This window comes from Styela clava, chromosome 12, assembly GCF_964204865.1.
Source record: "Styela clava chromosome 12, kaStyClav1.hap1.2, whole genome shotgun sequence".
In the NCBI taxonomy this organism is placed as follows: domain Eukaryota; kingdom Metazoa; phylum Chordata; class Ascidiacea; order Stolidobranchia; family Styelidae; genus Styela; species Styela clava.
Window position 1 is genome coordinate 15926398 of NC_135261.1, and position 72089 is coordinate 15998486.

The window sequence follows — 72089 nt, forward strand, 5'->3', positions numbered from 1 at the left end:
AAGCGCTTGGCAAATTTTTACATTCATTCTTCTTCAACCTATTTAATACAAAAAAATCAAATAGTATAGCTATTTTGAACAAAACAGGCAAAAAGAAAATTGATTTAAAACAATTGTTTTTTGAACATATCCCTTACGGCTTACAGTATGAGATCGAATATTTATTTTAAGTGAACTCTAAAGTACTGAAAGAATAACACTAGTGATACAGTTAATCACATACCACGATATTTAATATTGATGTATATTTTATTTGTCATCCAGAAAATTACACGTTTGAGTAAGAGGTACAGTAATAAAAAAAAAGATTACTAAAATGTAAAGAATTATATTTGAAGAGATATATGTAAATAAAAACTACATCACAGACAATAAGTCAACGATATTGTTAGCCTCAGTTTGCGAGTATAGGTTATGAATACACCGCAAAATATCTGATACCTATAATTGGTAAAAGACAGTGTTACAATCAAATACATGACCACACGTTAACCGGAAATTAGGAAATAAAAGATGGCTAAAAATACCGTATAATAATTGTGATGTAGCCTTTTGAATTAATTGCTTTTTATATTTTCACATATTTGTTAACATAACTAAATTCAAATAAATTGCAAAAAGCACATTGTAACTATAGTATTATAGTTTCAAAATTTATACAATAACATCACTGGATGCGATCATACTGCCACAGGGTGGTGGAACGTTTGTAGGGTGATCACAGTAGGATGGTGAAGCAGAACTGAAGATCGTTCCTAGACAGAAAAAACATGCTTTCAATTGGTATGTTATTCAACGAATTACATTGCGTTCTACAAATAGATGTGTACTAAGATATTCAATAAGAGTAAAGCTGTAATCCTTAATAACGTTACAGTTTCGTTATCATAAGAGTTTGCTATAAGAGTGCATAGCCTTGTCGAAATTGAGTAGCTTAAAAAAATACCTTGGGCTGCTACTTTTTGACTGCTTGAGTAATACATTATTATACTTGTCTAACAAAGTTTAACTCGCAATTTTGGCCTTGTTTAGGCCCTGATTTCACTGACATTTCACAACGATTTTACAGTTTTTAATCCAAAATAGTAAAGGTTACAGGTTCGACACATATTAGTTGAATATCTCCAAGTTTTGAAAAAGATTAATTTTAGATACACGTGAAGGCTTGATATTTATTGGATATATATTTTATATATGAAAACAACAAAAATACCCCAAATACATTAATTTGCTAACTCATTCAATCATCCATTTGCTCTACCATTTAAGTTCAATAGATAGCATTAAAAACACATTAAAAATGAATTCTATATTTATATATATGTTTAATTATCAACAAATTACCATAATAAATATTTGATGAAATAATCAAAATTACCTTTAGCACAGTTGAAATGGTACAGGATTCCCGAATTGCATTGATAGTAACCAGAACAATCTTTCTGGTCAGGTATGGTTTGATGCACAACATCGGGATCGCACTCGATCTTTTGTTCTCCGGCACAGCTGGAATATCCCATCGGCATTGGATCATTGATACATATTTCGCCTGGTTTACAATAACACTTGCTGACACTTTTATCCCAGCACATCTTCATTGCCAAACACTGCAATTTTAATATTACTGTTAGTGCGTTGGCTATAACTATCTTGTGTATGAGATCAATTCATGGTGTAACATCAGCCGTTGGCGCCGATAAAAATAAGCTGTAGCTTCTAAAATGCAAGTAATGTATTTTTTTTTTCACAAGAAACCTTAAACTGTTAAGGGACTCATTTTTTTGCGGGTTACTTTTTTGATGTCATTGAAAAATTAAAGCGAGTTCACCTTCTCAAATGAGGTTAAATAGATGAAATAAAGTAGAAGTAGTGACAGAATTTAAGGTAGCATGGAATAGTAAAAGCATTTGAGATTCTAAAATGATTCTAAAATGATTATTATTATACACAATATTGGTATATTTTGGCCGGGTGGAATGGTGAGCCGTGCCTTAGGTAGATCTAAGAATTCGTTCTCATATCTGCAATAAACTTACGTCTTCCTCACACTTGTATCCATCAGGTAATGGTCCTGCAATATCATCCGAACCGCAAAATCCTTAAAATAAAATAGTTTACATTTATTTAAATAATATTAGAAATCAACAGTTTATTACCAATTAAATATTAATTACCAAGAGTCACTTCTTCTTCGAGAAAATCTAACATATCATCCGGTGAACTTGGCTTGTTAGTAACGTAAATATTTCCTCCAGTTTGTTCCGACATTCTATAAAACTGCGTCTTAACGTCATCTGTTAAACAAGTATAATTTTTAAACTCTTATCTAAAAATTTGGAGATTGTAAAACGTACAAAAATCAACATGTCATCATTTTTAGTGAATTATGCTGGTTGTGAAATCTATTTAATTGGAATTAATAAATATTTCAATCAAATTATAAATGATATCAAATAATTTGAAAGTAAAATATCATTACAATTTCTTATATACGGTGTTTTCAAAACTTCACTTCGAAAAAAAAAACTGTACATTGATAAGTACAAAGCTACTATCATTAGACCTCTGGAATCTTTCCAGTTGGTATTTCAGGCATTGACGCAATTTATTACACCTTCAGCGAGGTGGTATACATGTGATGTCGCCAAGGTTGGGTCAAAAATACACACGCCCACCAGTTTCTATGCTCTGCACAGCTTAAAATAGTTATTTAAAATTTAGTTAAACATGGCCTGGAGTGTAATTAAGAAACATACAGGTATGTCAGCAATCTGATATGTGAAGTTCGTAGTTACCTGATGTCGAACGCGCAATCCTTGCTGAACTGCTCTTTGTCGTATCGGTCACGTGGTTTATGCAATAATCCGGATCCGTACTTTCGCAAGCGTCGGGACAAGTTCCACAACACCCAGTTAAAATCGGGATCAATGCACAATCTGAATACAATGGTTTTTAATAAAATTATCAAATCACATCGCGTGACTGCATTCCTATTGGTTATTACGTCATACAATATATACTGTTGTTACTCCTAGCAGTGGAATTATGTCCCTCCATGTTAAGCAAAGCTTGTGAACAGTTTAGTATAAGGACTGAGTTTCTTCTAATTTCTATTATCTTACGTATAAAATACCCGCAAGTGAATTTGAGATTTGACCTCCCAACTACGGTGTTCACGTATTCCACAAATTGTTCCCGGCAACCCTAAATTTTCATTCGTCTACACTTCAATACAAATAATAGATATATCTTTGCCAGTAATCTCGTGTCAAGTACAAATCTAACGAACTCAAAATTCAGCAAGATTTTCAAATGTTGCTTTCATTCGTATTTTCAATTTCATTAACGTTGTACGTCTGCCTTCAATTTGTTAATAAAATCAGCCTTTTCTACCTTAAAACTTACTTTTCGATTTAAACTGATTCGTAACATCATCTGACATCAAATGATCAATTGCTGTTGCATCGGTGAAGAGGTACATTTTGCATCCGCTGTGCACGCTTGGAACTACATTCACTGCGTTCTATAAATGAATATTGGTATTGTGCTGGTTTTCTCATTATTATTAAAATACATATTATTGAGTTACACCATGCTGTATTATATACCTTTGTAACTTCTACAAAACAAAATAATTAAGTGATTTCTGCGAGTAAAGTAAGATTTGATTTGTCTTTTTTTAATTTTCAAATTCATAAAAGTGTAAAATTAAAAAAATAGTCAATATAACTTTTTCACTTTCAAATTTTTCATGTTATTATTTGAATAAAATTATTTTAAAAAACTAGCTTTGAGAAAAAGTAATAGCAAAAATAGCCCGAAACATTCAAAAGTTTGCTGATAAAGATTGTGATGATTTTGGATTATATCCAAAATTGATTCTTTTTATTAAAAATTAAAAAATTGATATAAACGCTAAAAATAAGAGAAGAAAGATTTTACTTGAAGTCCAGTGAAGGCTTTTTCCGGGCAATCGCCTCCGCCATGTGGATAATAATTATCTACTGCGGTAATTATGATATCAGTGTCCAATGTGGGACCAACGACTATTCCAGTGCCTGAAAATATTTCAAACAAAAACAAACAGTTATTCCCCTTTTTCGAAAGAATAATATTTTTTAAATAATTTATTGTTATATCTAGAAAAAGTGAATAATCTTACTAGGATCATTAAAAGATGTAACAATCCAACCCCCAGTTGGGGAATCTCCACACGAATCACTTGTTCCATCCACACATCCTTTTATCCATTCAGTGACTCCTCTAATTTCGTTCGACATGGATCCGGTGTCATCAACCACGAAACCGACATATTTTTTTCCTTTATTGAAAATACATTTTACCAGTTTATGCGCAATAAGATACCAATTTAAACGAGACATACAGCAATTTAGGTTAAAGTGATCAGTATAACAGCTATTAGGTAATGATTTTCAAATAACTGAAGTTGCATAACACAATTCACAAGTTATGCAACTTCAGTTATTTGAAAATCATTACCTCATAGCTGTTATACTGATCACTTTAACCTAAATTGCTGTAAGTCTCGTTTAAATTGGTATTTCAACTGAGGAAAAATTCCACGCTATAAATTTTTATGTTTAATTAGTTTTTAGCACTTCAGTTACTTTGCTCAGAAGCCAGTCTTCTTTGCTCCTGAGTTTGCGTGGTCCTACTTTCTTGATTTTTTCATAAAAAAGATTTAATACAACAATTGCTATGCAACTACCAAGATGTTTGCTAACCTTGTGGTTTTTTGGTGGTTGTAGTAGTTGGTAATGGGGTTGTTGGGGTGGTAATGGTGCTTGTTGGTGTATTGTCTTTAGTTGTTGTTGTAATGCCAGTAGTTGTTGTTGTAGTTGTCATAGTGGAAGTAGTATTTGATGTCTTATTGGTAATGGTAACGACAGGAGAAGTTCCGGTACTTGTTGTTGTGGTAGTTGTTGTTGTTGTTGTTGTAGAGTCCTCTAGTTTACCAAAACAATATCTCATTAATAAATGTTCTTGTCGCTGGAAAGATTAACAACAAAGTGATCATTTTGCAATGATACCTGATTCAGGACTTGTTGAATGAATAACGTCACAGTCGGGAACATTATCTGCCCAATTACAAAGTTGAATTTCGGGAACGTAAATTAATCCATCGGGACAGGATTGTTGTTCTTCTTTTCCTAAAAAAAAAAAAATACAAATATAAACGCATACTATGCATTGCAAAAGTATTTTGAGGAAACAATTAATTAATGTATTTTATGCGTAATTTTATAAAACAATGAAAACAATTTTTAGTTGATTTTAGTATATATAATACGTAGGCTATTTGTGACAAAAATACTTCACCGTGTGAATCTTGTAAACGAACGTGGCATTTTTTTGTTGTCGACAGAATATAAAAATCGAGTTTATTTTCTTTCTTTAGAAAACAAAAACTAAAAACAACTTATTATTAAATAAAAGCTTTTGCAGATTAGAACACGAAACGACTAACCGTCTTTGCATACGTAGTATATGCCGCCATTGCAATCTCCTGGTTTGGTATAACCTGGGCTGGTGGCAACGGGATTTCCATTTGAATCCTTGCAATCTTTTATCTCACTCTAATGTAAAAAAAATAATTCAAATAATAAAAGCTTATCACAGCATCGGATTCATATTTCTAATCACGATCAATTATTCGATATTAACATTAAGTAAATGAATAATACATTAATGCACTCGAATTCGATGTATACACTATGGCAGGGCTATTCAACTGGCGGACCGCGGTCCGAATCAGTACCTATCGAGTATTTGAATCGGACCGCACCTCATTTTTTTTATTTTGGATCATTAGCCCCACTTTTGAAGTTTCCTTTTATAAAATGACTGTTATAGTTGTGAATATATATGAAAAGAACTATAACACCATAATAAGCAATCTTGATTAGCTAATAACCATTAGCCGGTCGAGGAAGCGCGCGTTTAAGGAAGCCGAAATTTAATTTCTGGAAAAACCGGACGCAAATAATTTTGAAGTTTAGTATGCGGATCTTCGGTAAAAATAGTTGAGTAGCCCTGCACTATGATAATCGTACATAAGGAAACCATGTGAAGCTTTCGACTATGATAATTAGGCTAAATCTTAAACTTAAACAAGCGACTTTATTTATCTTCTTGTTAAATACATCGTCTCTTATTTTATCAAGACTCACCGTTTTGCAAGCATCAACATTAGCAGGCCAATCACAACTTGCAATTATAGAATCGTATACCGTGCCAGGTGGACAATTCATCTCCACAGCTATGCCTAAATATATTTATGTATCAGCAATTTTTGTTTCAGTTATGACCACGCCACAGTCTGGTTTACGGTGGCATACTCGAATCTTAAACCATCGTGAAGGACCATTTTGAATGTTTTCTAGAGTACCAGACTTTGCAAAAAGACAAGATTGCTATAGGTAATAAATGCAAAATTAGTTTGGAAGAATGTTCTATCTAAACAGCCAATGTTTCAATTAAATTGAACATTTCTGAACATTGCAATAAATGTAAAAAAAATCACCATTAGTTATAATATTGATACTTGGAAATTTTACTAAAATTGTAATGTTGCTTGACTAAAATCCAACCAAATTTTTATAAATTTTTCGAAAAACTCCATATTTCAACCTGATTTTTAAACCATATTTTTGTTTTAAATTAGGAAAATACATACCATTGACACATCGATAATAATATGAAACACATCCATCATTAGAATATGTTTCTCCTTCTTTGTAGGTTCCATCGGCACACTTATCTAACAATATAAAGTATTGTTAAGTGTTACCAATTTAGAGTTTAGACAATTTATCGTCACTACCTCGGACAATGCATTATTTGAGTTGTGTGTATGGTATTTGTTTCCAGTGGTTAAAGATCTTTGTTATACTATGTAGGAATCCTATAAAATCTGATATTACATCCACAATTTCATACACGGGAACACCGTTTTTATCCCACTAAGCGTGACCTACGTCAAGGCTGTCTTCCGTTTTCTCGTACTAAGCGAAAGTCGGAAAGTTTTATCATAACGTACTGTAGACTAGGTACAGTAAGGTATCCTATACTGTAAATCAGGGGGTCTCAACCTTTTACGGCTCATGGCCCCCTTCCGGAGACTTTTTGCACTCGTGGCCCCCTGTTCACCATTCTAAAAAAAATTGACGTGTTAGATTGTATTAGGTATTTACGACCTTTTATAGAATGCAAAAACAAACCACGGGCAAAAAAGTCAAAGATTTTTAGTAAACAATCATTGGAAATATTGCGCTTGGGACTGTCTGATTAGGTTCCTTATATTAGACACCGTCTTTGATATAGCCAGGTGCTTGTCACTGTCCATATCAGCACGGTCCCTAGATTTTGCTTTGTTGGTAACAAGATCAGAAAAAATAGATTCGCACAGATAGGTTGTGACTAAGAATCGCAAAGGGATAACCAGAAACTCGAAAAGTCTTTTTTGTTTGATTTCAAAGCCAACTTGTTAGCATACATCGGCAGCCATGTCATCAATGAAGCCAAAGCCAACGTGACTGTCGTTCAATTTTCGTATTTTGGGGATTGAGAATTTACATATAGGCTTCTGCAGTTATAATATGGTATAAATAGACCGTTATCTTGCAGTATAGCGAAACTACACGTCTGCAAGTTAGATTACCTACTAACAAACTATTCGGATTAGTAGATTCAAAATTCCATTTTGATCAAACAATTCGCACACACAAAAATGTGGATATACCTAGTGACTGAGGTAATAAAACTGAGGTGAACGGAGAATTTTCTTTTAAATGAAAAGTATGCAAACGAAGTCGCTTTATAATAAATTATTAGTCTTGTGTCAAGGCCCCCCTTGAACTGCTTTGCGGCCCCCTTGGGGCATCGGCCTCCGGTTGAAAGCCACTGCTGTAAATGGTAATATACTGTAAAAGATTTGTTAGTACAGTTAATAGTAGTATAATTTGGTATTTTGACTAACGTTTGCACCAGACGCATGCTTATCATCGTCACAGGACCTGGTTTAGCTAGAACAGTCCATGTAATGGTACCGGTAGCTATTTCACAGTTCCAGCTTCTTTGAGGATATGATTTTGAGATAAATTGTGAGTGAAATATTTCGTTTTGGCTTTCGTGCCCATATATTTGCTCTTTTGTTGTATATATATTTTTATCTTAACTGTTACGCAATTTGATTTCATATAACTTCAATCAACATTTGTTAACCAAAGAAAAAGATATAATTAAACTTTTGACAATATATTACGAAAAAGTTGAATATTTCAACACGAAATAAAAATATCATGCAATTGTGTACTCACCTCCTGAAATAGCAAAAGCGATGTTCAACGTCAGTAGAATCAGAAAAACCTGAAGTGAATTCATGTTTTTGAAAATTTGTTTTAAGAACTCACTAGTGTGGGTCAAGACAAAGACTGATGCTTAATTTGCCCAACAGGCTCTTATATAAACCTCGCTCTTTGTGTACTTTTGTCACGATGATGTAAGTATTCCCAAATAAGAATCCATGCATCGTACATACAGATAGCACGTTGACTTTGTTTATTTTTTTATCTCAATATGAGAAACTAACTGTACTTTGAAAAAAGTACCATACTCGAAACGAAACTTTCGGATGGGTGAATTTTCCAAAATAAAAATTATAAAACTAAAATATGGGCGACATTGCTTTTTCTATTAATGTTTGTAGTTCTATTAACAAAGTTTTCCAAATGCAAATATTTAAATAGGATACAGCGTTAAATTTGAAGACTCGGCATTTAATATTTATTTCAACTTTAAAGACAAGTTACGACACTTAAAGATTCCTTAATCAAAAATTTAATTTGTTCGTCCTCGTTTCGTCCTCCCGGAGAATTAGAAATCTTTCCAGTCATTGTTTTGATTTACTTTCGTGTATTTTAAGAAACGAAAGAAATTGATCCCATTGTGTTTTTAAACGCCCAACAAATATTATATAGATAAATATTACAAATAGGCTGAGGTGGATTTGTGGCAGGACATACACCTGTATGTGTAAACATGGTCAATTCTGTGAACTATAACTCAAATATGTCATATTCGTATAAATAGTCATACCCGTCGTCGTAACTTGTACTCATCTTTAGGTAATATTTGTACAATTGTACATATCTACGTTGATTTTTGTAATTTCGTGTATATTGTATTAGAGCAAATTTCTAATATATTTTCATTGTTTAAATTTGGATGGTTTGGGGTAGTTCAATGAGTAGAAAAATTTAGTCAAATTTGGAGATGTTTCGATAATATATATTTTTATAATTCATTTGGCCAAAAAAGCAAGTTTTTTTTTAATAAAATTTGACTTATTATATGTATTGTATGTTTTGCTAGTTGGTATCAAACTCAAATGTGACTGATATGATAACTCATTCTCAATTTATCAGATCAACTGCTACACTCTTGTATAATTTACAAAACATTTCGGATACGTGTGAAATGACATACACCTGCACACACTACTTAGTTTCACAGGGCCATAATTGACCCAACTCGGCCGCAACAAAACCTCTTATATTGTTATATAGATCTTGCTTGATTTGCATCGAAATTTTGCCTATTGCATCGATATTTCGCCTGTACTAACTGCAAGTTTCTACCTTACAAAGGGGATTTTCACATATCCTTATCGGGAATAACAAGTCCGAAAAAAGTCAACATCTAATTTATTACCGTGTTTACTCAGACGAAACCCATTCCAGGTAATAATCTATTTATGTTCAATACTCAATAGTACGTGATGTTTCTGCGTGGGATTATCAAGACGTTGCTCAAAATATATAAGGTAAATAAGTTTTGTAATATCCAGATCAAATATTGACAAATGGAATGCAATTGAAGTACCACAGTAGCTAATATTATTCGGAAAAGGCTACATCAGTATTTACCTGTTCTTCACTGTGCTATGGTGCAATACAGCCAATGACAACAATCAATTTTTAAATTTAGCATGAGCACGTTCTCCTTAGAATGTAGTTGCATAATAGCAGGTTCATTAGTTCATTTTGATATCGGATATAATAATACTGTACTGATCGACAGAACATGTGCCGCGTTTCTTTCTTTATTTAAGTGCAGAAATTTTATATTTAATTCATGACCACGAATTGTTCAAAACTCACAAATTTAGGAACATTCTGTGTAAAGTAAATTAAACCGCAATTGATAAAATAAACTAATTGATGTTGTTGAGTGAAAAAGTATAATATGCACTATAAGCAACTAGGGGAAAGATTTATTGACTCTCCTGTTACACAAGATATTTGCACTTCTTAATTTGAAAATATCATGATTTAAATGGAAGCTGGGGATCATATTTGCTCATTTTCGTCACTAAATATTTGCCCTAATATTTTTTGTTTTAGCGTTCCATGAAATCGTATGTGACGTAGGTTTGGCTGTAACAAAAATCAGTGATTATGACAAATTTTGAATAACATTTTCCTAACCCTTCCTTAATTAATATTAAGGTATTTCATACTTTGTGAAAATAGCCTATTCTTAATCAAGTCATTCAATATTTGAAATGACAAAGAAATAAATTGAAATAGGACGATTTGAACTCAAGTCTAGAAAGATCACTTTGAAGGGTCACTCTAAACATATTTTATAGACAATAAACAAGCTCTAATCATATCGAGTAGTAGGTGATTAGAGCAGAATTCAAAGATGAGTGAAATGAAGCTAAAATTGCCAACTTCAATAGCTTCATTTAATAGCCAAGACTTTGCGTAAGACAAAATGAGATTCTATTTTCATAATGACATTGGATCATAAACTTAAGTCACGATCATGGATAAAAGACTCCAGGTAAAACAAGGAACGTGAATAAACAGTTCGTCGTCACACAACCCCGAAACCAACTTCTGAATCATTAGTGCACGAAATATGAATGTATATAGGTATAGCAATTAAATTCTCAGTCGATAATTTAGTGAAGTATCTGTAAAGAGTTAATGTTGATTAGCTTTTAAGTTATTTAGAAAAGGACACCGACTTTAATCTATATTGAAGATTTCATATATGGGCGAGTCTATACGTGAGGGAACATTTGACAAAATGAAATTACACTAGAACGGGATTGTATTAAAATTGTGACCTTACCTCGTAACAAATGCTATTAACATTATGGCACAACAGAGATATCAAATTTTTCTATTGTTACCTTTAGTATGAGCTCGTTCTTCCTTAATTAGAATATTGATGTATATTGTGAGGTCATAGTTCATTTCGATATCGAATATAAAAATAATGATCGATAGATAAAGGGCCACATTGCATTTGTTGCATTTTACAGTAACAATATCGTGTTAAAACTCAAAAAGTTCGGACAAACTAATTGAGGCTTATCAGCGAAAAAATAAAATGCACCATGAGGAACCAGCAGAGGGATTTATGAGTCCAGCAAACCTCTTGCACAAAATTATCCGCGCAAGGTATTCGAACCTGCGAACCCATGCAATGTAACCAGAGGTGCGTGACTAGCGTTTTCTTAATGCTTAGCACGATACCGCCACACCAGCGAGAAAACTTTAATTAAGGTGGAATGAGGCTTGAGCTACCAACTTCAATGGCTTCACTTGTATTTCTTGTTCGTAAACCAGATTTATTGAAAAGTCATAAAAAATTTAAGATTTTGTTTTCACATTGACATTGGAACTTAAGTCACGTCACGATCATGACCAAGAAAGATCAAGTAAAACACGGAACGTAAATAAACAATTTGCCACACAACCCCGCGACCAACGTTTATATCATTAGTGCTCAAAATGTGAGTGTAAATAGGTATAGCGATTAAATTCTCGACGTGGGTCTTTATTTTAGTAAAGTATCTGCAAAGAATTAAAAGTGATTAGTTGCAATAAGTTAAGTAATAAAATACGTTAGGAAAGCACACAAACCTAAATCAATTTTAAAGATTTCATGGGCAAATTACTTCGTTATTGCTTGCATGCTTTGCCACCTTGGGCGAGTGTGAATGAGAGAACAATTGATAAGATGAAATTACACTTGAACGGGGTTATTTTCAAATTTGGACGTTATCTTGTAGCAAATGCCATTAAGGTAACACTATTGCACATTAAATAAAGAAATCGAATTTTTCTATTGTTATATTTGGTATGAGCATTTTCCCCCTATATAGATGCATACTGTGAGGTCATGGTTCATTTCTATATCGGCTATAAAATAATAATCGATAGATAGAGTGCCACATTGCATTTGTTGATTTTACAGTAACAATATTGTGTTAAAACTCAAAAAGTTCGAACAAACTAATTGAGGCTTTGGAGTGAAAAAAGAATGATGTGCACCATGGGAAACCAGCGAAAGGAAATTCACTGGCCAACCTGTTATTCAAGATATTTGCTCTTCTTAATTTGAAAATATCGTGATCTAAATGGCAGCTGGCTCTAATATGACTCGGCGATGTGGCGTAGCGTGCCTCTAATTACCTTCCGTGGGGTCGTAGGTTCGAATCTCATGCGGGGATAGTTGTGATCGGGACGGCTTAATGCACGATCAAGTCCATGCTTCCGAAAACAAATAACCGTCTAACTAATCCCATATCTGACATAGACTGGTAACCGGACGAGGGGTCGTGGTTTTCCATATGATTAAGCCGTTTTATCGGTTTTCTTCTTTCGCCGGGATAAATATGTAAATCCTGTCCTATGTACCCATTTTCCCGACCTGAAATTAGCCATAACCAATATTAGGTTTTACACAAAACTTGTTTGTTAGCGTTCCATAAAATCGTATGTGTACTAGGTTTGACTTCAGCGGAAGATATTTTTATTACTAGGGAACGTGAATAAACATCTTGTGAAATACAACCCCGCAACCAACTTTTGAATCATTAGTGCTCGAAATATGAGTGTAAATAGAGATAGCGGTTAAATTCGCAACGGGGGTCGATATTTTAATGAAGTATCAGCAAATATTTAACAGCAACTAGTTTAAATTTAATCATAAAATAAGTTAGGAAAGCACACAGACTTGAATTAATTTTGAAAATTTTATGTACAAATACTTTTGTTATAGTTTGCTTTGCCACCTTGAGTGTGTTTATATAAAACAAAATTACACTTTTTCTTTATAAATTACCATAAAACGTCATTACCACGAGTACTAATTATACGTGAAAACACTTCTCATTATATACTTGAAATGTAGTTTATTTAAATCACACCAAAATAATCGATACCAATAATATATTCATTTTAAATAATTTGAATAATTGGCATAATTTGAGCATAATTTATTTTCAGCCTTCGAAAATGACACTTTCGGAATGAAGAAATGAGTACAGTTACAGATTTTCAAAACATCACAAACCTCAAATTCTAAGACTAAAAATGGTTTGATCTCAAATCAATGACAATCATTTTTTGGTCAGGATATAATACGCTGTCGTCAAAATCAACTATATATATGAAGTGCGAGCTTACTTATTGATAGGAATGGTCTTGGTGAACTTTTGAGTTGTGACGTGTTCGATAATTAGAGCATTGCTGTTATTTTTTCCCAACGTGTTGACGGACGTTTGAACCATGAAACAAAGTAATTAATCCTCAAAATATTCCAATCGTTTCGTAATTGTGAAATGACTGAGATTATTCTAAAGAAAATAGTTCCTATAAATAATGTTTCAATCATATGAATATCCCATTAATTTTCGATTCATGCAACAGCCTAAAAATTAACAGGTCTTTTTCGGTCGTAGTTTGATAATAGCTAATGTTTCAATAAAATTATCAAAAATATGCCGTACACATTGATATTTATATGTATATTATTAGATATTTTAAAAGCGCGGAACTATGCCATTTTGTTGATATCATCTTTCATTTCCCGTTTTTCAGACATATTTGTGACGTTGTCATAAAAGAACGCTTGCATCAATTGATTATAAACCAATATCTTCAATGGGTTTTGCTTAATTGGACACGAAATGGATCCATGGATCGATATTGTTTTTGTTGGTATTTTCTTCTTGTTGTTGTGAAAAAATTGCTTTTCTCATTGACTACTGCAGGATCAATTGTTTTAAAATTTTCAGTGGTTAAAGATTGTATTCTTCGCTAAAAGGCTATTACTTTCATTTATTTCAAAATTTTCTGTGTTCAATGTGATTCGTTTTTCACTTCAAAATTATAAGGTAAGGTGGGTACTGCTTTGTTTTTGTCTTCGGGTACATATATTTGAGCATTGCTCTCTTGTTTGAAAATATCGTTATTCCAATGGCAGCTGACAAATGTTCGCCCATTTTTATCACCTAATATTAGCCATAACAAATGTGATGTTTTTACACAAAACCTGTTTGTTTTAGTTTTACATAAAATCGTATGTGGCAATGATTTGGCTGTAACGACACTTTTATTATTACTATCGTTGAATAACACTTGCCTGTAATGTTGTTGCATACTTTGTGGTTTCACTTAATAACCAATTCCCCTCGACCAGTTTGACGCAATCAAGTGAGAATTTCAGTTCAAATAGCGGCAAAATAAATTGAGAAGAGATGATTTAAACTCAAGCATAACCCTAGTTGATGGGATGAAGCTCAAACTACTAACTTCATTTGCTTGACTTTACTTGCAATTGTTTTTTTGCCAAACAGATTCAACCAAGTTTATTTTAAATAATGTAATAATTATAAATATTGTTTACCCATATAAATACCCTATTAATTTTCGATCCACGCAACAGCCTAAAAACAACACGTCTTCTTAGGTCGTGATTAAATAGTACCTAATGCTTCGATAAAATTATCAAAAATATGCCACAGTCCATAATATATGTATATTTTAAGCATCCTCATGACGCATGTCACATACAGTACTAGAAAATTGGAACGAAGGATATGCAGTTCGCCATGTCACACCACAACACATCTGTAATAAGCAAGTCGCAATAAATAAGCCATGAAATAACGTTTTCATAAATTAATTACACAACAATACAATTAATGGTTTTTGTTAATTCAGAAGCCATAAATCAAACATTTTCGAATCATCAAGTTTTCTTGAATAAAAATTTTCCCAGCTCGTTTTTTATCTGATGCGTGCTTCGAGATCTGCCGGAAATGTTTCAAAGTTTAAATAAATATATATCCCAAAGTAATTTGTTACGACTAAGTTAATGTCATATCATCATCTCATATTACGATTACAAAGCAGCTCAAGTCAGTCAATATGCCTACAGCTTCATACTTACTCATTCATTTTGACGTCAACTCAAGAGATTTATGGCCTTGGGGTACTTCACTACTCAATTAAATCAAGATTTATGATTGAATCATTGCTGTCTGCTTAAAGTTACACAAATAGCATCAGAATAGCATCAAATCTAACTTGACATTAAAATTTAAACTTAAAATGTTTAAACCTGACATATACCAAAAATTTAAAGCGATATCTAATCATTTGTAACCTTTCAAAATACCATCTCAGGCTCTGTGTAGACTAGTGAGAAGTTTTTGGCTGGCGCTCAAGTATGCATCATAACAAATTGAATAAAAACCACATTTTCTGATCTAGTCCATGATTAATTATGAATTCGTGTCTAACACAAGTCATAATTACGGCATTCGAATGATTCATCTAAATGTTAACTTATCATTTGGGCAAAAATCACGATGTTAATTGAACAATGTTGATCATTATGATTAGTTTTGAAGACGCCCAAACTACCTCCGCAGTTTTGTATTCGAAATTAAATAAAAAGAAGAAAAATATAGAGTTGTCTCTTGATTAGTTTATACATTTTTTTGACAATTTTATCTTGAACAATAAATTTTGTCTAGGAATAGCATCGGTCTCATCGAAGAGATATCACAGCACTGATTACGACAACGAGGCGCGTTCATCACAGTCCATTCTTAAAATTGAATGCTAACGTCTACTAAAGTCGACAAAGGGAGGTTGAGACGTTATTGTATACATGCGCCTACGTCAAGATATTTCGTTCTATTTTATAATACCAGAAAATCAACCATTATTATTCGAAAACTGAAGTTTTCACAGATTTTTTTATTCTGGTTATATGATTTTAGTAATAGAAAATGCATTTATCAAAGACAGACATGCAACGCAAATATCGCATATGGTAATTTTCCAATGTATGTTAAGTGTTAGCTTAAAATAACTGAGACAAAATGAATTTCACAAAAAATCACAATATCGACATCTAAACATTATCTACTTCTAAACAGAACTGAGTAATCAAATAAACCCCAAGGCAATTCTGTCATGAAATGCGATAACTCGGAGTTTTCTATGTCTCTGTTGGTTTGACGCACATCTTTTTGATAAGTGTCTTATATTTGAGATCTGTTTCTGTATCATGCAGTCCAGGTTGATACAGCATACCGTCATTTGCTTTAATTTCCACTCTACAAAAACAATATTATATTCTTTAAAGTTTAAAGAGGCTTAAATTGTGTCCATCGTTCCATATTTGCACCGTTGATATCAATTTAACGATCAAATTAAATTAATATTCAATAAACTTAGAACTTGTAATGCTTATCATAATGAATTTTGGCATAAACTTGTTTGCAACTTTGAAATAAAAGTTTACGGCATGAATTTGGGAAAAAAGCAATAAAACCAGATACTATAATGAGTTTATATCATTTTACGCATTGACAAATACTTACGACATTGTTACGCAGCCGCACGATGGCGCAATCCATTGTATTCCGCGAGTACCTTTCAAATCGGTACTTCCGTCCAATTCCATATCATGACATCCTGATTTAACTGTGGCGGGAGTTGCTCTTTTGTTATTTTTAAGTTTAAAAGTACCCTTTCCGCAACTTTCATATCCTACGTCGGGAGTAACCGATAATACGAATCCATGGATACGCTTGGACCCTTCTTTTTTTGGTCGAACAGCTTTGACAATAACTACAAAATAAAGTATTACAAAATAGAGTATTATTACGGTATATAAACCCAATAAAAAAAAACTATAATACAGAAAATTTGGCATTGGTATATTTTATGGGGTATATAACCCGCCCAACTAACTGAACCGTGTAATTGATAACTAGAAATAATGAGACAAAGGGTCATGACTCATATAATCAGTTCAAAATATTCTAGTATAATTCCTTCTATGCATACCCCAGAATTCAGCACAGTTATATTAAAACCTTTATATCTTTGATCATATACCAAACCAAACAATATTATTTAATTTACCATTGTGCTTTACATCCGCGGTGAAGTTGCCATCACTGTCTAGTTTCTTTACAATGAGACGAAACTTGGGTCTTGATCTTTTCGAGATTCCTGCCAGTGGATAATTGTCGCCTAATTTCGCGTGCCAAAATGGTGGAGAACAGTCAACTCCTTCCTCTTGTGCAATAGGTTCGGATGCTTAAAAATTAATTCGTTGTATTAACATTGTATGAAACAAATGATGTCGAAAAGGACGTTCAAATCGAAAAATGTATTGTAATTTTGTAGCGATGTTGACTTAGTATTAGGTTACAAAAATGTTTTTAAAACCATTATTTTTTCCACATCCGTTGCCATCAATTTTTTTTATTTTAAAAAATTATACACAAGACTTCTCATGATAAAATAAAATATACTTACTTGCACCGCAAAACACAACAGCGAAAACTCCGACCAGCGCAATTGATCCCAACATATTTGACTATTTGCTAAAAATTTTCACTTTGTTCTGACGTGAAAACAAAACGAATTAGTTAATATTTACGGGACATACGTTTCTGAGAAGTATTACATTTTGTATCCTGTCTATTGTGAAATTGACAGCAATAATCTAGAGCAATAATCTAACGGGCTCTTACTATACTGGGCTACCCATAAAGAAATAAATACATATGGAAAATGTATCTGCAAAGTTGTTCCCAAATGAGGTTGCATAAATATGATATTACAAAGCTTTAAATCTTTATTACGGTACCGCACTTTAAATCGAATACGGTATGTTTCCGCCAGCGTCATGAATGCCACGCTTGTTCCTGAAACCTTCCAATTCATGTCAAATACAGCGCGACCTGACAGTTATGAATTAACGGAAAATCGTTTCCTCTCTGGGGTATAGGTGCACACTATTTTGTACTATATATAGTACATCTCTCCATATAGCAGCAGCTGAACTGACATGAACTGACCCTTAGGCTAAGTAAATATATTCCAATATGGTCGTCTGTAGGTTGAGGTTTGACTTTTTATGCCCGACGGCTATGACAGATAAAAATAGGAAATTACTTCACTAATGGCGGGCCTGCACGATTTCTTTTATTTGCCGCATGAATGCATCGTGAGTGTAGCACATCAATCGACATTCACAGCGTGGTGTGCTTTTTACAGTCTCGTGGGAATAGCTCGAGCCGAAAGGCGTAAGAACCTTTGATTAGAATATCTGCTACCAAAGATTATACTCCGCCAAGTATGTTCCCCAACAAAATCGACCATATTAGTACGAAATAACTGTGACAAAATGGGGTTGAACAATAGATTTAAGATAAAAAGAGGCGCATCTGCTATCTTGGTCGTATTGACTTATCTCACGAAACTCCTCATGTCTGGCCTACTTTGAGCCAAAACCAACACGATATCTGCAACTTCAAAAGCCAGACGTTTTAGCTCAGACGAGCTTAATCTGAAATTGTTTACCGGAGAATCGATCGGTTCTTTCGTCGACAGCACGACATGCAAATTAGTCTCGATGCATGAATTATTTATTCTATAGCCTACGACGACGAATATTCAAGAGTTGAAACAATTTAATAAGATTTCAATCGCGCAATGGGATTTAACATATACAGGATTTAAATAATAAACATGAAGATTCAATATATCAAACATATGCTATACAAGCATTCCTATAGATTGATACTATTTGCTTGCAAAATTGCAGAATACAAATCCATTGACATTTGAGTCCAATACGTTTACTTCATTTCCCAAGGGGCGAATATTTGCACACAGCCAAATATAATATATATGTGCTATCAGCTATCGTATGAATTTATGCTTGAATACCTGCTCATCTTCTTTCTATGTCATGTTTTTATTTACATATTTTCATGATTCTTACATTTTACTTATTGATCATTGATATAATTTTTTTACCATTCTGGTTTTAAACAACCAATTCTTAATCCTCTGGTCTCGAAACAAAAAGTTCGCTTACAAATCAATCATGCCTCATTTGACCACGATTCGAAATCTGTAATGTGCGGCAAATGAACTCGCCTTATCGCTAATGTTCCTGCTGTGATATAATACATTACTTCCTGGATGTCTACATCTCAAAGTCATTGAATCGTAAGTGAGCGCTGATAAATCTTCGTTTACATACTAGAAATTGATTAGTACAAGATATGTGGAAATACGCTTCCAATGTTATTAGATTTAAAAGCTGCTGGAGACACCGAAGCGTCGATTTAAAAAAAGATTCACCTTTTGACAAAATGTTCAATGTATTTTTTTTTTAATTTTTTGGCCAATTGCAAATCAGTTGACAAAGAAAAGATGAGTTCGAATCATTTCTTATACTAAACAGTAGTAAACAACCTGATTCTGTACTGTATTCAAGTTTCAGAACTGAAAAATTTAGAAAACGTTTGATGAAGAAATGGAGAGCAGAGTTCATTTTTAGGCCAAATTTGTTAAAAAATTATTTCATTATCAGCTAAATTCGAATCAATGAATTTGTCAGACGGGCTACATTGTTTCACAATCTGCCACGTCCACATTATATGCGCGCTTGATTCATTTTAATATCCTCTTATCGTTAATTTGACTACATTTTACAAGTAGAAGACGTATTTACCACGTGGACGCCACGACTACATTTTATGACCATGCAGCTGGAATTTATTAAAATTGAAAAAAACTCTCTCAGCATCGGTTCGCTTTGGAAGTCACATATAGAAAAAAAGGCTTATATTCTAATATACCACTTTTATGTGAGAAATTCGTATTTTCTAGTTTCGAAACCTTGCAGAAAAAAGAATATATCGATTCATATGAAATACAAAATTTTGATTAGAAATTTTGTGGGATAGTTACATTAACCTATGTAATCTAAGAAATTTGTATAATTGTGCAGCAAGATCTTCTAAATCTAAACTCATTCAGACTAATTGTTACAGATATACACTGTGTTGATATTTAACAAGACTCTTGACTCATTAGCGCAAAATCCAAGGGAAATGATATGGAGTCTCGCGTAACCACGAACTGATGAATATTTACATCAAGTATTATATTTTTTTAATTTATTTGTATAGTTTGAGTACATCCGCGCACTAGACCCTCTGCCAAGTCGGGCAGAGTCTGCTATGTCTGTTAGCTCAATCAGTGGTTGTGAAAATAATGATATTTATCTACGCCTACTATCACCAAATCAATATTCAATTGCTTAATTCGCGGGCAATTCTTATTTTCATAAGTGCAATTGTATGCAGGTGCAATTGTCGTGGGTTCAAATGTACGTGGGTTCAAATGTAATGGAACCCTTCCAGAAGTATGTGCACCAAGATGGCGCACAACCTGAACATAGTATTGTGCCAGGTTAAAGTTCAAGTTGTGCACCAATACCTCGGGAGTGCCGTCTGAAACTATATAGCGACGTCTAGCGGGTGACAAGCGAATGATCATGTGTTTGGGTTAGACAATAAATCTTTCACAACCTCCTGTTTTGCGAACTAAAACTCTGAATAGTCAGCGCATTCGTACAACGACTAACAAGAATTCCAAGTTTTTTCCCTGATATCAATAGTTCTAAAATCAAATTTTGCAGGAGTAATGTTTTATTCGTCAGTAATTTTATCCAGCTATATAAATATTATAAAATAAAACGAGCGAGTGCAGCTGACGGTATTTAGAGAATAATGTATGAAAATTTTAAAGGTAAAAATTTTCTACAACATTTATTGAAGAGAATTACAACGGATATGAACATAACTTTGGAATTGTTCGAGTAGACAAGTTTATTGATAGAATAACTAACTTATTTTTATGAATGCCGTAATGAGAACGCCAATAAATGGAATCTGTTACAGCTAGTGAAGTGCCAAGCTAAAATAAAAGGTTTTGAAATAAAAAGTATTACATAAAGCAGCATGATTAATTTAAATTATCTGATAAAATAATGAGCATCGTCTTGTTCCAGTATTCATTAATCGGCTAGTAATTCAGTTGGTTTTCAATATATAGTTTCTTCATCAGATGATTTGAGCGTACCGCAAGGCTCAGGCACGTTATATGGATGGTCACAATAAGATGTTGATGTTGCGCTGTATATGGCACCTTTAAAAAGAATTGAACAAAATATGTGATATTAAAATATTATATTCTTGAACAGGTAATTGATAAGATAAATCATTTAAGACGGGGTGCAACACATAGCTGGAAATGTCAAAGGTGATGTTTCATATGGCTACTTTTAACTGGAACTTAAATCAAGGCGATTTTTTCAATGTTTTTTTGCTTATGACTGCTGATGTAATATGCATCATGGTCTAATTTAAGTCGCTTTCTAACATTTCCCACAGTACCCGACCTAACACAAGCCGTTGCTATGTCAATATGACGTTGAAAATAAACAATTGATTTCTTGGCATAAAATGGAATTATTGGAATTCTGAAACCTCAATTTCAGAATATTCTACGGTACATTAGGAACAACGCCAATTTTTTTTTAACAAAAACAGCCCACTGTATATTAATTTTAGTTTTATTATTACTGTGTATTATTGGTTATTATTTTTAGAAATTACATGTGAAATGCCAAATAAAACAGCACTTGATCACGAAATTATTGATATTTCAGTAAATTAAATTACTATTACTTGATATATCTAAATTTAAGATTGCCTACCAGGTGCACAAACGAAGTGATGTAATCGTGCATATTCACACATGTAGAATCCATTGCAGAGTTTTGAGTCAGGGAAAATTTGCCTTGGTATATCGGCATCACATGGGAAATGTTGTGCGCCTCCACATGCAGAGGCTCCAATCAGAGGTGTTTCAGTCGAACATTTATCATCAGAGCAGAAGCATTTACTGACACTACGATCCCAGCACAAACTACTTGCCACACACTACAGAAAATAAAAACACAAAAAAATGGTACATGTTTAATGCAGACCAAAATAATAAGGTTGTTTTTTAATGATGTATCTTTCCTTGTCTTTCTAAAATACTTCAAAGCACCGATACCGATTATGTTTTAATTTTCTCATAAATGTTGAAACCATAATAAGTGATATCATTGATTCAATCGACTATGTTTAATATTTATTAAATTTTACTCAGAAGATTGTCTAAGACTTTCCATCATTAAGTTATCAATCAAAAAGACAATGTTTTACAAAATGATACATATGATAATCTACTGGTTATTTTTCATATAAAATATTGCAATATGCCTCGTTGAATTGAAATTCATTTTTATAGCAACCATACAAAAATGAAAGTTCACTCACATCAGCTTCACATTTATATCCACCGTCGGGTCCAGCAGTCTTAGTGCTTCCACAGGTTCCTAGAAAAATGTTTCGATATTCGATTATTGCTTTAATTTAAGCGTATATAGAAAATTGTTGTCTCTCACATGGTAGAGAATTTTAATATAGCTAGGAACATGGAATACAATAAGCCAAGATGGTCTTGTATAGTGTTACGCGACTTGAAAGTATTTTTTCAGTTGGTGTTTGAATCTAAATTTCGATATTGAAAACATATGTCGATATTTTCAACTATTACTTGTATATGACTAAAGCTATCTGTTAGTAGGCCTCCTACATCTCACCCAGAGTGAAAAAAGATGTTAATAGTACGCCAAGTCGGGGACCAACGCCAGGTTGCATTGCAAAATATGATAATTTAGGATGAGATGCTCAATGCTATTGACACAGCAAATAATTATTTTATCTCAAGCAATGTTGAATCCCATCTTTACAATCAATAAAACTAGGGTCACAATATGCTGTTCTTTGTCAAATGTATTTGATGAACAGTATTGTCAGTGATTCACTTGTTTTGTTGAGTATAAAATTCTACAGCTGTGTCAACGATTTCAATCGAATACGAAGATAACAAAAGTTTTATTGCTTTAAGTGAACTTAACTAAGCCGTTGAAATATTTATACATCGTAAATACAATTGTGTACTAGATTCACTGAAAAGGTTTATTTGCAAGTATATGGCGTGTTTTTTACAACTACCCCCTAAAGTTACTAACACTCGGGGAACTAGTCCGCGTTTGGCATAGCTTACACCTTTACTGCAATTTTTATTGGAAGGGCGGGGATATATAAATATATGTATAGAAAAAATTCAGTATATCTTAAGTTTAATTGCCAACGTTTAATGATTCTATTTTGATTATGAATTGATTCTATTTTGATTCTGATATAAACATTCAGAATATTGAATATCTGATCATATGAGTTAGGCCTCTCCTGATCATCTCAATACAAAAACTTACCTAATGTAACGGTGTCAGATAGATATTCAAAAAAATCGTCGGCGGATTCAGGTTTATCTGTTATATAAACATTACCACCAGTTTCTTCTGCCATTGTGTAATAGGAGTATTCCGATGGAGCTGACTCGCCTAAATTTTAATTTAAATGAATGAAAAGTTTGACAAAAACGATATACAGCATACTAATCCAACAACAAGTAGTTTCTTACTTATCTCTATATCCCTTCTCCTTCGTGAATGATAAGTCGAAGTCACATGATCAATGCAATATTCTTCATCGACGGCAGGACAGACTGGATGACACTCGCCACAGCAGCCGGTCAAAATAGGTATGAAAATGCACCCTATGGTAATTCGTAACATAAGTTAATGTAATGAGTCCTAAGCGTTTTAAAAATGCGGCAAAACTCAAAAATACACAAATTTGAAAATCGAAAAAACTGCAACAATACCACAAACTTACTTTTTTTAATGAAACTCTTGATAACACCCAAAGCACGATGGACATCTTTTGGTGTTGCGTCACTGAAGAAGAACATTTTGCAACCGTCATTGTCTTCGGGTACGGCCTCAATTGCTTTCTAAATGAAAACATAAAAATTCCATTTAGGAAGACTCATAATACATTCCACAAAGATAATCTTACACGTTTGGAAACATATTTAAACTACGTAGTCACGTTAGTATATCAATAATTAAAGCTTCATTTTATTAATCTCCTAACATTCTAGGTGTAATAAGAGGTACGATATAAAGTGCGGAAAGACTCTGGTTTTTAAAAACAGCGACTGATTGGGAGATAAGGTGTGACACGTTTGATAACATATATAGTTTCCATGAATATAAAACAGACGAGTCAACGCTACAGAAAGAAATTTAAACAAGCGTGTATCGTGACTATCGAAACTCTTAAAATATTTACAAGGTTTCTTTGAGAAAATATTTTTTAAATACACACATTGTCATTTTTGCATTCTTACCGACAATCCCAAAAATGCCATCTCAGGGCAATCCCAACCACCCTTTGGAGTTAGTGAAGCAACGGCGGAGATCGCCCTTGAAATGTTGGTCGTGGGTCCAATCTCAAGTTCTGCATCTGAAATTGTAAGTTTGTGAAATATATATGTCATTGTTTCGTAGCAACAAAATGTTTTTAACTTTTTTCTGATTTTTAGAAGCAAAAAATGTAAGGCTGTGTGATGATGTGCTGATGAATCCTACACGCTATGCCAAATTGCCTGGGTAGGCATAGTGAAGAAAACTATTCTAAATTATTCATTAGTCTTGCTGAGCACTAGAACAGCATTGTTTGTCTTGGGATCGTTTTGACAAAACATTACAGAAATACATTAGTGTCATTATTCTGCAGTAAAGCTCTTGAATCCCTTGTAGGCTAAACAACATTTGAAAACACTTACCTGGGTCGTTGAACGAAGAAACGATCCAACCGCCACTTGGTTCTTTGCCACAAGTCGAGCTTTTGCCATCTATACAATCAGTCATCCACTGCTTCACTGCATCAATTTCCTTTTTCATGGACCCAGTAACATCAACAACAAATCCAACGTAACTTTTACCTGTAAATACAAGTGGAAATATTTATTGTGAATATTGAAATCACAGGGTATGTTGATAAAAATAAAAGGCGCTTCCGTAGTATGTGCACCAAGATGGCGCAAAACCTGATAACCTAACCTGGTACACATACTATGTTAAGGTTGTGCGCCATCTTAGTGCACATACTACGGGAGAACCAAATAAAATAGGTTAATGATAACATGTTATGTTTTCAACGTGACGATGACAGATGGCTAACGCATTTTTACTACAACAGGAAGATAATGGCAAATTACGAAATTATATGTCAATAGATCGCGGACGATCGGACACAAATATCAGTATAAACCACCATGCGATGTTTTGGAAGACCGGAATCATCACCAACAATTAATAACAATGATAATTGCAACGAGGCAGACGCTGATAGTGACCAGGCAGTTCTGGTAATGCATGGTGTCGAATTCGCACAACTGTTAAATTCGAACACAGACGATTGAAAATTTGACGGATTTCTGGGAAAGAATAAACTAGACTAGACCAGTTTTGAGTTTTCGATATTTTGTTCCTTTGGTCGTTTTCTTTGTATAGAATACAATAACCATAAAAATATTGAGATTACTTTCTTCCCAATAGGATCGGCCTGGTTATAAATGGCTAATCTGTGTCATAATTTGGAATTGTGGCTGAATTTAATGTATTTTGGGTAGTCAATAGTATTTCATAGTGGTCTGCATGTGAACAAAACCAATTTCAAAACTCAAAATGTTTGAGTTTAAATTATCCATGCTTGATCCGAGTGTTCTTAATTACGGTGACGTCATCATATTTTTTTATGTATAATTTTTATTTTGCAACAAGGTCAATTTTATTTATATGAGTATTTCAAAGCTTAAAAATAAACAAAGAATCTGTTGTTAGTTGAAAACGAAGTATTTTGAACGCGCGAGCAACGTTCTCCGGCTCATAACAAACAAACGAAGATACCAGACAGCACGCGATCAAATGCTCTTCGATAAAACGAATATCACTTCACTTACAAATCCCACTCTTGTTTTATTTTGAAGGTGATGTAAAGCTCTTCTAAAAGAGATCTCTTTCTCTCGCATATCAATCACGTGTCGACCACAGCGTTAAAAGTGAGAAACTTTTTTTCGAAATTTTTTGAAATTTCACTCTTCTTACCGGCGTACGGCCGTACACACTTGCGCTACGTAATTTGGGCGCATTTTAGTGGAAAGCGACGAAAATAAGCTTTTTAAGGACACATTAATGATGTTTTTGGCATTTTTGGTTGGTGAAATATTAGAAAAAATTATAGAGGGGTGTCAAAATGACCCAGGAACACCGGGGGTTATTTAATAAGCTTTGGACAACAACGCAATACTCCTTAAAATTATATATGAAAGAATAATCCATGCAACTTATTAACCGTACTTTTTCGATGCGTCTTGCGGTCTATAAAATACGGTGAAATACTATCTGGTTAAAATTAGGGAAAACAATTTTTAATAAAAATTTAGTGTTTTAAAATAAACCTTTTGAATCAGTTCCACTTTCGGTCGTTGTATTTTTGTCACTGGCCCCCTGCGTTGTTGTAGTGAGTGTGGTGGTTGTTTTGTCTGTAAAATGTAAGATTTGAATAAATGCGGTAAGTTAAACTAATATCACAGAAATAATGCGGTAAACAGTACCTGACGAAATTGTAGTTGTATTAAGTGTTGTTGTTGATTTATCTCCAGAGTCTAAAATAGAATTAAGCCTTAAATAGTAAGATTTGATGCACTACTTTCTGATGAAAATAATGTAATGTAGTTTAAATATTCGGTTTTAACACAAATACATTTTGAGTGCTAAGCTTGTAAAAATGGAGAAGTAATCGAGTTAGAAAAATAATAATGATTATGGAATAAGTCGTCGTGAAATTTCAAGGGACGGACACATAAAACGTTATTCACGTCTATATATTTGCAGACACACTATTTTTAAACAATTTATGAATTGTCCTGATTTTCTAATCAAGTCTAAAATATACGTATTCCTGATTATCTGATAAACAGTTTTTTCATCCATTTCGAGTGTATGAGCCCTCGAATGAGGAAATCGCTTGATTTCGCTTCACTCATTGCCTTGCGTTTATTTGTACTTTTTAATTTGGTGAGGATAATTACGTGCTACACGTTTGCCAGGTTAGTACTTTTTCATCACAAGGTGGCTTAACTTATTAGTGATCGGTTACGCTTCTCTGCACCAACAAAATCCATGAACATCAAACAATTAACAGAGTAAAAAATTGTTCTCTCCTTCAGTCTGAACTGGTAGCCTGGCCCAATGATTTATCCATTGTTTGAGAACGCCTACTGTATCTTATTTATTTATTTCCAGTTTAAATGAACTTAATTAACTAATAAGGTAAGAAAATTAAAAACTGTTTTCATTTCAGGGTGCTCCCGTAGTATGTGTATCAAGATGGCGCACAACCTGAACATAGTATGTGTACCAGGTTAGGGTTATCTTATCAGGTTGTGCGCCATCTTGGTACACATACTACGGGAGCGCCGATTTCAGTAGCTCAAAAGTTTAATTGAACGCCCGGATATTAAATGTTAAATAATAGACTATTTTAGACCATGATGAAATTTTAGTTTGTTTAAATATATCCTATATACGTATGCATTCTGAATAACTTCATGTTTTTTTTGTTAGCATTCCAATAAACTTATAATAACACTTGCAAAACATCAGAAAATGATATTATTATTAAAAATTATTTTTTAAAGTAAGTTTTACCTGATGGAGATTCTGTTGTTGTTGTTGTTTTTGCTGTTGTTGTTTTATTGTTTGAGTCTGGATAATATTATTGAATTCAAAGTTAAAATATTTTAAATTCATTGTTTGTTTTTTTAATTAGCTTATTTACAAGCCTAAATATTTACTCACATTCTGGACATGCTGGAACAGTAGAAGGCCAATCACAAATTTGCCTCTCTTCGCTGAAGGCTAGTCCTGCTGGACAGGGCATTTTAACTGCAGTGCCTTGATAACAGTAAAATTTATTTCATCATTACACATTCAACCTAATTACAAATTATTATCATAACACATTAGGCAAATTGCAATTATTCAAAACAAATATCAATTAGTAGGATTATTAAAATCAAAGTTTCCATTTGCTTCTAGAACTTATTGCGTACACAAAGTTATCAATACCATGAACGCATTGGTAGAAATAATCATGACAACCGCCATCTGGAAGATACAGATCTTCATGTTCGTGTCCATGGCAGTTGTCTGAATCTAAAAAACAAGGTATTAAACTATTATTATCTAAAATTTATTTAAAATAAGGTACGGCAAATAAACATTTCTGACTTGAATAAAGTATGTTTATTAAATTTTTTATACAATGTCTATTGGCAATTGCTCTTATATCTCTATATTATATTTGTGTTTAATATCAATTGAATGTTTGAATGTTTAAGCCGGACAAAGGTAATTGACTATTGAGATGAATGCTTCATTAAGTGTGTGTAATGTGTTCAAATTTGAAATATGCAGAACATTAATTATGAATTATTATAATAATAATTTAATTAATATGGTTTAAATTTTTTTTTTATCCATACCTAAAATCAATATCATCTATAAAATAATAAAAATGATAACAAATCGAATAATTGTTTCTCTTCTCCCTATTGTTACTGCGATTGTACTTTAGTACTGTGAAGTAAGTTCACTTTCATTAGCTTACCTGAAGCTGCTGTCGTTGTTGTCATTTTCGTTGTTTTTTCCTCGGAAGAATCTTGAAAAAAATTACCATTAATTAAATTGATTGATTACACGGTTTTGAACAAAACAAGCAAAATACTCACAGTCTGGACATGCTGGAACGGTAGAAGGCCAATCACAAATTTGCCTGTCTTCACTGAAGGCTAGTCCTGCTGGACAAGGCATTTTAACGCCAGTACCTTGAGAATAATTCAACTTATTTTAATAATATGTAATAATTAATAACATAATATATTGGGGCAGACAGAAAACTTACGCAAAGTTTTTATTTGAATTAAATTTTGATTATTAGGAAGCAAAGTTTTCATTTTTTCTAGCTTTAATAGTGTAAAGAAAGTTAAACAATACCATGAACGCATTGGTAGAAGTAATCATGACAACCACCATCTGGAAGATACAGATCTTCGTGTTGGTGTCCGTGGCAGTTGTCTGAATTTAAAAGAACAAAGTGGAACCGGTTGGTAAAAATACACAATATCAAACTTTTGTTGTGTGCATGTGTGACGACGCATCAACTACTTACCTTATTTTCATGCAATGTTATGAGGCAATTGTCTTTATTCGCCATTATTATATTTTATTGAATATCAGTGTAAACAATCAAAATTCTAATAAGTCGTCCCGGATAGAATGGGTATTGAAGTTAGTAAATTTTATTCTTTTTGCGCATTTGTAATTATGTTTATATTTATAACTAAAAATTTTCTATTGTAGTTTTGGTGTGAAAAGTGTTTAAATAACAAAACAAGTTGGGAGATAAAAATTGAAGAGAATTGAGTATAAAAAATTATGAAAAAAGTAAGCCCATTTCAAAGAATGAAGAAAAACGAAACGAATTTTTTTTCTGTTAAGTGTACCTGAAGATGCCGCTGTCGTTGTTGTCAATTTTGTTGTTGTTTCCTCAGTTGAATCTTGACAAGGAAAATATCAATTAAAAAGATAAGTGAATACTTTTGTACACAATAAGCTGAATACTCACATTCTGGACATGCTGGAACAGTTGAAGGCCAATCACAAATTTGCCTCTCTTCGCTGAAGACAAGTCCTGCTGGACAGGGCATTTTAACGCCAGTACCTTGAGAATAATGAATTTATTTTATAAATGTGTAATACATTTATAACTAAATAGTTACAATACGTATTTGAAAACATCACAAAATAAGTTATAATGGATTTATTTGAAATTAATACTGATTTTCAGTTATTAAAATTCATTTGTTTCCTGTTTCAGTCAAGTAAACAAAGTTTAACAATACCATGAACGCATTGGTAGAAATAGTCATGACATCCACCATCTGGAAGATACAGATCTTCGTGTTGGTGTCCGTGGCAGTTGTCTGAATCTAAAAAACAAGGTGTTAAGCAACAGTTTCTGTTTAAATGTAATAATACAAAAGAGGCAACATCAGTTTATTGAAATGCATAATAATTTTCGGCCTCTTCTTACAGATTTGATTAAACATTTTATGCAATGTTGGGAGCGATAGACGTGTAAAAAGCGATGTCAAAATATTCATGAACTTGAGTATTGCTTTTTTTTTAAAAAGTGTTGGGCAATTGTAATTTTGGGTTAATAAGTAGTTTTACTGCACGGAACTTACTTGCTGCTGCTTCTGTCGTTGTTGTCATTTTTGTTGTTTTTTCCTCAGTTGAATCTTTGAAAAAGAAATATTAATTAAATTATATCAATCAATCAATATGATTGCATACTTTTAAATACAACAAGCAAAATACTCACATTCTGGACATGCTGGAACAGTTGAAGGCCAATCACAAATTTGCCTCTCTTCGCTGAAGGCAAGTCCTGCTGGACAAGGCATTTTAACGCCAGTACCTTGAGAATAATGGATTTATTTTATAAATGTGTAATACATTTATAACTAAATAATTACAATACATATTTGAAAACATCACAAAATAAGTTATAATGGATTTATTTAAATTGAAAACTGATTTTTAGTTATTAAAATTCATTTGTTCCCTGTTACAGTCAAGTAAACAAAGTTTAACAATACCATGAACACATTGGTAGAAATAATCATGACATCCACCATCTGGAAGATATAGATCTTCGTGTTGGTGTCCGTGGCAGTTGTCTGAATCTAATAAAACAAAGTGTTAATCGATAGTTTCTGGTTAAATGCAAACATACAAATAAGGCAACATCAGTTTATTAAAATGCATAAAATTTTCGGCCTTTTCCTACAGATTTGATTAAACATTTTATGCAAGGTGGGGAGCGATAGACGTGTAAAATGCGATGTCAAAATAACCATGAACTCGAGTATTGCTTCTTTTTAAAAAACAAAGTGTTGGGCAATTGTAATTTCGGGTTAAAAAATAGTTTTAGTGCACGGAACTCACTTGCTGCTGCTTCTGTCGTTGTTGTCGATTTTGTTGTTTTTTCCTCAGTTGAATCTTGAAAAAAGAAATAATAATTAAATTATATCAATCAATCAATATGATTGCACACTTTTAAATACAACGAGCAAAATACTCACATTCTGGACATGCTGGAACAGTTGAAGGCCAATCACAAATTTGCCTCTCTTCGCTGAAGGCAAGTCCTGCTGGACAGGGCATTTTGACCGCTTCACCTTAAAAATAATAGAACGTGTTTTAATAATATGTAATAATAAACAACATAATAATTTGACACAGACACAAAAATTCACGCCAAGTAATTATGTTTGAATTAAATTTTTATCAATGGGAAGCATTGTTCTCATTTGTTTCTAGATAGAATCTTGTGAACAAAGTTTAAAAATACCATGAACGCATTGGTAGAAATAATCATGACATCCATCATCTGGAAGATACAGATCTTCGTGTTGGTGTCCGTGGCAGTTGTCTGAATCTAAAAGAACAAAGTGGTAAAAATTAACAGGCTTGGATAAAGTACAATAAAATGAAAGCGCTATAATAATTGTTTGTTAAAAATACACAATATGAAACTTTTGTTGTGAATGTGCATGTGTGGCGGCGCATTAACTACTAACCTTATTTCCATGCAATGTTATGAGGCAATTGTCTTTATTCGCCATTACTATATTTTATTGAATATCAGTGTAAACAATCAAAAGTCTAATAAGTCGGCCCTGATAGAATGGATATTAAGGGGAGTGAATTTTATTTTTTTTGAGCATTTGTAATTATGTTTATATTTATAACTGAAAAAATTCTATTGTAGTTTTGGTGTGAAAAGTGTTTAAATAAGAAACAAGTTTAAAGATAAAAATTGAAGAGAATTGAGTAGAAAAAATAATGAAGAAAGTAAGAGCATTTCAAAGAATAAAAAAAAATAAACGAATTTTTTTTCTGTCAAGTTCACCTGAAGATGCTGCTGTCGTTGTTGTCAATTTTGTTGTTGTTTCCTCAGTTGAATCTTGGCAAGGGAAATACCAATTAAAAAGATGACTGAATACTTTTGTACACAATAAGCTAAATACTCACATTCTGGACATGCTGGAACAGTAGAAGGCCAATCACAAATTTGCCTGTCTTCACTGAAGGCAAGTCCTGCTGGACAGGGCATTTTAACGCCAGTACCTTGAGAATTATTAATTTATTTTATAAATGTGTAATACATTTATAACTAAATAATTACAATACGTATTACAAAACATCACAAAATAAATTACAATGGATGTATTTAAATTTACCACTGATTTCCAGTTACTAAGATTCATTTGTTTCCTGTTTCAGTTAAGTAAACAAAGTTTAACAATACCATGAACGCATTGGTAGAAATAGTCAAGACATCCACCATCTGGAAGATACAGATCTTCGTGTTGGTGTCCGTGGCAGTTGTCTGAATCTAAAAAACAAGGTGTTAAGCAACAGTTTCTTGTTAAATGTAATTATACAAAAGAGGTAACATCAGTTTATTAAAATGCATAATAAGTTTCGGCCTTTTCCTACAGATTTGATTAAACCTTCCATGCAATGTTGGGAGCAATAGACGTGTAAAAAGCGATGTCAAAATAATCATGAACCCGAGTATTGCTTTTTTTTTGAAAAGTGTTGGGCAATTGTAATTTTGGGTTAAAAAGTAGTTTTACTGCACGGAACTTACTTGCTGCTGCTTCTGTCGTTGTTGTCATTTTTGTTGTTTTTTCATCAGTTGAATCTTTAAAAAAAAATTATAATTAAATTATATCAATCAATCAATATGACTGCATACTTTTAAATACAACAAGAAAAATACTCACATTCTGGACATGCTGGAACAGTTGGAGGCCAATCACAAATTTGCCTCTCCTCGCTGAAGGCTAGTCCTGCTGGACAAGGCATTTTAACGCCAGTACCTTGAGAATAATGGATTTATTTTATAAATGTGTAATACATTTATAACTAAATAATTATATTACATATTTGAAAACATCACAAATTAAGTTATAATGGATTTATTTGAATTTAAAACTGATTTTTAGTTATTAAAATTCATTTGTTCCCTGTTACAGTCAAGTAAACAAAGTTTAACAATACCATGAACACATTGGTAGAAATAATCATGACATCCACCATCTGGAAGATACAGATCTTCGTGTTGGTGCCCGTGGCAGTTGTCTGAATCTAATAAAACAAGGTGTTAAGCAATAGTTTCTGGTCAAATGTAAACATACAAAAAAGGCAACATCAGTTTATTAGAATGCACAAAATTTTCGGCCTTTTCCTACAGATTTGATTAAACATTTTATGCAATGTGGGGAGCGATAGACGTGTAAAATGCGATGTCAAAATAACCATGAACTCGAGTATTGCTTCTTTTTTTAAAAAAAGTGTTGGGCAATTGTAATTTCGGGTTAAAAAGTAGTTTTACTGCACGGAACTCACTTGCTGCTGCTTCTGTCGTTGTTGTCGATTTTGTTGTTTTTTCCTCAGTTGAATCTTGAAAAAAGAAATAATAATTAAATTATATCAATCAATCAATATGATTGCACACTTTTAAATACAACAAGCAAAATACTCACATTCTGGACATGCTGGAACAGTTGAAGGCCAATCACAAATTTGCCTCTCCTCGCTGAAGGCAAGTCCTGCTGGACAGGGCATTTTAACGCCAGTACCTTGAGAATAATGAATATATTTTATAAATGTGTAATACATTTATAACCAAATAATTACAATGCATATTTGAAAACATCACAAAATAAATTATTATGGATTTATTTAGATTGAATATTAGTTTTTAGTTATTAATATTCATTTGTTTCATGTTACAGTCGATTAACTAAATTTTAACAATACCATGAACACATTGGTAGAAATATGCATGACATCCACCATCTGGAAGATACAGATCTTCGTGTTGGTGTCCGTGGCAGTTGTCTGAATCTAAAAAAACAAGGTGTTAAGCAACAGTTTCTGGTTACATGAAATAATACAAAAGAGGCAACATCAGTTTATTAAAATGCCTAATAATTTTCGGCCTTTTCTTACAGATTTGATTAAACATTTTATGCAATGTTGGGAGCGATAGACGTGTAAAAAGCGATGTCAAAATAACCATGAACTCGAGTATTGCTTTCTTTTTTAAAAAGTGTTGTGCAATTGTAATTTCGGTTAAAAAGTAGTTTTACTGCATGGAACTTACTTGCTGCTGCTTCTGTCGTTGTTGTCATTTTTGTTGTTTTTTCCTCAGTTGAATCTTGAAAAAAAAATATTTAAATTATATCAATCAATCAATATGATTGCACACTTTTAAAGACAACAAGCAAAATACTCACATTCTGGACATGCTGGAACAGTAGAAGGCCAATCACAAATTTGCCTCTCTTCGCTGAAGGCTAGACCTGCTGGACAGGGCATTTTGACTGCATTACCTTAAAAATAATTAAACGTGTTTTAATAATATGTAATATTAAATGACATAATATTTTGACACAGACACTCACGCAAAGTAATTTTATTTAAATTAAATTTTTATTAGTGGGAAGCATTGTTATCATTTGTTTCTAGATACAATCTTGTGAACAAAGTTTAACAATACCATGAACGCATTGGTAGAAATAATCATGACATCCATCATCTGGAAGATACAGATCTTCGTGTTGGTGTCCGTGGCAGTTGTCTGAATCTAAAAGAACAAAGTGGTAAAAATTAACAGGCTTGGATAAAGTACAATAAAATGAAAGGGCTATAATAATCGTTTGTTGAAAATACACAATATAGAACTTTTGTGGTGTGCATGGGTGACGGCGCATCAACTACTCACCCTATTTTCATGCAATGTTATGAGGCAATTGTCTTTATTCGCCATTACTATATTTTATTGAATATCAGTGTAAACAACCAAAAGACTAACAAGTCGGCCCTGATAGAATGGATATTGAAGGTAGTGAATTTTATTCTTTTCTCGCATTTGTAATTATGTTTATATTTATAACTAAAAAATTTCTATTTTAGTTTTGGTGTGAAAAGTGTTTAAATAACAAAACAAGTTAAAAGATGAATATTGAAGAGAATTGAGTATAAAAAATAATGAAGAAAGTAAGAGCATTTCAAAGGATGAAGAAAAACGGAATTTTTTTTTTTTTTTTTTTTGTTGATTGTACCTGAAGATGCTGCTGTCGTTGTTGTCAATTTTGTTGTTGTTTCCTCAGTTGAATCTTGGCAAGGAAAATATCAATTAAAAAGATGAGTGAATACTTTTGTACACAATAAGCTGAATACTCACATTCTGGACATGCTGGAACAGTAGAAGGCCAATCACAAATTTGCCTATCTTCGCTGAAGGCAAGTCCTGCTGGACAGGGCATTTTAACGCCAGTACCTTGAGAATAATGAATTTATTTTATAAATGTGTAGTGCATATAAACTAAATAATTACAATACGTATTAGAAAACATCACAAAATAAATTATAATCGATTTATTTAAATTTAATACTGATTTTCAGTTACTAAGATTCATTTGTTTCCTGTTTCAGTCAAGTAAACAAAGTTTAACAATACCATGAACGCATTGGTAGAAATAGTCATGACATCCACCATCTGGAAGATACAGATCTTCGTGTTGGTGTCCGTGGCAGTTGTCTGAATCTAAAAAACAAGGTGTTAAGCAACAGTTTCTGTTTAAATGTAATAATACAAAAGAGGTAACATCAGTTTATTTAAATGCATAATAATTTTCGGCCTTTTCTTACTGATTTGATTAAATATTTTATGCAATGTTGGGAGCGATAGACGTGTAAAAAGCGATGTCAAAATATTCATGAACTTGAGTATTGCTTTTTTTTAAAAAAGTGTTGGGCAATTGTAATTTCGGGTTAAAAAGTAGTTTTACTGCACGGAACTTACTTGCTGTTGCTTCTGTCGTTGTTGTCATTTTTGTTGTTTTTTCCTCAGTTGAATCTTTGAAAAAGAAATAATAATTAAATTATATCAATCAATCAATATGATTGCATACTTTTAAATACAACAAGCAAAATACTCACATTCTGGACATGCTGGAACGGTTGAAGGCCAATCACAAATTTGCCTCTCTTCGCTGAAGGCAAGTCCTGCTGGACAAGGCATTTTAACGCCAGTACCTTGAGAATAATGGATTTATTTTAAAATGTGTAATACATTTATAACTAAATAATTACAATACATATTTGAAAACATCACAAAATAAGTTATAATGGATTCATTTAACTTGAATATTAATTTTTAGGTATTAAAATTCATTTGTTCCATGTTACCGTCAAGTAAACAAAGTTCAACAATACCATGAACACATTGGTAGAAATAATCATGACATCCACCATCTGGAAGATATAGATCCTCGTGTTGGTGCCCGTGGCAGTTGTCTGAATCTAAAAGAACAAGGTGTTAAAAGATAACCAATCTGTGTAAAGTATAATAAAATGAGAGTGCTAATGACCATTTGGTAAAAATACACAATATAAAACTTTTGTTGTGTGCATGTGTCACTGCGCTCCAGACAATTATAAATTTCATACAATGTTATTAGGCTATTTGTCTTTGTTCGCCATTGCTATATTACATTGAATATCAGTGTAAACACTCAAAAGTCTAATAAGTCAGCCCTGATAGTATGGATATTGGAGTAAGTAAATTTTATTCTTCTTGAGCTTCTGAAATTATGTTTAAATTTATAACTAAGAATTTTCTATTGAAGATTTGGCGTTAAAAGTGTGTAAATAACAAACAAATTGGGAGAGAAAATTGGAAAAATTTGAGAAAAGGAATAATGAAGAATAGAAGAACAATTCGAGGAATCAAAAGAAAAAAAAATAGGATTAATCAGATAAGAAAAGTATATCAAAACCTCACATCAAGACAATTGCATGAAACGTATTACTATGGAACATATAACCATATTTTCCAACCAAATTAGAAGTACAGTAAAACCAATAAATCAATAGTCGCGTCAAAAGCAATGTTAAAATAATCATGATCTCGAGTATTGCTGTTTTTTTTTTCAAAGGGTGTTGAGCGATTGTACTCTCGGGCTATACAATGGATTAATTGCACTAAACTTACCTGCTGTTGCCTCTGTTGTTGTTGTCATTTTTGTTGTTGTTTCCTCAGTTGGATCTAAACAGAAAACATAATAAATAAATCGATTGATTACCAACATTTAAATACTTAAACACCTCAATTGAAATACTCACATTCTGGACATGCTGGAACAGTAGCGGGCCAATCACAAATTTGCCTGTCTTCGCTGAAGGCTAGTCCTGCTGGACAGGGCATTTTGACCGCGGCACCATGAACGCATTGGTAGAAATAATCATGACAACCGCCATCTGGAAGATACAGATCTTCGTGTTGGTGTCCATGGCAGTTGTCTGGATCTTAAAAAATAAAAGGTAATATTTAACAGTTTCTGTTCAATATGCAATAACTATACGTATAAACTCGTATATTAAATAACAGAATAATGTTCGTTTCAACAACACGGAATTGGATTATTTTATGAGGCGGTGGTCCTGATACGCTGAAGCTATACTTTTGTTCAATATCAGTAGAAAATGTGAATGTGTAACAGACAGATTTCAGAATATGACCATTGATGTGAATTCGTTTTATACGTTTACGCTTTTATAAATTTATTGATATTATTAAACAAAATATGGGCCTCCTGAAGTATGCGCACCAAGATGGCGCACAACCTGAATTCAGGTTGTGTACCAGGTTAGGGTTCAGGTTAGGCGACATCTTGGTGCGCATACTTCATGAGTACCCAAAATATTCTATCGTGTTTCATATCCAAAAAAAAGATTGTGCTTACACACTAAAACATGTTGAGAAATAAAGATTAGAAGGTTTTGCGCAAAAACAAGTACAAGCGACAAATTTGTAGAAAATAAAAAGAACAGAAAAAAGTAATCGAACAATATATTTGCACATAACATATTATGGATGCTGGCATATTGAACCAAATTCTGTCTCACTTCAATGTCATTTTTGAGGTTAAAAATATAGCAATATAGTTATGAATATCCTGTGAATCTATTCTAAAATTGAATTAGAAATATTCCCAAACATATTTTGTTGTTCGAGAAAAATTATTATTTACTCAAATCTAATTTTGCTTTAAACAAATAATCAAATTATGATAATAAAGTGTAGTATTGCTTCGTTTTTTTGTTTTTTGTTCTTCGACAAATTTTGGCAATTGTACTCTTGGGCTGAAACGTAGGTTAATTGCACTGAACTTACCTGCTACTGCTGCTTCTGTCGTTGTTGTCACTTTTGTTGTTTTTTCTTCAGTTGGATCTTGACAAAACAAGCAATAGTTAAATATATGATATATTAATACTTTCAGATACATCAAGCAAAATACTTACATTCTGGACATGCTTGAACGGTAGATGGCCAATCACAAATTTGCCTGTCTTCACTGAAGGCTAGTCCTGCTGGACAAGGCATTTTGACAGCAGTACCTTGAAAATAATTAAATTTATTTTTTTCAATTTGTGATATATATTCAATGATATAATACGCTTGGGTAGACATGGAACTTACTCAAAGTAATTTTGTCGGAATTAAATTTTAATTAGTAAGAACAAGGAAGCAAAGTTTTCATTTGTTTTCAGATACAATCATTTAAACAAAGCTAATCAATACCATGAACGCATTGGTAGAAATAATCATGACAACCGCCATCTGGAAGATACAGATCTTCGTGTTGGTGCCCGTGGCAGTTGTCTGGATCTAAAATAACAAGGTGGTAAAAGATAACATATTTCGGTAAGTATAATAAAATAATAAACTAATAACAGTTTATAAAAAATATACAATTAAAAACTTTGTTATGTACATGTCTCATCAAAAACGTATACTGACTATGGGGATTTTCTTTATTTGAAGCTACTTTATTTTATTGAGGAACATTAAATTTATCAATCTGGGATTTGATGCTGTGTTGCTGGTAAAAATATTTCACAACCATGTGCAAAGTTAGATAGGCGGAATAGGTGGTCACGTGACTTTCAGGTTTTAGAACGCACTGTTTACTCAGCGTTTCACTTATTTCAAATAATTCTATTTCCACAAAACGCATTGTCAAGGTTGTATTTAGATTCTCATCTGTCTTAAACTTCAGAGATGTCGTCTTTATTTTGTATCCCTGAGTATACTTCATAGAAAAGGATAAAAAAAAAACACTAACCCGCTTCCGTTGTTGTTTTGGACGTTGTTTTTTCTTCAGGTGAATCTGAAAATATTGTTTTTTGCGTTAAGCATTTATTTTGATTATCTCCAAACCAAATGACAAAAATATACTTACATCCAGGACATGCAGGAACATTAGAAGGCCAGTCACATTCTTGCGTGTCTTCATTGAATGCTAGCCCTGCTGGGCACGGCATTTTAACAGCAGTGCCTGTAATTTTAATTTGATATGTTTCAATGTAGCAGACTTCATAATATAACGTACGATAACTGATAATACGAAAGTTGATAATAACGATATAAATATATATATATATACTAATGATTCCAGAAGAAATATTGTATGTAAAATATGTTAATTAATACCATGAACACATTGGTAGAAGTAGTTGTGGCAACCGTTATCAGGAAGATACAAGTCTTCGTGCTCATGTCCATGACAGTCGCCAGAACCTAAATGAGGAAAAAATTACAAATTTTGTACGAAAAAAGTACAAAGTTGCATCATAATAGTATTATGTCATAGCGGATAATTAAAAAAAAATCGTCTATTGAGAAAGCTGGTTAATGTACTACAATTACATCATTTGTGGACCGGTTTCCATCTGCTTTTTAAAAAACTTAGCGTTGTGTTGGCATATTTCTTTGATATATTTGATGACTAGGACCCATGACTTTTTTCAATCGTAAGGTTACGTTTCTATTTATACAAAAAAATGCTTCTTACCAACAACACATGCTGGCACACTCGCTGGCCAATTACAAGTATTCGTCGTGCTGTCAAAAACTAATCCATCGCCACATAATTTTTCCACTGGTTCACCTGACGAAAAAAAATCGAAGCTATAAAAAATGCTAGACTGTTGGTAGAAAATTATCAATGAAGCAATAATGGAGAAACAAAATAATACCATGTACGCATTGAAAATAAAAAGAGTAGCATCCTTCATCTGGAATAAAGAGGTCTCCATGTGTGCATCCATCTAAATAATATTTCATGTCCAGTTTAATGATCAGTTGAGGGGACTAATAAATATGTTTATTTATGGGCAGTATTCCTTTGAACGTGCCGTGATACTTAATACATCAAGTATTTTTCAACGTCAAGCGTTTGTCTTTAGCATATCATTGATCCTTTTAGTTCAGAACCCAAACAATTCAAAAGAATACGTGATTTCTCTCGTTAGTCTTAATTTAGGTAATTACGTTATCATTGTTATTTAAGAGATTTAAAAAACTAGAACATATTCCAAACGAGCGCAAATTATCTCGGCAAAAAGTTTTGCTAGTTTTAAAAGTCAGAGGGGATTAGATCAAGTTATAATCGTTTATTTATAATTTCTTACCAACGCATGCTGGATGGTCTCGCGGATGAATACACACTCCAACAGAAGTACTGAATACCGTGCCTGGGGCACATGGTCTTTGTAAAGATTGATCTGAGGAAAATAATATCAATATATTTTACTAGTATAACAGATTTTTATGAATGAGCCAAGTATAGTGGTTTCATACGTTGTAAATTTTTTAAAAAAAAGTTACCATGCACGCATTCATAGTAGTACGGGAAACATCCTTCCGTATACAGGAATAGAGTTCCTTCGGTATAGGTACCATCAGCACAAGGATCACTTGAAGTATCTAAAATGAAACCATGTTAAATTAGAAATGATTGATAAAATATTTTTTTCAATTTGAAGCTGTTTTTATCAAAGAAACCCTAAAGGTAAATACTTGATAGCTGTTCAAAAAAGAAGTGGGTCGTAGGCTACTTACCGCCGCATGCAGCAGTATCTCCAGGATGATTACATACGCCTATAGAGACATCAAATACCGTTCCGCCCGCGCATGGTCGTTGCATCGATTCGCCTAATATTGCAAAAAAAAAGAGTTTGGGTTAAAATTATTATTAAAATGTGAGAAAAAAGGGAATAATTTGACATTGGTCTTAAAAAATAATAATGTTTTTCAGAAAATTGCTGATGGTCAATCTGGAACTTAGACTTGGACACCAGCGAAGCCTTAAATATATAGTCTAATAGCAATAAAGTTTTGTATTAAACTCCTAAATGTGACGGTGTTCGAGTTTGGGCATGACTACGAAATGAAATTTCTGAATACGCTTCTAAGTTTTTATTTGTAGAAAAAATCACACGCTATCGAATTTAATGTAGAATTATGTAAATATCCAAGCTCCTGGGCTTACGTTATGTTTACTTGCGCTAACGCTAAAATCGAGTTCCGGCAGGTAATTTAGAGCTAAAGATATTGTATCTAAAAAGCGAAGTTATGTAGAAATAGGTGTTAGACAATAACTGTACATTGGTATACTTCTGTCTTCATTATATTTTGTCAATCTGTCATCTTGTATTTTTGCTTTTGTTTCACTAATAACTATAATTCAACTTGTTAATTTCGATTTGATCTAATTTCGATCTTACCGTGGACACACTCATAATAGTACGGATGACATCCGTCATCTAAGAGAAACAATTCCCCATCAGTACGAGTGCCATCTTTGCAAGGATCAATTGCAGCACCTTAAATATATAACATATTGACAAATATTGAAAGGATTTTGTCAATCTGGCACTGAACGAGTGAAATCAATCACTAAAACTGAAATTGTACAGTTGATTACGAAAAATGTATGGGATTTTGGGAAGCCTGAAATAGAAAAAACATGAAAATACAATCGATTCATTTATTTAAAATAAAAGCAGAATATGTAGCAGAAATATTACAAGTTTATATTACAAGATGTTTTTTATTTATTTGACCTCCAAATGAATGTTCACAATACAGCATATATATAATATTGTCATAATCTGACGGCAGAACTTTTAACTTTGCGATACACTCACCGTACACCAAGGTAAATCCCAAAAAGGGCAATAGTAGACGAAGCATCTTCAAAATAATATTTTGTTCGTCTGTAATTCTTTATACTTGACTTTTTTATCATAAGTAAAGGTTGAATCAAAAGTTTTAGCTCATATGTGGTTCAAAACACCCTTCTCTTGAAGTTATATAGACTGCTCTGGGTACACAGTGGAAACCGCAGATCGAGAAGTCTCTGTTTTACCGCGACTTATCCTGGATATTTTTTTAACCTTCCTTGGTAACCTAAATATTTAACAAAATAGTTTAAAAATCATCCGATAATCGTAAACTATCTGGCGTAGTCTTTGGTGCAAGGTAAATATCACTTTAGTACTTGGCAGAACACGATTTAAAGACGTGCTTTGGCTATGAGCAACGTTTAACGTAATATTCTGTTGATGACCAGGTCAAATGGAATCCAGAGCTGTAAACTACCTATTGTTCTTTGTTGACTAAGGCGTTGCTTATTGCGTTGCTTCTTGTCAACAAATAAGTTCTGTTGCTGGATTAATAAAATTTTATCATCGGTATATCACAAATCTCCTTCCGCCATAAGTTTGTTTAATATACCAAATGTAGATATTTCCATCCGCAATGATGTAAACGGAATCGTAAAATTTGATTGTGTTCATTGGGGATAAGTCTGTAACCCTTAACATGAAAAATATTTTTCGATCGTCGTTAAATTTGTCCTCTTTGTGACACAACGGGCTTCGTTATCTAAATGTATTGCACCGTTTGTACAGAATAATAACAACTGGAATAATTCAACACGAAATTAACGTCTTTTACAACAACTTCAGGAAAAAACCATAATGAACTTTCGAACAAACATTCTAGAACTTGTAAAGCCTTGTACTAAAAATGCGCCAGATTGAGGTCAACATTACATATTCCCGACTAATCATTTCATGATAAAATTTAAAGGTTATTTCTTGTAAAATTTTAATACCGTATAATGCTTACCTTCTTTCTTGGTCAGTGTATAAGTTATAGGTGTATAAGTGGATTTTTATCTAACGTGAAGTGCATGTTAATAAATGAGAAATGTTTCAGTTTTACAGTTGCTATTAGTGGTGCAATTCATTTTTATGAATACTGTATATTAAACAGATCAATGATACATAATTTAAAATCTTTGTCACATGAAAGTCCATGAAATGACGTCTTAAGATCCACTCGGATCTACATATAATGATATCGCAAAAATATCGGTCTAAAATAGGTCTTGCTTTAGTGCACCTCGTGATATAAGACTGTATATCCAGAAAGCGTAAATAAACGAAAAGCATTCAGGAAACAAACATTTGAAGTATAAAATTTGGTTAGACAATGGGTAGAAAAATGACCCTGGATGTGAAACATTTGGTAAACTGTCTCATATACACAAGGTGTAAATGATCGAAAAGCTTTTTTTAGAACAAAAATTTGAAGCGAAAAATTTGGGTAAACAGTGCGAACAAAAATGCGGTCACTCGAAAAGTATCTTTAAGTATTAGTGGACCTTGTCAAAAGCCTTAGTTGGAGTGAAGACACGAGACATTTATCGATTCGAAAGCCGCGAATTGTCCAATATCAGTATTATACTGCTTTTTTATCAACTGTTACATATGACCACATTAATTTCATTTACGTAAATCTTTTCGGTAACATGCGCTCATAAAACGTAAACCCGATAGTCTGTTTGTATAACGTTAACTTGTTTTCCAGTCTCTAGGGATCATTTTGAACAATGAATGTGAATTATGCAATAAGTTTCCAAAAACAAGACAAATTATTGACTTTTCCCAGAAACTTAAAAGGTGGTCGTGAGAGAAATACAGTACCTTACTTTTGTGTGTCAATGACACATAATGCATTTGTCATTTGATTTAATAGCCACATGATGAAATAGTTGAAATGGGGATTGTTGCCTTCGAGGCTACAAAAACAATTATCAAAAGATTGCACAACCGAAGATTGCATAATTGGGTTTTGTGAAAATTGAATTCGGGGAAAATTTCTTACAAAGTAATGCCAAAACTATGCAACTAATACGTGTCACCATCACGTTTTATAACTTATATATCATATAAAACGATTCAACATACGCATAGTGGGAGTTAAATGTGTACACAAAAAATGTAACTACTTTGAAGGAATTCGAATCATAATATTGGTTTTGTGTCCCTTGAAAATTTTCTTTTGCATAATTATATTCAGAGAATAAACTTAAAATCATACATGTTTGAATCACAGACACAAACTATTGAAATAAATTTAAAAACAACGCATTCCAGTTCTCTAATAGGAAAGTTGTGAATTTATATTTAGCAAAAGCGGTTGTACAAATTTAAAAATATTTGCAAGAACTTATGTCATCAGTTTACATAAGTTAGTCATATCTCGTGAAACGTAACAGTAGGACTGGGGAATACATGACATGCCAAACAATGCCATATACTTTTAACAACATTGTGTATTGGAGAAATACGTGCCTTTTCTCATGATTCATAGAACAATGTCTATTGATATCCAACAGGTTTGGACTGGTATTGTAGTCGCATCTCACTGATAAGTAATACCACGTATATCTGAATTGTCAGACCATGTCGTGTTCGTTAACCTGAAGGTAAACAAAGTAAACAATTGCATGTCTGGGGAGATGATATTGTGATTTTGACGGTCAATATTTCTGCTTCAGTGAGGCCTGTATCGTCTTTGCAAAGTGATAGGATATTAAATACTAAATATATATACATGTGCATTGCATTCAGTAGATGTGAAAATATACTTCGCATTTTCTCAATTTAAAATTCATAAAATAACGATTTTGAATTGCATAAAATTTATTTTCATTTCCTATTTTTATTACTGGACGCGTTGTGCATATGTACCGGACTTGACTCGCTTAGTTTCTATCATTGCTAGACACAAGGTGATATGTCGACAGCTGTTGAACTGAAAATACGTTATACGTTATAAATTCTTGACGTGATGAAATTTCACTTTTGCGTGTGATTATATGTCGTTGATGAAAACTTTCGGAATGCTTACGAAGCATTGGGCTATGTCGCAACATTTATATATTTTTGGCGTCCATATCTAGCTTATAATTCATGGGGAATTTGACGTATTCGATGCCCATTGCGGCTATTTTGAGTGTTTACGTAAATGGGCGTTAACAACAAACAAACATTTAGGTTTATTATATAGGTAAGAAGTAAACAACGTCGTCTGGCTATTCAAACAAGCGTTCGGCGTATTTGAAGTATTCAAAATTCTGCGCTGATTTAGATCTTATGCAGCGCATCTATGTATGGCGTGGTCATCTCGTTTATTTATTTTTGGCCGTCCAGTCGTTGGCGATCCAAAATTATACCTTCTCTAACTATGAAAAGATAGGTAGTAACGTGCCAACGTGGACTGATTTCACAAATATGCGTCATGCTTGCGTAAATAAGGCAATCTTGTTTTTGCAATCTGTGTTCAGGCGCTGAAATTATTATTACAGGTTCTAGTGAAGGTTAAGTTGGGCCACTTCCGATGGTTATATTTCATGAGGCTGTTCAATGAAGTACATGAGAAAACTGCGCAACGGAAACACACAGAAATATTTTTATGTAAATGAATGAATGTATTACAATGAAAAATTCAAATAATTTATGTCTTGCACCAACATAATGATTATATATTTATTTTAAAATATATCTTAAAAGCAGTATACATACTCTGCTAAAATCTATATAATTTTCAAATAATCGTTGTGATGAATTGTTTACGTACGTATGGATTGAAGAAGATATTCATTTTGAAGTCTAGGCCTTAAACCACAGCTATATAGAAGCCCTCTATATCTGCTTACAACCTGCACACTGCAAACAATTATTTACACACGATATGGCCTATATATCCCTAACTTGATCTTTGGAAATACAAAAAAGTTTTTCCGATAGGCACTTGTTTGGCTGCTCTATATCAATCTGACCACATTATATGTGGTTCTCCTTCGGTCTGTCTATCCTTTGTTTGTATTTGTATTTCTCAGGCTGTGCAATTCTAATCGTGCGATCTTTTTATTTAATTCTCATGTTCCACCAAAATGATAAAACGATTTATATGTACAGCAAAGTTTTATTTGTGTTCTATGCTGAAGTGACCATTTCTTTGACTCAACCTTATGAAAGCGTGTAATATAACGAAATTGGACGGATGAAATGTAAAATCTCATAGGATTCATAGGAAAGTTAGGAATAAATAAAAAGTATTAGCCTTCTAGCGAAAAAAAACTTCTGAACACTGAAAGTGTCAGAGCAATAGTCCAACAATCCATTAGTGAATAAACAAAGCATTTTTTCATAATAAAGAGAATAAAAATACTAACAAAAACAACAACAACATAATAGCAAAAACATCCATATTTTTTTTATCGTTCAGACTTATAAGTGTTTTAAATGAAAATATGTATTTTTGGAAGGAAGTTGACCTTCAATCAATCAATCTTTTATTTGTCATCACAAAAAACAAACATATGTTACAATGGAAAATGTTACAACAAATAAAATATACCGACCGTGTTAATTGTGTGACCGGAGTCGCGAGGGACCTATAGAGGTCTTCAAGCAGCGACACCTAGCTGATACAGGTTAGTATAAAAAGTAACTAAATGAATACCAGTAGTTGCGACAATATACATAATTGAGGCTACTGTGCAGATTATCTAAAAAATGAATATACAATTATCACGAGGGAATGCACTGAAGAAAGAAAATAGGAGGAAAACAAGAAAGAATAAAGAAAAACCTAAAGAGAATGCAAATATTTTGTTATAATTTTGTTTTCGTTCTTATTGAGATTGTTTGGAACGCTTTATTTCTCAATTATGGACTAAATGTCAAAGGGGAAGAAATCGTTAGAAACCAATTTCATTTATTTATTTTTTTCAAATTTTCTTTGAACCCTGCGGGGTCTCATATTTAAGCCCAAATTTCAAAACGCTCTCTTCTATTCAACTACTGGACCAATTGCTTTGTAATTTTCAGTGGGTAAAGATTATTGTTGTAACTAATTATTACGTTTGATTATTCAGAAAAATTCTGTAGGCTCTATGACAGGGTCGTCCAACCTTTTTTGCCAAAGGGCCACATTCAGTTTACGAATGATTGCGGGGACCACTTGGACATGGTTGTTATGTTCTAGCTTTCACTACATCGACTACTGATTAATGAAAAACCAAACAAAACTATCACACCAAAATTATAAAAACAATGAAAATACGAAAATACAGTTAGTAGGGATGGGCAATGTAGAATAATTTACTATTCTAGAATATTCTAGAATAGTTAAATCGAATCCAGAATACCGAATCCTATTCTATTTTCATACTTATTCAAATAGTGGGAATTTTTTACATTGCTGGATTTAGATGGTAAAAAAAGCAAATGTATTACTTACTATAAATGTATTATCTATTTGGAAATGTCCTGAACATTGGATTTCATTTGATACTAAACAGGCAGTTCCCAGGACAATAAAATTTAGGAATATTACAATATTTTTTGCCTTCAATTATTCCAAATGTATGTAATCCCTAAATACTAATAAATACTGATATGCTAAATTAAGACACGCTTTACACACTTTAATAGTAAGCGGTTAAATACAAAATAGACATGAAACAGCGTTAAATCATTATTAATGTAAGTCTGCCGAGTATACTAAAACAGCGGTTTTCAACCTTTCTACCCTGGCGGACCGGTAAAATTAGATTAAATGTACTCGCAGACCGGCAAAAATTGAAATGGCCGGAACAGAAAAGAATAACATATTTTTGCGTAATATATTGCAATGTCGGGCACTCAATATGCTTCTAGACAAAAAAGCACACTTTAAAACATTACACACGGGGAAAAACTATCAAATAATGTGGCGACAAAAATTAAAAAAAAGGGTGAAACATAAAATATAACATATATTTGCGTAATGAGATCTCTGCGGCCCATGCTTTTTTGCGCGTCTCGTGACCACCTGTGGGGTCGCAACAAGTTCATATCTTACTGGAATATTATACTGTTCTTGACTGTTTTCTGATTTAAATAAGGAGATGTGTATTACGTTTTATATTAATCAATTATATTATATTAATGGTCATATTAATCAGGAAAAGCACGCAGAACAGAAAAAAGCATGCGTGCAGATTTTTAGGCTTCTTAATTTTGCGAGATTTGATGGAGCGCATTCACGATGAATCGGAGCCGAAAAAGCGAAGAGTGTGAATGATCGGCGCCAAGATGTCGCGTAAGACGGTGCCAACATGTCGCGAAAGACGTCGCAATATGACGGTGGAAGAGAATTGCGTAATGAGCCAACGCAACTTTGTAAAGTGATTGAGACGGCATAAAAACAACGAAATTTCTCGCGGACCGGCAAAAAAGCTTTGCGGACCGGTACCGGTCCGCGGACGGGCGGTTGGGAACCACTGTACTAAAACATACCCGCTGAGAATTAATTAGATGCTGAATCAGCGTGTGGCCACTGCAACCTATGCGCCGTTGTAAAATATTAAATTTAACCACTATCAATTAAAATCAACCTTTTATTCTGTGAGAGCAAGACACGTAAAACCAAGTTCCCGTAACGCGATTTCCTACTTAGTTATTAGGTAATAACATCTGAAGACGAAGTCATTTTCTATGATTATCGTTACATATCATTATCTACCCAAACTTGGCCCTGCTCAAATATACGTCACTATCTTCGCCAGATGCGACAACTTTTTTCAAAATTTATCGGCGACTAAAATACTACAGACACTCGATCAAACGTGCGTCTATCTTGAACGATAGAAATGTTATCATTAATCATTATCTACCCAAACTTAGCCCTACTCTAATTCAATACGTCACTATCTTCGCCAGATGTGGCAACTTTTTTCAAAATTTATCGGCGACTAAAATACTACAGATACTCGATTAAACGTGCGTCTATCTTGAACGATAGAAACGGACCGAAAAATATGTAATCTTTTGAGAGTGAAATTTAAATGTGATAGTTGTTCGCGTTTTGCGATATAACTTTGTATTTCGGAAAATGGTATAATAAAATTATTCGTGAATAATATTTGATCTAAATTAATGGCGAGTAATGTTATAACATTTAACGCCTGGCTTTTGGTTTACGTGCATCATTTTTTGGGGAAACTCGTAGGTCGCGAAAAATCATTTAATTTAAAATGAGGCAAGGCACGTCTGTAAACAATTAAAGATTGTTGCATTCGGATTATCGGAATATCACCAGTAAGTCGGCACAAATAACGCTAGCTAGATAGCAAAGAAGGAAAACGCAAAAATGGTGCAATACCGAGTCCTCTCCGTGAGGTTATATTACCGACTTCTTGTCCTGAATATGCCGATTGAAATTACAGTGTTTGATGTTTACCGATTTACGGGTTCTTTGCGAGCAGACGCAAGTTTAATTAAACGAGAGAGATTTCCACGCGAGAAAAACGCTCGTCTATAATTGATAAATTTGAAACCCGAAATACAAAAATTGCCGCTTGGCGCCGGAGAGGCGGAAACCGAATCCTGTTATCGGATCCCGTTGGATTCGAATACTTTGGGATTCGAATCCTCCGGATTCGGTATTCTATATTGCCCATCCCTAACAGTTAGGCCAAAAGTTTTTACCACACATAGATACTTTAATGCCAAGTATGACACCGCTTTTATTCAGTAAGTTTGTCAATATTCGGTGCGATGGACGATGCAGCCATGCATACCGAATTTTTCATATGACTGTCAGAAATTATAGTGATCTCGCGGGGGATTTGACATGGTTCATCCGCAAAAAAACGTGCTCGTACAAATAACTGCTGTCAAATATTAAGGTCATAAAAACTGCCTCTTCTAGCTTCACAGAAAAAAAAGGAAAAACAGATTGAAATACAAGGCAGATGATAAAAATAAATTCAAACATCTCTCTCCAGAAATAACTCTCACAAAGGGACATAAATAAGTAATAAGCTTTCGATAGCTGGGTGGTACTTCTCGAGCGTTTGAACGACCAGGAATAGTTTTTTTATTATAGGTTTCAATAATGGCCCATATTTGAGAAAGGCATTGTGATTCAAATAAAACCTTCGGCGGGCCACGGGTTGGACAACCTTGTTCTATAACATCACCAAAATTAAAAATTGCACACCGTGTGGCGTTTCCGCGATCGCATTACAGCGATGTCGTGATCAGCGGTTGTTTTTTGACGAGGTAGACTACTAGTATCGTTACTGCAAAAGATTTGATATTCATTTTTTGACCTCAGTGTTCATATATTGGCGCAATCAGCTTGTTTTTACTTATCAATTTTAATCGGTAGGTATGTTGATGGGTATTTGTCTGTCTGTTTGTTTGTCTGTCTTTTAGATGCACGCGATATCTCACGATAGCGAGATTGAATCTGCTCCAGATTTTGCATGTGCATTCATCATATGTCGTACCAGGAGCCTATTGATTTTGAATGAATTATATCGTATAATTAGCGAGTTATTAATTGATTAGTGATGGGACACAAGGTGTCACTATGGAGTAAGAGCGCTGTTTTGGGGATCCTCTAACTTTCGATCGATAAGTCTTCGGTCACTGACCGATATTCTCGTTATACGGTTATCAAGGAATACTCTCAACATAGTTCACGCATTGTTAATAACCACAAATACGTGGTAGACTAGATAGGAATGTTGTGAATTCCTCTGACTTCGCACTTCGGCAAATCTCGGATGTCTGGTGTCAGTGTTTGTTTATGTGATTGACATATTGTTATTGCTATAACTAACCTCTTATCGCGAGATTGAATATGCTAACAAGCAGATTTTAGAAACTACCTTATTCGAATATGATTAATACATTAATTCTGAACTTGAATTTGTAATACAGAAAATATATCCAATGAGACATATTCATATAAAAGCAGTTTCCGTGCATTTTCTTACTACAATATTTTATTACAATATCTACTGATATGCTAAATCTACATTTACTCAACATAATTCCACATTCCACCCAATTAAATTATTACTTATCGATTTTGATCGGTAAGTATGTTGATAGGTACTTGTCTGTCTGTTTGTCTGTTAGATGCACGCGATATCTCACGAAAGCGAGATTGAATCTGCTCCAGATTTTGCATGTGCATTCATCTTATCTCGGACCAGAAGCCTATTGATTTTGGGCGAATTATGTCGTATAATTAGCGAGTTATTAGTTAATTAGTGGTGGGACACAAGGTGTCACTATGGAGTAAGAGCGCTGTTTTGGGGAACCCCTAACTTTCGATCGATAAGTCTTCGATCTTTAACCGATATTCTCGTTTTAATATTGTAATGTTACATTTTTATTCAATTAGACTGAAAGTCATGCCACATTTGTTTTCCGCCTATGGCATTTCACAGCGGCATATGATTCATGAAATGTTTATGTGTTTTGGTTAATAATTAGAGCAAATGTTTTTGCGAGCGCATCGAGGGGTGTGGGCAAAAGGATTATGTTGTAAATCCCACGCCGTGTTGTTTTTGCCACCTAGACTAGAGGACAATAACGAAATAATTTGATATCCTTCAAGCGTAATGTTTTTTAATCTTTTAATCTTAATACGAGTAAAAATGCAAATATTATGATGATAGACAAAATGATACAATTTCCGGTCATCAATTTATAATGTACTAAACGGCGTCTGTTTCAATATTTTCTTAGTCTGCTCTTCACTTATACCAGATGGCGTTATTTCATAGCAGTATTATAGAATATTAGGGAATTAGACTATTTGATTGTTAACGGTATATTTACTCTTCATATCAAGCCTATAAAACATGGTATTATGTTGCCATATGGGATCTTACATAAAATTTTATTGCTGACAGGAACGTTAATATAAAAAAGAGGATCGAAAGACAAAGCAAGCTTAAATATGATTGAGGGTCATCGGTTAAAGGGTAGAGTAAAAACATTTTACTTTCAGGAGAAATGGATTTAGTACTGCCTTGGAAAAAGAAGCCGAATGATAAGAATTGTGATTTTACTTTAATTATTGGAGATCGACCAATCGGAGTTCATCGAAAAGTATTGAGAAAAGAAACACTTTATTTTGATGAAAACTTTCCAGTAAACTTGGATACAACCTGTGAAACGTACAACGTACAAAACACTTCACATGCTGCAGTACACGCATGTGTTAGATTTATATACAAAAGGAAATTTACTCCAAATATGGAAATAATTGAAGATGTTTTCAATCTTTCTAGAACATGGAGATTAAAAAATTTAAAAAAAATTTGCAATGATTTTCTGAAAAATTCAATGAATGATATGCAGTGCGTTGTGATAAAGAAACTGTCACAAAAACTTGAAGATTTGAAATTAGAGCATGAATGTGACGAATATCTTTTAACGCACTTAGATAGCATAGTCAATTATGATAATATTTGTCATCTAAGCATAACCGAAGTGTCGATGATTTGTTCTGACTACGTTGGGCCTACTACAGGATTTGGTATTCCTGATCTTGAAGCAAAAGATTCAGTTTTGTGGAAATTAATTACAAAATGGGTCGACTACGACATCGACAAACGTGAGGAACAATTGTGCAAAATGATTCAAACTGCATCATTTACTTACTTTGACGTAACTTTGGTTGAAAAGCATATATTAGAAAACCCGCACGTAAAAAATTGCGAAAAGTGCAAAATCTATGTAGAAGAACGTTTACTCGAAGTTTTGGAACACAAGTTATCTTTTGATAAAGAAATTCAAAATTTAGGGATAATTGAGCAGATTTGTACCTCCGAAGAAATGGATTTTGTGCTTTTACTGGCAGGAAAATACAACAAACAAAATCTTGAAATGGGAGTTAATTCTTGTTTGCAGAAGAATTCTGAAAATAACGTAAATCATAGTAATGAAAATTTGGATTTTTCAAAATCAGAAATGTGTGAATTTATACAAGAGACGCAATTTTAGTATTGAATCAATTTGGAGTGTTATCTTGCAATGGACAAAGCATGATATTAACAAAAAAAAAAGAATTTTATGACATTCTTAAATTCATTGATGTTGAAAATGTCTCAGTTGAATTTTTACTTGATACAATTATGCAAGAAGAACTTGTTTGTGAATCGACAGAGTGCAAAAATTTACTCATGTACGTAGTAATCGAAAAACTGTCCCATCTGTAATATTTTAACTCAAAGACATGCGCACAAATAGAGACTAATGCTGACGATTCATTCGTTAGTGTAGTGCACTCCTGTTTGTCAAAATTGTCACAATTTTGATTTCAGAAAATATTAATAGCAAATTGAAACCGTACACAAAAGAATCAATATTTTATGAATAAATTATTATGTATTTCTGTGGTATCGTGAATGGTATTATTTCTGAATTTCAAAGAAGAAGGAAAAGATTCTCTTTCTGTTTATTCCGAAACTTTTTAAAAATTTTGCGCCATTCTACTAGACTCTAGACTCTAGAGTAATTTTTATTTGTAAACTTTTCTGCGCCCAGTCTAAGATATGACACCACTATACGTTTTGTGCCGTTCTTATTGCAATAGACATTACCCAATTTGTTAAAATCTCGGAAAATTTCATATTATGTTTACAAAAATTTACTGATGTGAAATCGCATGCAGTCACTCGGAGGTAAAAAAGACTCATTTTTGAGCAATATTACGGAAAATCAATGAAAACTTAAGATTTACTGAAACACATAGATTGATTGTGATCCATTACGCACCAGCAAATTCGGATTGACTTCAAGAAATTCCACCTAAGTTTTCACTGTTGGGTAATCGTATAACCAAAACTCTATCCAACTAGAATACTAGATATTTTCTGTATCAAAACCTATTTACGACAACAAAATCAAATTTTATGAAATAAAATATCATTGTACAAGTCGATATGCATGTATTATTGCGCTATTTTGTTTGTTGGAATTTGATGTTGAATATGGATACGTTCTCGTATGAAACTCCATAGCTAAGTCATCATCGGTTTTCCAGTTGTGATAAATAATAAAAATTCGTTTTCAACGGCATCGGTATTTCAAACCAGGGATATGCAACAGGCAGCACGCGGGCCACAAACCAACTAGCTGAGCCATTTAGTGTGATCCTTGTCAACACTCCGATTTTCTCCATCAACCATAAAATCCGAATTCGATGGTTTTGTTTGAAAAGTTGCCCACGGGAGTAAAAAAACATCGTTTTGATCGGTGACTTCATTACTGCAATGATAAGCAATACCCGCATTTATTTCTCTTGCCTTTCCCGCATGGATAAGCTAAATTTTATGTGTGGCGCGGCTAGATGTCTGAAGTTGGTTATATGTTCCACCGAAAAAAATGTGGCACACCATTGTTTTAAACATTCAGATTTATTTCCATCCATGGAATTATACTGATCATGCTACTATGACCTGCATGCGGCCTTGTCTATTGTATCGCTTGTTTGCCTTTTGTGTCTCAGGTATTTCATTCTGTGATTGACCTCTGACACATCCACACATGACAGTTAAGATCTCTTTGTAGTTGCCGAATGTTGCCAGCATTGACAGTACATTTATGAGAATGCTGATGTCATATAACACAAGTCCAATTGCTGCCGGTAAGTCAATTGGTAAAATAAGATTTGAAGTGAGCATGGTAACAACGTCAGAACTTACAACTACACACGTACAAATTACAGAACGATAAATTACTTTTTCAATGTTAGTAAGCATTCGATGCTTCTTTCCACATGGACATAATGACGAAACAATAGATATGCTCTTCAACTTCGAAGATTCGTTTGCTGATGTTTTGTTTCTAGCCATGCGATTTTTAACCAAAGGATAAATAAACAAACACAAAGACGCAAACTGCGTTGCAGCAAGTCCACCAATAACTGCTATAAAGTTATTCTGATATAGAACTCCTTCTTTGTGATTGCAGCCTTGTGGCACTGGTCTATACAGCTTGGGTATAGCTATGAGATTCACAAGCACTAGTGCACCTATGCCGAATGACGGCATTATTGCCAAGCTCAAGTAGTTAGCACATTTTCCAGTTGACTTTCTTATAGTTGGATCGGCGTATATCGTTCTTTGTTTCAACCACAGAAAGAAGTAGACTGGACCAACAGTCGTTGTGTATGTTACAACACTGATGTCCAATATAACTTCACATAATTCATACGAATGTGTTGTACGTGGTGCCTGAATAGCATATTGCACCCAAGCAAATCTTGGAATAGTCCATGCAACAGACCCTACACAAACGATGTAAAACGTTCTGCTGTTAAGCCACGGACTGCCTGGTTTCCTTGCCCATTGCTTTGTCTTAGTTCCATATACAATCATAGAAGTAAACACCCACAATGCAATAAACAGCAATGTAGCTTCAACAACTTGGCACGATAAAATAGCGGCATCGAGGAAAGATTTATCATAAGTTTTAGTTGTGCTGGATGTCCAAGATGCAACAGCAGTTGAGTTACTCGCATTGGCCATAGTGATACCCGAAAGAAATGGGTCTATTTCAACTGACGTAGTAAACTGTCTTTTATATCTTTTCGTCGAACCGTCCCGAGTGATAAAGCTTGCAGTATAACAGTTAGAGCTTTACTGTTGTAAGTGTAAATATAGAAACAAACAAAAGTTTAATATACCCATTTGGAGAATGAGTCTTTCGCGAGTTATTTTTTGCTTTATAAAATAGAAGACAACTTTAAAGTTTCTCTGTTGCTTTGCTGGCTGATGGGTTGAAAAATTCCCTTTTCCGTTAATTTGATTTTTTTTTGAGTATTATGAATCAATTGACCAAGCATTGAGTAACGACTACAAACGTTTATATATATATACTGTGGCAGTAGAGATTGGTGTAAATATACTCTACGTCCACAACATGCGAAATATGATTTTTTTTAATTAAAAAACCAATATTCAGAGTGACTGAATAGTTTTTACCACAATATAATAAAAGCAGCTTACAGCAAGTTTCAGAAATTATAAATGTAAGTGATACAATTTAATGAAATAAACCAATTTTCTTACATTCTATCATTTAAACCTTGCTTCGTGAACAGTACGTTCAGTTTCCTTATTCGATCACAACTAATAAATTTAGAAATGCTTGACTATAATTCCGACTATAATTAAACCACAATGAATAAAAGCTTCCCTATAATTTAATTGAAATAAAAACTTAACTTATTCTAGGATTCAAATGGAAAATATAATTTTTTGATCATTGACTCGATGCACAAAACAATACATTTACTGCCTGAACACTCACTGACAAAAGTACAATGTTTATTTTTGCCCGACTAGGCTATTTTAATATGTATATACGCGTTCTATATTTGAAAGAATATCTATATCATATACCCGACAATATAAAATATATTTTCGACTGGACATTGACACAACTTGCTCAGTTTCCTAGTATATGAATTATATAAAAATTTTATGGTGTGATTGTTTGGCTATTTTTTGCTGAATAATTTATATCCTGTTTTGTAAGCAATTTTATTCGTGACGCACGGACGAGAGGGTCATTTTGTGATGTTTCACGTATTGAAAAATTCATGTTTAGACAAGATTTGCCTGCATTTATTTTACTCGATATATCAATTTCTATAAATTGACTTGGTCTAATAACACGAGAGCAAAGCTCAAATATATGGGCGCGAAGGTCGAATATTAAAAAAGTGATCGTTATGGATTAAAATAAAATTCATATTCTCAATAGGCCCAGAAAAATTGAACAAAAAAATGGAAGTTATGTCTTTGTATCTTCTTCCATGTTGAAGTACTAAAATTGAAATCAATTGAAAGATGGCGATTTTCGTACAACTGCTATGACAACAATTCAGCAAACCGATTATGTGCAAGAATAGCGTACGATAAATCAACTATTCTATTTCTACCAAGATAAATATAATTCCTACTTGATATGTCTAACCAGCCATTTGTGTAAAATTGTCTATCCTTACCTAAAATACTATAAAATCGTATTTATCTAAATGGACCAAGTTTGAAAATAGTTGATTGGGGAAATAAAGGCCCCGTATTTTAGACTACAAACTTCTTTACTGTCTATTTTAGCAGACATTCTAGCTTTAATGAGTCACGCGTAATTTCAATATATATATGCCGTCCATTTTGCCGCTTGGTTATCAGTCAATCGGTACTTGATTACATGTTCTTGAATCACTTGATAATTTACCAGGAATACTATTTAAATGAAATTTTTCTGTCGAAATAACACAGTTTTCTAATCTTCAAGATATATTTAACATTTTGGGAAGTGTTTCAAGTTTCCGATGGAATTTGATAAGATTTTTGAAAGGAATAAAGTACATAAAATAGTTGAGCAAAAAGCACCCATGTAAATAATATTTCATGATTAGAATTGCGCATCTACTTTTTCTTCATTTTGTTTCTTACTGGATACAATTTCTTCAATTGACCTCTCAACATCTGATATTCTGGCGAACTTAGCATATTCTTGTTCTTTTCCGCTGCATACTTTACCAGATGTTTTCACACCAGCTAAATACCAATCACAACTGGTTTTTCTTTGACATATCAAAAATGATCCTGGATTTCCTTAATAAATGAATGAATATATGAGTACAAGTTTCAATTTATTACTTGAATAAATGTTCTCAGAATTATAACTGATTTCATTGGATATATGCCAGGATTTTACCGACAGATACCAACTACTCGATAACATATTATTTTGGGTTCAACAAGTCTTACGTACGTTATTTATTTCATGTTTAATGATAGATTTAGGATTTACGAGCGGTGAGAATTATACTTGATTTTGTTTTCCATTTCACTTACCCAAACAATTTGTAAAACGACTCTTTGGTTCAATTATATTTCCCACACAAATTTCCTCTTTTATTGTATATTTTGTTTTATTAGCTTGATCATTGCATTCAGAATTATTTGCAACAAATACGGGCATCCGACGCAATGGATAATAAAAACCTTAAAATAAATAACAGTTTATTGCTATCTGTTATGAATTTGATTTGGTTATGGGATTGTTCAGCAACTAAGGAGATGTCAATTAATTTTTCATACCAATAAACTAATGCTTCATTATTGACAAAACCCAGTCTTGGCCCCTTTAACGATTTAAAAAATGATTGACAAATGTGTATGGAACTAATTAGTTTTCAACGGTTTTTAGTTTTCAATTGTAATAATTTAAATCTTTTTTATGTGTTTTAAAACAAGTGACTTATAATTCGTCCATACATTTTTAAGCCGTCGATGCCATTGCTCGTTTTATCGGCATTACATTTTTGGGGATGAATTTGGAATTTTTGATTTTAAATCTATGATTTGAAATTTATATTATTTTTTTTTCATCAATCCCACTGTTGTCTGTTGTTTTTCCCGTTTCTAGAGATCCGTACAATTGGATTGGTATGTATAATTTCGAGTTAGAGAAGAATAAAGCAAAAATTCTATGTGACCTTTATAACGTAAAAATTACTATATACCACTATATGTTTTCTCCTTTACATATCCAAATGCAATACAGTTCTCGCCGATGGATGGATTTTCTCCATCTGGCAAACAAATCGGTTGAATTAGGTCCGGAGAAAATTTGAAACTTCTGTTGAATTGAACGAGGACAATGTCGTTGCTCACACTGTAGTTGGTAACTGTCTATAAAAATATTTACAATATATAGCAAGACGCAGCATTTGTCGCTATATTTTAGTAGGTTCTGAACAAAATACAAACAATTGCAATGAGAACGTTTTATGAAATGTAATGTTATAATATATCTAATATTTCATAGGTTTCACAGGCATATCTCAAATTTTCTAAAACATGCGTTTTAAAAGAAAAACGAGGTTTTGTGAAATTCTGCTTTCGAAATTGCAAACATTGTATGAATTCAATATTTTTTTGAACAAAAACTTATTTATTTTGTTTTTTAGTATACTGTTGAACTCTGAAACAATAGTATCAGTACAACGGAACAATGTTAGTTAGTCTTACTCGGGATATTTTTACCTTGTACCCCGAATAATAATCCTTAACTCCGGACGTTTGGTTTTCAGTTCTAAAAGTAAAATTTAAAATTCGTTTGAGGGTGTCCATATGCGACAAATACGAATGGTAAGTATAGAAAGACCAATTTGCAGTTGATAAATTTTGATAAAAATAGTATATTTGATTCATTCTTGATATTTGAAAATTGCATTTAGTTGCATTTAGTAAAAAATCAGATACTTTCAATCTTTTTTTAGCTTCACTCACGATATTTTATTCACACATTTGGCCAAAGGTTAAAGTAATTGTACCGAATGTCATATGAATGTGTCTTCGTGAGAAGAGCATAATTTGATGTGAATGAACGGGTCCCGAAAGACTCATTTTTTTTAAATAACTGTAACAGACTTATACTATATTTAATTTTATCTATTTCAAAAATGTTTGAAAACGCTGACGTCGCCATAAGTTTCTAAACCTCACTGTCAATAAAAACATGTCGCAGCGATGATAATGCATTCTAATACACTTCTGATTTTTGCTCTCACCATCCATGGCCATTCTACCAAAAACCTTCTTGGCAGTCCTCTGGGATAACGAGAGTTTGGCCCTTGAAATACTTCAGTCTGGACAATGCCCATCATCCTCTAACACTCACACAACTCTTCAGCAGTATGACTTTGTCAGAAGGGCTGAGAAGTCGGAAATTTTTTCACCCGACTCCAATCTTTGTGACCTTTTAAAAACCACGCATATTCATAATTCCGGCTCTTGTTTGACAAAATGTTGACTTGATTCCGTCTCCCGTTTGAAGAAAATTGCATTAAACATCGATTCCAGCTTGTTGGGCAAAAAGATCACGGGAAGGACATATTTGAGTGTTTGTAGTGGAATTTATTGAACTTGACTTTGGGGAATTTTGTACAAAGATTTTTAGCATCAAGAATTTATAGATAATGAACATATCATAAAATTGTCCTGTTACAAAAGTTGCCGCACAAATTGGCCAAATCGCACTTGAAGAAATCATGTTTACTGATATATTAAAGAATTTCACAAAGTTGCAATTATTACTCCACTTGAACAAAATACGTTTTTAACCTTGAATTTTTCAGATAAGTGTGATCCATATATAATGTTCTGCCCTAAACAAGAGAGGAGAGAAAAGTAATTTTGTAATAATTTTAATACGCCGGATTAATACATTTTTTAAGTTTCCAAAATTTAGCACACCAATAGTAACGTTCAACTGTTTGGTAGAAACACAGATTAAATTTGAAATATATAATCAAATCTTTGGTAAGCTCATACCTCAACAGCAACATTCTATTAATCTTTCTACATAACAAAAGAAAATTTTGAAGGCTTCCAAATGCCGGATAATGAGACTATCAATATCAAATTTGTTTTATTCAATATTCAAATCAAGCTATTGTTTATACCTAACGTAATGCTATTTGCGTAGAATGGCATGGGTATATTTTTGGTGTCAGAATCTCAATGAAGCAGCTCAAAAATGTTATCACAGCTTTATCACTTTAAAATGACTCTTCAAAATTATCACATACACAAATATCCTGCTTTAAATAATATTTCAATACTCATTCGAAAAGAGTAAAAACCTATAAGCGGCACGTGGTTTATTTTAGTGAATAAAAATGATAGTTTTCTGAATGTGGGCCAATTTGTGTGCGCCAACTCTCCAAAACACGCCCAAAATTAGCGTTGAAAATTTTGCAATGATAAAGTATGGGCAGAATATTTCAAGGGTCGGGGAAACGTCCATTGCATTTGCCTTATCAGAGTAGTAAGAGTGAGAGAAAGTGATTGTCACGTTATAATTGTATAGTTATGCCATGCTGTATTTGTAAACAAGACGTCATGTTGACTTGCGCATTAATTTGGCTAAGCAGGAAAGAAAGTTTGGACAAGTCTATCTGCTTACAAATCCTATTTAATCATCGGTGCAAAAGCCATAAAAATAATCTAGCCAATTGCGTCTTCGTGGCTCTGTGAAAACGAATTATCTGCTATCGCTGAAATTAAAAGCAAAAAAGGAGCGGCGCAATCTCGTTTCAATTGTTTCTCAGAACAGGCACACATATCGCATTAACATTTGCAGGATAATTCATTTAAAGTTAACTTCATTTTTTTTACAAGAGTGGCGCACAATAGAGATTTGATGTTCTTTTAAATGAACAGCATCGTGCAATAGATGTAACTGCTACCTATGCTATTAAGACATCAAGCTATCGTGGTCATCCCACCTATGGAATAAGAACCAATTTAGAGCCAACGAAGATAACTGCAATTGGTTTCTGCGCTATTTTTAACATCATGGTTTGTTACGACTCCAAACATACGGACCGACGGTTACACAATGATATCGTTACTTTCTCTCGAGGTTGGCAAGGCTAAAGAGTGCTGAACAAATTAATTGTTAGCCCAGTACTTTTGAGTCCCTGATCTTCTGATCGGCTTGAATCCCGCTACTAGGGCAAGATTTTGAAACTACGTGTACTATTAATACTTTGCCATCCAATTCTGTTTTTTCAATTAGGCCCTGACCCAAGCTCCTAAAAATACAAGCATTGTAGCTTTGTATTTTAGGATGATAAATGGATCTTAGTCTCAGTAGCGTTTTCTTTTTTACCCTAAGCATAGTACCGTTCGGCAGGTTCAATTGGACGAGATGCTTGTTTTTGTCATTTTATGGCTTTGTTAATTCGCCTTTATTCAAGTCTGACCTTCAACTGTGCAAGTGCGTACATACCATATAATATCATTCATTTGTGTATGTGTCCTCATCGAGTGTGAATAAACTGCAGAAAGGATATATTAAAAGCGCAATTTGGGCTTTTGTGCTTCGTGAACTTCAGAATAATTAGAGTAAGTTTATTGAGCATTGGTCGGTCAAAGCAACGTGAACGTTGACATCGGGCAGAGGATACTATTATTCGAACATATATAAAAGTAAGCCAGTTCCATAAGCATAAGCACGTATAGTCAGTCTACTATCTCATAGTCAAACACAGCTGTTGTCTCTCAGGTAAATATATGGTCAACGAGTCGTTTATATAATTTTAAAGAGAATGCTATTGCCTAGCAGCCTATTTGTTTTTGAAGAAAAAACTTCTGATATTCACAATACAAGATAGATTGAAATAGCTGAATTAACGCTTTTTAAATCGTGCGATGGTCAGCAGACAACTTGCGCAATTTCCAAAACAGAAACGTTTAAAAATATTTCAGTGCACGCGTCAAGCAATTGTTTGTAGTAATTTGATTATATGCCCGCCGGTGTAAAACTTTTAACATGGCTTTACTCGCTTTAAATGAAATATTAGTCAGGACACCGTGTTTTAGTTTACGTGATAGAAAAATTTAAATATATCAAAATTTAAACATTTTTCTGCCATATATTTAGTTCATATTTGATTATGAAAACGAAATCTCTTAATGGCAAACGAAAACGATACAAAAGCAATAAGGGAAACTTACATAATAGGATTTTTAGAAGTTAGGCAACGTGCATGACATCAGAATTCGTTTTGCCGTGTTGCTTCAAAATTTAGTAGAAATGGGTAATTCTATAACAATTCGAATTTAATATTTACATACGCCACGTCAAAACGTGATCATTGTATAACGAAACTTGGGAAATTAAAAAAGATTCCGCAATGGTATCGATAAAAAAAAGGACCTCCTGAAGAATGCGCACCAAGATGGCGCACAACCTGAACTCAGGTTGTGTACCAGGTTAGGGTTCAGGATATGCGACATCTTGGTGCGCATACTTCAGGAGTACCGAAAAAAAATGCAAATTTATTCATTTTAGATAAACAGTTCTCAAAGGAGATAGTCGAATGTAAAACTATATAAAAACTTCAACTTCCGATAAATGATATTATTCAAACATTCGGAGGAATTATAAATTTCTACACATTATAGACCAGTGGTTCTCAACCTTTTATGGTTCTTGGCCCCCTTCCGGCGCCTTTTTGCTCTCGTGGCCCCCCTGTACGTCATTGCAAAAACTAAACGTGTTGGATTGTATTATGCTTTTACGACCTTTTATGAAATGCAAAAACAAACCACAGACAAGAAAGTTCAAGCTTTTTAGTATACAATGAATGGGAATCTTGCGCTTGGGATTGTCTGACGAGGTTCCCTGATATTTGGCACCGTGTTTGATATAGCCAGACGAATGTCACTATCAACTAGGGTTGCCAACCATACTTTATTCCAAAGGACGAACCTTTAATTAAGCTTTTCGGTCCTTGTCCTTTCTAGCATTTGGAAAATATGCTTACTCTCCTTTATTCGTCGTTCTTAAATAATCGCCTCCATTTATGTATTTGCCAGCTTCTAATTATTCTTTTAAATTTCGCTTTGGTCCGGCTCAATAACCCAAGAAATAACAATTTTATTATCATTTCAAATATTTTATATTATTTTCCGAAAATGGCAACACTCCATGATTTGAGTAAATACTAGTTCAATAACTGAAAATTCTACGTTTCCACAATCCAACAATGCTGTTTTTGTAAATGTCTATATATAAATACACTCGCTAGGAAGCTGATATTAGCTGGAGAGCTGTGTAAAGTCTGAGTAGTTTAACGCACTGTTGCCCGAGCTAGTTCATTTTTTCTGTGGCCCTTAAACGGATAGATTATTCCACAATATTGCAATAACGTATTTGGAGAAAAAAAATGACTTCGATGATAATTCAACATTTGAAATTTTTTTTTTTGATAAATCTTTTTCCAAAATATCAGACACTTGTAAAAATTGTAGAGCATTTGAAGCTAAAAGACAAACATAATTTGAATATGATTGACTATTTGATAAAGTTGCACTCATTTAAACAACTTTTGGCACGATTCAAAGCACTAAACTGTTTACAGAATGCAAAACAACAAGCAGTAAATTGCACTTCATATTAAAATGTTTTAATCTTAAGTGTGTTATCGTTTTCAAAATAGTTTCATTTGTGGTCTCAATTTGCGGAACCTCAACTTCTTGTGACCGCATTTTTTGTGTAATGTTATCTAAATGGCGCAGTGAAAGGAACAGATGCTCCATTAGGGCTGAGCATTTCGAATCGAATAGCAAATTATTCGAATCGGTTCAGCGCTAAATTTCGAATTGCTGCGATCTCATTTTTTTCCCTTCTGGTAAATTTCTCAATTTTTATTTTTAAGTCCTATTTTTTCAGCAAAATTCTGACATCTGACTTTTTTCTGTAGTGAGTTATTGATGAAAACGTGTATTGTGTGTGAACGTTCAGCAATCTGTCTGAGTGATGCATTTTACGTTTCCAGTAATTTAAGTGTCTGGTGGGCCCAATACAATGAGAAAATTACATACAATTATATACCTCCCAAGTATTCAAGATTCGATTCGATTCTGAAATCATCAGGTATTCGAAAGTGTCTTGCCCTATGCAGCTCCATACAACTAATGAAAATTGAACTTTTAATATGAAAGACATGTATCGTGAATTTTCGGAAAAAATAAAGCGTGATCCACAATTGCTGGAGTCAGCAAAGGGTCAGAAGAAATATAACTTTAAGAAATATAAACTTATGCAACTGCAAAATTAGAGCTTGTTTGGTTCAATGTTAATCAAACATTAAATGAAAAACACATGGAGATTTTTTCACTCTATCTTTTTAGCTTGTATTTCATTGTTTTATATTGTTCTTTTCTGCAAGTTACAAAATAAATGTTGACGGTAATCTATGTTCTTCTAATCTATTCAAACTTTTCATAGTTGGCAACCCTACTGCCAACCTTGATACGGTTTTGATGCTAACAAGATCAGAAAAACCAGATTCGCACAAATAGGTTGTGACAAATTGAACAAGCAGAAACCGATGTCAACGTCTTTACCCTGCGTATGATTTTTGTCACTTTACTTTTGGAGTTAAGGTGGACGTAAGATTCACTGCTCATTACATACGAGTAATGCAGGCATTGAATACATTCTATGTAATATCGAACTTTGATTTTTACTCGTCAACGTTAACACTAGAAGGTATTATGTTATCAAAGTTTTGAAAAGTCATATACCGTAAAGACGCTGCTGGTTTTGTTACGTCCTATATAGTAATTATACTTTTTTGTTAGAACTAAGGAATGTCTACTACACGAGACCGCGATTAACACGACGCCCCAAAATACCGAGGCCAATACACGAGAAAAATCTCTATTGAGTGTGAACATATTGATTTTATTTCTCGATAGTTGTTTAGTTCATTTCAGGGGAAGTTATTTATAGTCCCGTTAGTATAACTGAAATCTTGTAAAAAAAATTCAGAAAATTGCGGACTAGTTCCATACTCTCGTTATCCTGGAGGCCTACCAATAATATTTCTCAAGCTATGGCTATGGATGGTAAGAAAAAAACGAAAAATAACATAATATAAAATAAATTAACTGACTCTAAGTAGGTAGTCGAAAATCCTATTCTCCGCAGCTTTTTAGCAATTACTATACTGTAGTTCAATTTGAAATCAGAACGTAGAAACTTATAAACAACGGCTACATCCCATAAAAGGCATTTAGCATCACGATTTAAATCAACCCGGATCAGATATTTTGAAAATATTTTGTTATCTGTTGCTAGGCAAATGATCTCATTGACGTATATTGTTATTCATTAGGAAATTCCTTTAGGTTGTCGTTGCATTGTCGTCGGTAGTTGTGCCCTAATTTTCGCAAAGTATCATGCGCTGAGGGATAAATCTTGTTTTCCAATCAGAAAAAGACATCAATAGACACAAAACAGAAAGAAAAAAATAGACGAAAATCAACACCTGAACGAAAAAGCGCGAAGACGGCAGGTGCGGCGCGCATAACTTGGAGCACTTACTTTCCTTCTGAAAAGCGGACCACTGTAGGAAAGCTCAGTCTCACCACCAAGGAGTCCCAGAGAAATAACGCGTACCCTAAATTACAGAATAAACTATTGAATTGTTTATCATGTGTCTGGTTTGATTCTTTTTGAGCGTAGTTTGATTAGACTCCGAAGAAATGATTCGAATAGCCTAGCCCGAATAGCATAGCCTTTTTTGGTTATAACAAACTCTACATACATACGATAAATAATAACTGACTTGAGTCAACATGATTGACGCCTAACTGCTGCAATATTGGCTGGTGACGTAGATTCAGATTTGAACCTGGCGAAAATAATTACAACAACAACGAGTGCAATAAACTTTTTTCACAGAAGTATCAACTGATTATAAAATGCCTTAGCAGACAAATCATTTTGTTTTGAAAAATTGAACAATTGCAATGAAGATACGTCAGTAATTGCGAAAAAGCGTTAAACTGTATTGATATAACATAAACATATGAAATAAATTTTTTATTCACAGCATGGAAATTAAATTTTTATGGAAAATATTGCCCAATTGCAGAATAGATACGACAGTAATTGCAAAAAAGCGTTCAACTGTAATGATATAACATAAACAAATGAAAATAAATTTTTTATTTACAGCATCGATATTTACATTTTTATGGAAAAAATTGACATATTGCAAAGTAGATGTTTAGTAATTACGAAAAAGCGTTAAATTGTATAATTATAACATAAAGACGTAAATAAAAATCGTTATTTATAGCATTGATATCAATACATTTTTATCAGAATGCAACGTAAATTGGCATATTGTTTTTTATGTTATGTAAATCACGTTTAATAGTCCGATGTATTTGATAAGCTCTATCGAAGAAGAAATAAAATACTTAAATACTGGTGATGTTGATTTTATCAGTTGTTAGAAGTCGTGGTAGTCACGCCAGCGTCTACAGTGGAAGCCGAAGCTTCATGAAGGCACCAACTATAGCTGGTATGGCAACAGATGCAACTGGAATAACATAGTCTTTGACAAATTTGAAGCATTTACGAAAAAAAGAGTTGTTTTTTTCGTTCCATTTTTGTGTAACAGAATACCTATCATTTAGACCCTGCTCAGTTTCCATAATGTATCTGGTAGCAATAGAAGAATTGCCAACAGCTGTTTTCATGTTGATCAATAAATTATTTACAACTTCTGTATGTTTTGCAAATAAATTATCATTTTCCATGTAAGTGTCTTTGAGAAGCTGAAAAATATTTAGTTTTTCTCACGGTATTTGAACATGGTTACTCAGATAAAAGCATTATGAGCGGACAAAGGTAGCATTGCAAATAGACAACAATTTTTTTTTTCTAGCAATATGTTTCAAACGAGTTTCATAAACATCAATGTCGTATAAATTATGCCGCGCACCAGTCCAAATTATATATTTCAGCATTGCTTGAAGAATGTTGTTTTACCTTATTGTTTATCGGGGACTTTGAATGGATATCAATCCTAAATCATTTAAAATGAAATAATCTATGAATTGTTTCTTTATTTTGGTTTGATAATGAATTTACCTGTGAAAAATATTCTTCGTATGCACAATAAGCTTGATTCTGTAGTGTCTCCAGTTGCTTTTCCAGATTTGCCTATGTTAATAAATTTAAAGACATACGAATTCAAATTAGATATAAATGTGAAACTTCTAGCGTAGGTACTCCTTATTTAATGGTAGAGAGATACATTTCCGTACGTTACTCTATGATACTATCATGTAATGTATGGGAGAATTTTGCTATCTCAGCCTTCTGATATTTGGTTTTAGTGCGACATTTATATATGGTACCACTACCAAGGATAGTATGATCAGTTATATTTGGACAAGACATTTGTGCAAACAGAAGAGGATGAAACTCATAAGTTACCGTAAAACCAACTATACGTATAAATTAGTTGGATAATCTCACAAGAATAAATAAAAACGTTGCGTACGTTACTCATTTGCTGCGGTCGTCTAACGTCTAACATAAAAAATAAGATCGGGGTTGCATTTTTGAATCTATCCAATGTGTAGTCAATGCAAGCAATCAACACACAATCAGAATACACATACCGTCTTTTCGGAGTTTATTCTCTGTATTTGGTTAAATTCGTCATCAAGTTTATCTTCAAGGCCTTTTACATGTTTTTTCCATATCGACGAATTTTCTGATAATCCATGCTCCAGAACTTTTATCTTGAGCGAGTCAATCAAGTCTCTTCGTCGATCGGCACCAGTTTTCTGTAAGTCGTCTTCAGATGCATATTCATCTACCATCTAATTTGATTTATAATAATAGTATCAAACGCCCAAATAGAAAACAAATTTACCAATGTACAAAACCAAACATAAATGACATAATATGCAATAAGTCACTGTTTGCCAAAGTTACTTTATTGCTAGACGCTGGTACATTGTGCAATAAGCATATTTACTCTCGTCGTTTCACCTCCGACGGAAAACTAAAACAATTTATCGAATACTTGTTCCGATATCCGGCTCAGACTGGTAATCGGGCGTGATGCGTGGTTCGACATTTGACTAATACATCTGATTAACTTTTTTATTTACTGTATGTAAATACGAGCAACCTTACCCTATTCTATTGAGAAAATTGTAATTGATCGCTTACCTTTCGCAGTTCTCCTCTGTATTGCATCGAATATTTAAGCTGCATCTTCAGAAAATGCCGTTCCACTTCATTCTACAAGTGAGAATAATATTCAGCCCACTGTAACACGAGTATATATATTCAATATCAAAGCGTATATTTTGCAGTTAGTTGTGTTTTTCCTCAAAACACACAAAAAAAACAACAACTACGTTTTCGGTTTACCAGTATATATATAATATTAATCACATAGCGTGTTGGGGTGCTGTTGGCATGTTGCTCTACAAATTTTTACACTGCATTTGACAGTGAATAATAAGTAAAGTATTAATAAACAATGTATTAAAATTACAACATTCACATTACATATGTCAAACGTAACAATTATAATGGATATAAAACAATGGTCGTGGTCGACAAAAGCTGCAACACAGTGAATTGTGAGAGTACAATTGTTATGTTGATACAGTAACCGATTAAATCATCGAAACTAAAATCATATCATTTAAAGTTTGCACTGCCTAAAAATGTATTGTTTAATGTATTCCATTTCCTCCTCACATTAACACGGATGAAAATAGAAAGACATTTACTTGTTCTTCAGCAATTTTCATCTTATCGTCGTTATCTTTTTTGATGATATCGTGCACTCTTTCGATTCTATTTTGTAGTTTGTCGAAGTATCGGCTTTTCTGCTCTTGATTAACGTTTGAGTCGGCAAAAAGATCGTACGCTTCGGTGGTGAATAATATATTCATATTCTCCAATTCTTCTTCAGTCAGAACCTTGCTTCCTTCGATCGCCTTTTTTTCGGAAAAAGAACATCAACAAAAGAAGTTTTAGTAAAAATGATGAAGGCCGTGGCACACTAAAATAATGAGCAGATAACGCGTAGGCCTATAGACGACTTGTTCTTTCTTTATATTAAGTTTCATACTCCTTTCAATCTTATTAAGTCTAAGTAATCCATCATCACAAAACAATGACAACGCTGTCTATTAAAGAGAGAAATTTAGAGTTGGGAATTTGGTTGTGAGCCTGGATTAACAATAGTACCAATTAAATGTGAAACTATTTGTGTGGCGTTTCCGTTGCGATTTCTATCGAATTGATCAAGCCCACAAACAAACTTCGTTTATCGTGTAAAATTTTTAAAAAATTTCATAAATGCAAATATGCTGATCCAAACCTGTCTCATATTATCTTCATACGTATCTGTCAAATTTTGAATCAAAGTTAACACTGACGATTCCGACTCAATCTGAATATATCAAATAAATAGTTGAAATATTTATATGAAATGAATAAATGAAAAAGCTTAACAATTACAGAAAAGTTTTAATGATTCTCATTAATTGACAAATTAAACTTTACACCGGTGGTTCTTAACCCTTTTTTCTTCCGTGGCCTACTTTTGTAGCACAAAAAATTCCTTGGCCCATTAACGTTCTTGTGCAAGAGGAAAAAAGCATAAGAAATCAAAAAATTGTTCTTGTAAAGTTAGGCACCTCCACTTCAATATTTAAGATGAAAATTACCAAAAAAATAACAAAAAACAGCATTATTCTTCATTTTTATCACAATCACATTTACCTCATTTTTCAACAAGTCTAACAATTCGTGGCCCATCTGAAAATGTTCCTGCGGTCCAGAAGTAGGCCATAGTGCACTGGTTGAAAACGGGGGATTTAGACAGATGCATGGATATATTTACGACGACGACAGACTGGATTGCAAGTTATGTCATGAACAATGTAAAAAAGAAGTCTGTACCTCGGAAATTGTATATCTCAAGTACAACTGAAATCCAAAATCAAGATTATACTTCGTAAGAAATTACCTTGTTGCTTTTGTTAAGTTGTCTCAAAATGTCGTATTCTCTGTCGATAGTATGTATCAAATAATCCCGATATTTTTGTCGACTTTGCTCACTCCCAAACCTTGTGAATTCTTCAAATTCACGCATTGCGTTGCTTTTAGCCTGTTCGTGCATTTCCGCAAAAAATTGTTGCTCGACAAACTTGTCTCCAAGAACCTTCAATTTTTAGTAATCAATCCAGTCACAATTTACATATCTATACGTTTGTTAAAGACAATATAATCGAGCTCACGTCTTGTACCAAGAAATCATACCTACAAACCCAAGCCTTCATTTAAACTAGAGCTAAGAGTTAAAATAAAAGGATGATGGCATGTGTCTATCTGTTGAATTTGTTCGATTTCCAATGTTTTTAACGTCCTTTGCACACAGAATTGGTAAATTTAAAATTGACTTTCCAATATTACAGATTTCGAATGTTGGTATCTTACAAATTTATCCGCACCAATACAGTCGAGTCTCAATTTATCCTATTTGTCACCTTGCTTGAGTTATTTCAGTTGGAGGAATAATATGATTTGCTACTGTTTTATTTCACGCATTCAAAAAAACTTACCTCTCTCATAATACGTGTATAGTTTTCACCACAACGCCTCTGAGACTGTAAGTTTTGAGCTTCTGCCACGTTCTATAAAGAAAATCAATACAATAAAAATCTCACTCGATGGTATATGACGATGAAGGTTGTAATGTCTTGCAAAATCAAACAAACAATTCCAACTTCAGTAGTTGTTGTATTCTTTGGTTTCATTATTTTGATAAAATTTATTATTTTGCTATTTAAGAAACCCACAATGTCTGTAATTGTATAAATTTTACATCAAAGCTTATTTATCTACCTCCATCATAGTTTTTGGATTGGGTAGTTTTCCGTCTGTTAAACTGTTTCCACAATCTAACACGTATTTAAGAATTGTAAGTGAAGTGACATCATTTCCATTAATCTTCTTGACAACGAGATTTTCAGGCTTGAATATATTTTCAGTGAGTGCAACTGCTTGTTGTACAAATGCTCTGTCAATGTCTGTTAACATATACAAAACATAAGTAAAACTATTACGTCCCCTTATTTACAGGTACTCTCATTCTGATTCAGAAACCGAAACGATGTTATAATAGAAATATTTTCAAATATTTTGTTTTTGAGCAAGCTTTTGAACTTTCGTAAATAATTTCTGACGCAAAAAATGATTTCTGAGACTTAACGCGTATCATATGTGAGTTGCTATGATGAATGGACTTGAATTGTAATCTGCTTTAAAAACAT

General features: G+C 33.2%; 6 protein-coding genes across 14 annotated transcripts in view; 1 reads left to right on the top strand and 5 right to left on the bottom strand.

The window, feature by feature from the left end:
* Window positions 1–230: 230 nt before the first annotated feature.
* Window positions 231–8494, bottom strand: LOC120329748 (uncharacterized). Its single transcript, XM_039396525.2, has 14 exons — window positions 8340–8494; window positions 6698–6781; window positions 6192–6286; window positions 5489–5597; window positions 5052–5171; window positions 4746–4967; window positions 4163–4321; window positions 3943–4058; window positions 3406–3523; window positions 2796–2936; window positions 2175–2294; window positions 2037–2098; window positions 1379–1607; window positions 231–755 (listed from the first exon to the last, which is right to left on the bottom strand). Exons 1-14 carry the CDS (start codon window positions 8401–8403, stop codon window positions 655–657), a joined length of 1740 nt encoding a protein of 579 aa, XP_039252459.2. The 5' UTR covers window positions 8404–8494; the 3' UTR covers window positions 231–654.
* A 7579-nt stretch (window positions 8495–16073) lies between these two features.
* LOC120329822 (uncharacterized) lies at window positions 16074–17827 on the bottom strand. The gene is made up of 4 exons (XM_039396608.2): window positions 17667–17827; window positions 17268–17444; window positions 16721–16970; window positions 16074–16453 (listed from the first exon to the last, which is right to left on the bottom strand). Exons 1-4 carry the CDS (start codon window positions 17719–17721, stop codon window positions 16336–16338), a joined length of 600 nt encoding a protein of 199 aa, XP_039252542.2. The 5' UTR covers window positions 17722–17827; the 3' UTR covers window positions 16074–16335.
* Window positions 17828–20837: 3010 nt separating this feature from the next.
* LOC120329598 (uncharacterized) lies at window positions 20838–42529 on the bottom strand. Of its 7 annotated transcripts, XM_078118914.1 has the most exons (58): window positions 42382–42529; window positions 41959–42057; window positions 41294–41386; window positions 41060–41158; window positions 40864–40956; window positions 40429–40500; window positions 40245–40340; window positions 39884–39970; window positions 39633–39728; window positions 39516–39560; window positions 38972–39058; window positions 38692–38787; window positions 38564–38620; window positions 37513–37695; window positions 37382–37435; window positions 36604–36690; window positions 36328–36423; window positions 36191–36244; window positions 35846–35932; window positions 35570–35665; window positions 35448–35501; window positions 34883–34969; window positions 34620–34715; window positions 34487–34540; window positions 34141–34227; window positions 33864–33959; window positions 33727–33780; window positions 33379–33465; window positions 33102–33197; window positions 32966–33019; window positions 32621–32707; window positions 32344–32439; window positions 32222–32275; window positions 31661–31747; window positions 31392–31487; window positions 31255–31308; window positions 30906–30992; window positions 30629–30724; window positions 30492–30545; window positions 30147–30233; window positions 29870–29965; window positions 29748–29801; window positions 29239–29319; window positions 28974–29069; window positions 28853–28903; window positions 28312–28398; window positions 28042–28137; window positions 27892–27948; window positions 26796–26846; window positions 26640–26723; window positions 24963–25121; window positions 24525–24640; window positions 24008–24125; window positions 23754–23888; window positions 23545–23673; window positions 22541–22599; window positions 21931–22156; window positions 20838–21359 (listed from the first exon to the last, which is right to left on the bottom strand). In XM_078118914.1, the coding sequence occupies exons 1-58, from the start codon at window positions 42425–42427 to the stop codon at window positions 21256–21258; spliced, it is 5085 nt and encodes a 1694-aa protein (XP_077975040.1). In that variant the 5' UTR covers window positions 42428–42529; the 3' UTR covers window positions 20838–21255. The 7 variants fall into 7 exon arrangements, with proteins under 7 accessions (XP_077975040.1, XP_077975043.1, XP_077975042.1 ...); XM_078118917.1 differs by lacking the exons at window positions 29239–29319; window positions 29748–29801; window positions 29870–29965 and having other exon boundaries at window positions 42382–42528; XM_078118916.1 differs by lacking the exons at window positions 28974–29069; window positions 29239–29319; window positions 29748–29801 and having other exon boundaries at window positions 42382–42528.
* A 9863-nt stretch (window positions 42530–52392) lies between these two features.
* Window positions 52393–53385, top strand: LOC144430611 (kelch-like protein 7). Its single transcript, XM_078118622.1, has one exon. It carries the CDS (start codon window positions 52393–52395, stop codon window positions 53383–53385), a length of 993 nt encoding a protein of 330 aa, XP_077974748.1.
* Window positions 53386–57631: 4246 nt separating this feature from the next.
* On the bottom strand, window positions 57632–59479 carry LOC120330293 (uncharacterized). The gene is made up of 3 exons (XM_078118958.1): window positions 58928–59479; window positions 58257–58406; window positions 57632–58013 (listed from the first exon to the last, which is right to left on the bottom strand). The coding sequence occupies exons 2-3, from the start codon at window positions 58381–58383 to the stop codon at window positions 57811–57813; spliced, it is 330 nt and encodes a 109-aa protein (XP_077975084.1). The 5' UTR covers window positions 58384–58406; window positions 58928–59479; the 3' UTR covers window positions 57632–57810.
* A 7161-nt stretch (window positions 59480–66640) lies between these two features.
* LOC120329783 (atlastin-3-like) overlaps window positions 66641–72089 on the bottom strand; it is a 9262-nt gene continuing 3813 nt past the window's right edge. For 2 of the 3 annotated variants that reach the window (XM_039396561.2, XM_039396560.2), the window contains 9 exons: window positions 71662–71846; window positions 71379–71450; window positions 70784–70978; window positions 70133–70204; window positions 69537–69746; window positions 68965–69036; window positions 68406–68609; window positions 67870–67941; window positions 66641–67553 (listed from right to left, as the gene is read on the bottom strand). In XM_039396561.2, coding sequence (XP_039252495.2) covers window positions 67254–67553; window positions 67870–67941; window positions 68406–68609; window positions 68965–69036; window positions 69537–69746; window positions 70133–70204; window positions 70784–70978; window positions 71379–71450; window positions 71662–71846 — 1382 coding nt within the window. In that variant the 3' untranslated portion in view covers window positions 66641–67253. The remainder of the gene's footprint in view (window positions 67554–67869; window positions 67942–68405; window positions 68610–68964; window positions 69037–69536; window positions 69747–70132; window positions 70205–70783; window positions 70979–71378; window positions 71451–71661; window positions 71847–72089) is intronic. The other variant, XM_078118520.1, reaches the window with a different exon arrangement.

Excerpts from the sequence above, each read along its gene's own strand:
- LOC120329748 (XM_039396525.2), bottom strand. The coding sequence starts at position 8,403 with ATGAATTCACTTCAGGTTTTTCTGATTCTACTGACGTTGAACATCGCT. Across the intron at positions 2,099-2,174 it reads CGAAGAAGAAGTGACTCTTG|GATTTTGCGGTTCGGATGAT; the intron begins GTAATTAATATT and ends TTTTATTTTAAG. Across the intron at positions 1,608-2,036 it reads GATACAAGTGTGAGGAAGAC|TGTTTGGCAATGAAGATGTG; the intron begins GTAAGTTTATTG and ends TTAAAATTGCAG.
- LOC120329822 (XM_039396608.2), bottom strand. The coding sequence starts at position 17,721 with ATGTTGGGATCAATTGCGCTGGTCGGAGTTTTCGCTGTTGTGTTTTGC. Across the intron at positions 17,445-17,666 it reads TGTTGTGTTTTGCGGTGCAA|CATCCGAACCTATTGCACAA; the intron begins GTAAGTATATTT and ends TTAATTTTTAAG. Across the intron at positions 16,971-17,267 it reads CGCGGATGTAAAGCACAATG|TTATTGTCAAAGCTGTTCGA; the intron begins GTAAATTAAATA and ends TTTATTTTGTAG.
- LOC120329598 (XM_078118914.1), bottom strand. The coding sequence starts at position 42,427 with ATGCTTCGTCTACTATTGCCCTTTTTGGGATTTACCTTGGTGTACG. Across the intron at positions 40,341-40,428 it reads TTATTTTCAATGCGTACATG|GTGAACCAGTGGAAAAATTA; the intron begins GTATTATTTTGT and ends TTTTTTCGTCAG. Across the intron at positions 29,070-29,238 it reads CTTCTACCAATGCGTTCATG|GTACTGGCGTTAAAATGCCT; the intron begins GTATTGTTTAAC and ends ATTATTCTCAAG.
- LOC144430611 (XM_078118622.1), top strand. The coding sequence starts at position 52,393 with ATGGATTTAGTACTGCCTTGGAAAAAGAAGCCGAATGATAAGAATTGT.
- LOC120330293 (XM_078118958.1), bottom strand. The coding sequence starts at position 58,383 with ATGCCCGTATTTGTTGCAAATAATTCTGAATGCAATGATCAAGCTAAT. Across the intron at positions 58,014-58,256 it reads TCGTTTTACAAATTGTTTGG|GAAATCCAGGATCATTTTTG; the intron begins GTAAGTGAAATG and ends TCATTTATTAAG.